Genomic DNA, 72,089 nt, shown 5'->3' on the forward strand with positions numbered 1-72,089 from the left:
ACTAAACTGTACAAAAACATTCATAACAAGTTGCCTAGGTGTTAGCCAGTGTTGTTGGTATTTTGCACCAGTTTCCTGAAAGTAGTTTCTGTCCCTCACAAGTGTAGCACTCCCAGGCCCCCTCCCCAATACAGTGAATACTTCTGAACTCTGTGCATTTTTACTACTTGAAACAAAAACTCCAAAAACAAACAAGCTTAATCAAAAAATAAAAAGAAAAACACAATTAGCCAATGAGGCATTCAAAAAATCCATTTAACAAAATTTGTAACTATAAACCAGGCTAAATAATTTTTTTAAATAGATTCAGTGCATCTCACTGCACAAAATGTTTTTAAACATTTCCAGGATGGCATATGCCTATCTATACCCATGTATACTTCCATGCACCCTACCTACTCATTCAGTGATTACCACTCTTATGTTGTTTGCTTTAGGCTTTCCTTCTTGATGAAGCACTTTAAGCACTTTTTAGAACTGGTTATAAATAGAAGTTATGTACTCACCATAACGTTCCATCTGAGTAGATACTTCATTTGTCTGCAACCTGTGGAATTCGGATCCGATCTCGGATCCAACCGGCAGCTTTCCAAGCTTCAAGATCCGAGCTCCTAGCTCCTCCCCCCTACCCCTAATCCCTTGCTACCAACCACATTACCTCAGATTGGTTATTTTGCCCTATAAGCTAAAGATGGAGAGAATTCTCCACAGGACAATATTTTACCGAGGTTCGGGGGATGGCAGGGGGGGTCGGTTGCAGACAAATGAAGTATCTACTCAGATGGAACGTTATGGTGAGTACATAACTTCTATATCTGAAGTAGTTACTTCATTTGATCTGCAACCTGTGGGACAGAGTCCCCAGCTTACCTAAAGGCCCTGGGTGGACCCTACGGAAGGATATTCCGAAGCACCGCAGAGCCAAAGGAAGCCCTGCTTCTGGAGATCATGTCCAGTTTGTAATGAGAAATGAACGTATGGGAAGAGGACCAGGTAGCCGCTGAACAAATATCGTCAACTGGAACTCTAGACCAAAACGCTGTTGAGGTAGCCACAGACCTGGTAGAGTGTGCCCAGATGGCAACTGGAGCTGGTCTCCCAATTGAAATGTATGCCTGTCTGATACATTGAGAAATCCAGTTCGCTACTGTCACCTTAGAAATTGGTTTGCCCATGGCTGATTTAGCATAAGAAACAAACAACTGGTCTGACTTGCGGAAATATTTAGTCCTGTGCAAGTAAAAACGCAGTTGCCTGTGTACATCCAATTTGTGCAATGTGTATTCACCTTTGTTTTGGAAGCTAGGGAAGAAAACAGGGAGGTTAATATATTGATTAATGTTAGATTCTGTGGCTACCTTAGGGAGAAAAGAAGGATTAGTCCTGAGGGCCACCCTATCTTTGTGAAAAATAAGGTATGGATACTTAATGCACAAGGCTTGTAGCTCTGATACCCGCTTGGCGGAGGTAATTGCTACCAAGAAGGCCGTCTTCCAAGATAAGAACTTTAATGGCACAGAGGCCGCAGGTTCGAAAGGTGGTCCCATTAGTGCTTGTAATACCAGGGTAAGATCCCATGGAGGCATAGCCGGTTTAATGGGAGGCTTTAAGAGGAACACGCCTTTTAGAAAGGCTTTGCATATTTTAACTGAAGCCAAAGAACTTATGCCATCTCCTACATGATAATGGGAGATGGCAGCAAGTTGAACTTTAATGGTGGACGCTAGCTCCTGCTCAAAAAGGAGGGATAGAAAGTCCAAAATGTTGGGAATAGGAACCGTAAAGGGGTCTAATCCCTTATCCTTTGCCCAGATGGAAAAACTTTTCCATTTACTGTTGTAGAGTTTTCTGGTGGATGGCTTATGAGCTGCCACGAGAATAGCCTTGACTGGGGAAGAGATACCGGGAGTCCTTGCCATTAATGGAACTGGATCAGCCAGGCTGTGAGCTGGAGGCTGACCAGGTTTGGAGTGTGGCATCTCGTCGGATGCGAGATTAGGTCTGGTTTGGGATCCAGAATCCAAGGGGGAGCAACACTGTGAGACTGCAGAAAGGGGAACCAGACTTGTCGAGGCCAGAAGGGAGCAATGAGAATCACTTTGCTTCCCAACCGACAGGCTTTCTGGATGAATTTCATCATCAGAGGAAGAGGAGGATATGCATAAAGAAGACCGGGCGGCCAAGCATGAACCAAGGCATCCCAGGGGGATTCCCCTTTGGGGGGAACTATCGCGAAGTACTCGCTGCATTTTGCATTTAGGGGAGAAGCAAAAAGGTCGCAGCGAGGTTGACCCCATTTGTGGAATATTTGTTTCACGACTGAGGGATTCAGAGACCACTCGTAAGGGCTGAGAAACACCCGACTTAGGCTGTCTGCTAATATGTTGGTCCGTCCCGGAATGTGCGTTGCTATCAGAAAGCAGTTGGTGGAAATCGCCCATTCCCACACTCTCATGGCTTCTCGACACAGGGGGTAAGACCTGGTCCCTCCCTGTTTGTTGATGTACCATACCACGGACATGTTGTCCGTGTGGATTGCTATAGTCCCCAGAGGTAGAAGGTGATGGAGAGCTTGCAATGCCAATAGCACTGCCCTCATCTCTAGGACATTGATATGCAATGCAGTCTCTAGAGGAGTCCATGTTCCTTGGACTGACTTCCCTGCATAATGCCCGCCCCACCCAAGGCAGGAGGAGTCCATGGTCAACGTGGCTTTGACTGGGGGAATCACAAAGGGTCTCCCTTCTTTGAGATCTTCTGCCTGCAGCCACCAAAGTAGGGAGTCCCTGCATGCCCTGCTCAGGGGAATCGGCATGTCCAAAGGGTGGGTCAACAGAGACCATTGGACCTGGAGAGTCCACTGTAATACACGCATCCGCAGACGGGCATGGAGAGAAAGGCCGATTGCCGCCGACATAGATCCCAACGCCCTCAGGACTAATTCTGCTGGAGGGGTTGGGATCTGAAGAATATCCCAGACTTGGCGGTACAAACTGTTTATTCTGGTTGGTGTGAGGACCACTCTGGAGATTCGAGTATTCAACCTGTCCCCTATGAAATCTAGGGCTTGAGATGGGCACAGGCAGGACTTCTTCAAATTGACTGAAATGCCCAAATGAGCAAACAGAGATAGGGCATAGTCTCTCGCTGTAACCAGAAGATGCTTGTTGGGGGCGGTGAGGAGCCAATCGTCCAGGTAAGGGAACACCTGAATGCCCTGGAGTCTCAGGTGGGCTGCTACCACTGCCATGACTTTGGTAAACACTCTGGGGGCTGAGGTTAGGCCAAATGGAAGAACCCTGAACTGATAATGACTGGCTCCTAGCCGGAAGCGGAGAAATCTCCTGGACCGTCTGTCCATTAGTATATGGTAGTACACGTCCTTGAGATCCAACGAGCACATCCAGTCGTTCTCCTGCAGAAGGGGGAGAATAGATTGGAGACTGACCATCCGGAACTTTTCCTTGGGTATGAACAGGTTCAGGGACGAAAGGTCTAGAATGGATCTGAGGTCCCCCGTTTTCTTTGGCACCAAGAAGAACCTGGAGTAATAACCCGATCCGGACTGATCTGGGGGGACGGGCTGAATGGCTCTTTTTCTTAGCAACTCTGAAATTTCTTGAGTTGCGGACTCCCTTTGACGGGGTGGAACATCGGGGAGATGTTTGGGCTTGGGGGGGGTTGCAAGAATGGAATTGTGTAACCTCTGGATATTATCTGGAGCACCCATCGATCGTTTGTAATTGACTCCCAGCTTGATAGGTGCTCCGATAGTCGCCCCCCGACTGTCTCCAGAGAGGGACAGTCGGGCAAGCCCTCAGGGCTGTTGTGCGGGTCCCTCCGAGAAGGGTTCTCTAGACCCGAAGTTACGTGGGCCCCCTCTGCCTCTGGGCCGGCGTCCACCTTGTCCTCCTCTGCCTCTAGAGGACGAGTTGTCCGCAGCAGGACGGGATTGCTGAGATTTCCGGAACCACAGCTTCTTTTGCCCCCTCTGATTCCTAGAGAAGGATCTTTGGGGGTTCGAGAAGCGGACTCCGACGGCCAACAGCATCTTCCCATCCTTCTCGCTTTGGACTAGCGTGTCGCGAACCGATGAGCCAAATAAGGCCGAACCATCGTAAGGGGCGTTCGCGAAGGACGCCTTGAAGGGATCCATGAAATCGCAGAGGCGGAGCCAGGAGTGCCGTCGCAAAACTACTCTCGCTCCGCTAGCTCTAGCAGCTCCTTCCGTGGCATGAGAAAGAAGCCGCATAGATGTGTTTGATATGGACTTTAGAGTGGCCATTCGGGTCTCAAAAACCTTTTTGTCTGAGACCGAGATGGACTCCGGAGGGGCTGCAGCGTATTCCTTAATTAAGTCACGCTGTAGCCTGATAGTGTGTGCCATGTAGTTCAGCAAAGGTTGCTGAAGCAAACATCCGCTTCCCAATACGGTCCAAAGCCCAGGACTCCTTGTCCGGCGGATGGACCAAAGAACTTTCTTGGGCAAGTTCTTTCTTAGTGGCCGCCGCCACCAACATAGCATCCACTGGTGCGCCTTTGGACCACGAAGGTCTATCCGAGGGAGGGCTGAGGACCTTATCCAGGCATCTAGGGATAGGCTCCACGGTGTCGGGCTCCTTCTAAGCCCTGGTGGTAATTAGGTCTACCAAGGGGTCGGCTGGGGGGACACCCAGGAGGTAGATGGGCCTGCCTCAAAGGCCTCCAGAAATACGGACTCGTCCATGGAGGGCTTTTGGGCTGACCACCCCCCTCTTATACGCAACATCTCCATGATGTCTCCAAATGAGACATCTTCAGGGGGTGACCTTGGGGAACCCTCCATATCCTCCAAATCCGTATCCATGGTAATGGACTCAGGGGAGTCCAGGTGCCTCCTTTTGCACTGGTGCTTCCGAGGCACCTCTTCGGCGGGGCTGTCTGAAGAGGGCTCATCCACCGGTTGGTGTTCCTCCCTGGGAACTAACTGGAGGCTTTGGGCAGGCTGTCCCGATGGACGGATGAGCGAAGACAGACCCTGATACAGTGGGGGCATGGGCGGATCCGAAGGCCCGGTCGGGGACCTGGATGACCTCAACAGTACCCTCTCCACTACCTCAAAGGCCAAGGGATATTCACCATCACCAGCCTGAGAAAGTAACCTCCTCGGCTCCGAGGTAAGGATCGGGGTTGGAGCCGAAGCAATCGGATCCGAGGCAGTGGTGCGCTCCGGCCCCATCGGCGCCGAAGACACAACCGCTCCCTCAGATCCGATGCTCAACCCTCGGCCCCGAGAGCTTGGATCCGACAAGCTCGAAGGCATAGTCGGCATCGAAGACACTATCCCTGTCGGCGCCGACGTATCCCCGGATCCGAAGGGGCCTGGATCCGAAAACTCCGAGACCCGATAACGGGTTGGAGAAGGAGCTATCGGGGCAAACATGGGGGCTGCACTCCCTCCCAAGAGGGGGGGGAGGCAAGAGCATCCCCATCTGCATCTGGGTCTGCAAAAATCTTCGCATCATCCGATCCATGTCTACTTCGGAGATGCTTCTGGTAGACCACGAAGAGGTAGTCAAAGCAGGCCGGGAAGGCCGCCTCGAAGACCTCGAGGGAGACCTATCCTCCTCCTCCGGCTCCGGGGAAAAGAAGGATAACGGAGCCGAGAGGACAAGGATCCAGAGACCCTCTCTGGAGATTTCAGAATCTTTTCAGGCGGAGCCGAGGGATGAGACTCGGCCCGCCTCTTAGAAATATGACTCTCTCTCGCTCTGTGTTTCTTCTTCTCCCTGTGGGAAGAAGAACCAGACTCCACAGAGCTAGTACCTGATAAGGGAGGTTGAGTCCCGGGTACAGCTGAGGGAGTAGCCGGCGCTGAAGCTACCAGAGTAGCCTGGATCCGGCTAGGAGAGGAAGAAGAAGCTGATTCCTGAGGGAGTTTTCCCGCCAGGATCAGCTTGTTCTTCCTGTCCCTAAGTGCCCGAGGATTAAAGGCCGCACAAATCTGGCAGGCCTCTGACAAATGTGCTGCCCCCAGACACAAAACACACTGAGTGTGGCCATCAGCTGTGGAAAGCTTATGGCCACACTCAGTACACTTAGAAAATATAGCTTTTACTTCAGCCATAACTCTCTCACACACACACCCAAACACTAAGGGGGGGAGGAGAGAGACAAAACTTAAACAAAAGAGAAGTTTTTTTTTTTTTTTTTTTTAAACGTGGGTAAGATTAGATAAACGCTAAAAACAACACACACACAATTTAAACTAGAAACTAGCTTTTAGAAAAGGAACAATCTCACCAGGTCAGGAGCTCTTCACTAAGAAGCAACTGTCTTTAGCCGTGGCAAAAAACGATCTGAGGTAATGTGGTTGGTAGCAAGGGATTATGGGTAGGGGGGAGGAGCTAGGAGCTCAGATCTTGAAGCTTGGAAAGCTGCCGGTCGGATCCGAGGTCGGATCCGAATCCCACAGGTTGCAGATCAAATGAAGTAACTACTTCAGATCATTTGTTGCCATTAAAGTTGTTGTATCTTCTTCCAGTCAGTATATACTACAGTCACAGTATTTTCTAGAATAACTGTTAGCCTCTTTTGTCAATGCAGAATGTGAATATAGTAATCAAAACACATTTCCTAAAGTATTATTCATTGTAATGTCCAGCAAACCTTATATTAAAATACAAGCCTTTTCCTTAAAATGCTATTCCCTCTTTGGTCTACTTGGTTTCCCAAGCTGTTGCCCACTTTATAAATTTTATACAATGGGTTCATTCAGAGAAATAAAACTCAGCTCTTCACTGATGTGTGACATTATAACCATGGTACTTAAAGTATTTTATAGAATACCGGCCATTAACCCCCTTATGTTCTAAGAACTTAATTTTAGCATACAAAAGTCATGTCCATGAATGCTGTTCCTTTCCTTATGAGTAATTGGTTATTAGTTCTTTCTTTGGGCTTGGGACTGTAAATGACTCAGAAACCTGGAAAAATATTCCCCACCATGAATGTACTATACCTTATAAATGTGTCTAGCTTCTTCTTATAAATCAAGAGGTAAGTTGTTCAACAGTCTTGACTAATACTGAGTCACATCACATGGCTATTTTTGTTCTAAGAAATGTTAGTTTAACAGTTAATTTTAACTCCTTAACTGTTTACTTGCGTAACAGTGACTTTTGCCTAAATATAATATTTAAAGCCGTCAAAGCACAACACACCCACAAAAAAGTAATATGGTATTGTATGCAAAAAGAGTTTCTGGGGTACATCACTGATTCGTGTGAACTATTTTCAGGCCAGTCAGAGTAACAAACAATAACATATCAGCAAACTAAAAACATACATGAACAAAAACATAAGCTAATGTAGAACACAAAAAAAATATTTCTGACAAATCATTAAGTAATGATGAAAAACTGTTGCACTTTACTTCTGTAAAATTGTTGTGCATTGTCGTATGTTTTTGTTCATGTATGTTTTTAGTTTGCTCATGTATTATTCAGTTTGTTACTTTTACAGGCCTGAAAATAGTCCACACATATCAGAGATGTACCCTAGAAACTCTCTTTACATACACTGCAATATTACTTTATTGCGGAGAAAACTGGAACTATGTATTAAAATAGGTCTTATCAGGACTCTGAAGAACAGAACTCTGAATTTTTGTTGCTTACCAGTAGATGCTACAAAGTATTAACCTTATTACCCACCACTGGTTTTCCTAATAATATTTGGAATACATGAACCAAATTTAAGACCTCTATAAATGAGAAAAACAAGATTTCACATAGTATTGCTTAGGCTGATTGGAATACAGTTAAGGTTGCAACTGACAATACAATGCCACAACCTTGACTACAGTAGAGATCTTTTGTTTTCATTAACCAGTGGCGGCTCATGGTACTGGACTGCAGGACTGCAGCCCCCCAGCTAAAAGTAAAGAAAAAGTAAAAAAATATATTGATTTAAAAAAAAATACTGACTGGCTTCACTGACTTGGACAGGCTACATGTTGCATGTGAATTCAACTGACTCGCTAAGTCCTGGAACTTGAACTGTGCATGCATGCTTGGTGAGTTCCGGGTTTTAAAAAAAAAATAGTTTTCAAACTTTTCTCTCAATCCAGACTGCAGTTAAGTAAATCCAGATTAATAAATACACTTTTTGTATGCACATGCCCACAAGTCCACGTGTTTTTTAACCGCAGTGAATGGAAGGGGCTCAGACTGCCATGTCCGCAGTCACGTACGTGATGCAGTCATGGCTGGAGGGGTACTGATTGGTTCTCAGCTCTCGCTCTCTTCCCTCGCTTTGCGTGCTGGGAAAAAGAGACCGAGCCGAGAAGCAGCAGCAGATAAGTATACATTTTTGTTTTTTGGAGGCCTGGCGGCTGGAGTTCCTGAGTTAGAGGAGTCTCGGAGGACAGTGGCAGCAGAGCAGTGCACTTTGACCTGGCTGGTGGTGTAGAAGAAAGAAGAAGCATTTCAAAGAACCAAAGGAGGAAAGGAGCTGAAATAGCAGGTTAGTGAAAGGGATGTAACATAACTTGTAGAATAAGATTTTTTTTGGTTGGCTTTATTACTTCTTAGTACTAGTTGTACTTGCACTTGGTAAATAGCAGGTTGGTGAAGGTGAAGGGGGATACAAAAAAATGTAATTTGTAGAATAAGATTTTTTTTTACTGTTGGCTTTATTACTTCTTAGTTGTTATACTTGGTAAATAATAGTGTAGATGAAAGGGGATACAAAAAAAGTTTTAGAATAAGATTTTTTTTATTGTTGGCTTTGTTGCAATAATATAATTCTTAGTTGTATTTGGTGGCTTTCTTACAGTATTATAGAAATAAATAGATTAAAACTGTCTTGAGTCTTAAGATGGCAAAGCAAAGTTCTAAACTAGTGATGTTCAGACGTGTGTGTGTGTGTGTGTGTGTGTGTGTGTGTGTGTGTGTGTGTGTGTGTGTGTGTGTGTGTGTGTGTGTGTGTGTGTGTAAATATTGGTTCCCAGCTGTATTGTTTGGCCATTTTATATTTTTGCATTACATTTTTGGTCCGTTTCTCACAAAATTGTGGTTTTCTGGCAAATTAGTGGCAAATCATTAAAGACTGAAGTTAGAAAATAATGACAGACATTTGTGTTTCAGATTTCATACCCATCAGAAAATTCATACTAATGCAAGACCTACTATTTTATTAACTTTCTATGTTTGTAAGAGCAGTATTTAAAAATTGTCCTTATTTTTGGGCCTTTGTCCCACTTCTATGTATGGCTTTGTCCAGATTTCTTGCTCTGAGGTTGAGAGGTATGACAAATGTGTCAGGGCCATCACCATCAGCCAGAGACATTTCAAATTGTGACATACTTGTTGCACCCCACTCTCCCATGTAGTGACTCTAGATGTGTCCAAGCAAGGCAAGGAGCAGTTATGCAGTGAAATGTGCAGAGCATCCCCCCATCCAAGGTAGACACAAGTACTACAGTGGCTTTTCATCTGTCCTTGATTTTGCAGAATGTTCTGGTTTTCTGTTATATTTTTATACTGTTGATTTATGCTTATTATTATTATTATTATTCAGAAAATGCATTTGCTGCACTGCCTGTTGCTCTCTGTTTAATTAGCAATGCTTTAATGACCTTCAGGTAAGCTTGTCTTGAGATTGTAAGATGCAAGTAAGCTTTAATAAGCATACTGTTAAAGAATTACCAACAGTGAAAGCCTTTTTGTTGTTGCCATGCAGAGAATATTTACATACCTAGATTGCATATAAGCCTTGGGTATTGAAATGCATATGACAGTATTTGTAATAAAGAACAGCATTACAGTATTTTCAGAAGCTGATTACATTTGTTGGAGACTTGCAGTTATCTTTGCAGGCTTTACCCATAAACTAAACAGAATGCCAATCTATCATGTGTGGTCCATAACCTGTGCAGTAATCCTTTAAACAATTTATTTTAAGCTTGTTTCTTGTTTGCTGTTCATTTTTTTACTTTGATCATGTTTTCCCCATGAAACAAGTAGATAGTTGTTGTCAGGCAGCAGGTCTTTTTTGGATAAGAAGCATTTTTACAAGTGGGGGTATCACAGAGATTGCTACTTTCAGCATGCTACTTGGTACTTTTATAAAGCAGAATATAAATTATAATTAAAACTGCAGTGCAAGGAGAAGTGGTTTGAGTTGAGTGCTGCTTGTTTTTTTATACTTGATTTTGACTGACATTCCAGTAATGTATTTAAAAAGTAATTCATTTTTTCATGCCTCAGAACCTTTTTATTTCCATCTCAATATTAATTAAGCTGCCATGTAGCCAATGCATTGAAATATTTTTTTCTTCTACACTTGATTTTGTCTTGATTAGACTCTCATAATGACGGTTTGGCACACAGGGTAGCGTAAATAAAGTTCCAGTTTTTGTGGTTTTGAGCATAGCTCTGCCACTTTCTAGTCAGCCACACCCCTTCCCATTTGCCCCACCCATTCAGCTGTCGCCTGCAGCCCCCCTTTGATTTGAAGTCACCAGCCGCCACTGTCATTAACACATAAGTCATACCCCCGGATTCATGAAGCTCGGCGCAAGGTCAGTGTAAGGCTTGCGCCGGCAGTGCAGTGTATAACCGGCGTAGCAGCGCCACATGCATAGTAATGAGTGTGCGCCGCAACCACAACCACGTGCAGAGAGCACGTGCATGAGCCCAAGGAGGATGCGCCCGTAGGCGTGGCCAAGCTGGCAGGCGAGGAGCAACCTAAAGTGCTGACTGTCACAGGCCGCCTGCAATAGTAACTGCACCAACCAGTGTCCGTGGATAATGAAACGTACGCAGAGTATGCAACATAGTACCCGTCCACACAAAACGGAGAACCAAACATTAATCCATGAAGTCCAAATTGTACCCGTCCAAGGAACAAAGGATACGCGTAATACCATGTCCGTCACGCAATGCACTGTCAGCAGGCATACCCAGTGAAGGTGTACCACAGCATGTCAGCGCGCCGCACCTACACACGAGTAGCCCCATGGGCATGGTCACCAGCAGTTCCACAGTGGTAGTGAGAGTACACAGCTAGGCAGCCATGTCTATATAACAACCAGAAAGAAACCAGATACCCTAAACACAGACAAACATGTGCATAGCAACATGTGCTAGACCCAGCAACGTACCTGTCGCATACACATAGGATGGCGTATGCCGAAGCGGAATATCCAGAAGCAGAACCCATGCATGCAAATGTAATACACAACAGCCCCGTCATAGCACGTAACCCGCACCCATGTACGACCGTCCACCCAATCCAGCTAGCAGCCTTGCGCAGCTGCACACCTACACACAGTGGGTATACCCCAAATGTAGTATGAAGTATTGTCCTAGGCAGTGCCACGCGTGCAAATATGTACCCCACATGTCAACATCCCACCTCAGGTACTGATATCCAAATGGCCGCATTTGAATGTGTCGGCAGAATGCGTACATCCCGCATGTGGTACGGACCTGTCGAAACCCCATAGGTGTTCACACGCCATGGTGTCCATAACAGTACACATCTGGACAAAGTAGTATGTGCAGCCACTGTACCGATGATTAGCTATGCAGACATGTCAAACACAAGACATAGGGCGGAACATCCGCCCACCAAGCAGGACACCCCAACAGGGTGCCACATGCACAGAAGGTGAAGGTGGGACATCACACGTAGATAATAGTGACGCCATATGGCCAAACACCCACGGCCAATGCAAAGGATTGAATAACACGTATATGCCCGGATGAATGGGTATGTCATAGCATGGGAATAGCCTAAGCTATCCAACATAATAGCCATGCGTACCAGATACAAACTGCCAGTAACACGCAGTAGTAATGCAGGAAGGCATACACGACTGTGGGAATATCACAGGACATATGGCATGTGCCAAGTGTCGATGCAGGACACAAATGTCCAGGATGGGGCCCCCCTGCAAAGAGGAACACGTGCCAACCCCACCCCCCACTGACGTATCGGCAGTAGAAACACAACCCAAACACACACCAACACCACCGTCCATCCCACGATAGCAATGGAGGCTGGTCAAAGACCACCATGATGCGAGCACAAACAGGGACACGTGTAACCGTCGCTCCGACAACCCCCCACAGGCCACTGAATAATAGTATGGACATACGCATGTAATGCTGCGAAGGATGTGTGGTAGTCCTCAGTATCACAGAGGTAGGTACACAGATACACTGTAACCAACCGTGACATATGTGCACTGTACACAGCATACCTGCAGGTAATACATAGTTCAATCATGTGCCACATAAATATCCACATACGAATGAGGACAGGGGATAGACAAGTGTGAATGGGACAAACGCAGAACATGGCATATGTATGATAACCGACACCACCCACAGCATTGTATGCCAATAGCAGAAGCTATTGTAGGTTGTCCAAACACACGTGTCCGTACACACGGAATACCATAGCAATAACGACGCCGGATGTGGGTAATGCTGGATATACCCACGGTAGACGTGGTGCGGTCCCGAGGCCGATGCCCGAGGGACCACACAAAGGCAACCGTGGGTAAATACAGCAGTACCCACACCCAGACGTGGGTCATTGCTAGTATGCCATATCATCTAGGGAAAGAAACTATATATTCCCAGACATAATGGCACAGCATAATGCCTGTCCGCCGCCCATCTGCAGACATATGGCACCCGTGGCGGTGCGTACGTACTGCGCAAGATGTCCGTTGCCAATGTCGACACTGTCTCGCTATGTGAAACAAAGTCAACATAGCGATTCAATACAAAACAGCGACGGAGAGCCCGATGTCCCCGTTGCTGTGCTGTTCAACCTGTTCCGCCATGTTAAATGTGTGTAGCAGAGCGGGACTGCCCCAAAGTAAGCAACAGACATGTCCGTGGCTCAGTTAAAGCTGTCACGTAATGTTAAACCCATGTAACATAGCGAGACAGGTTATAAATACCAAGGTATAGTACTGGAAATAGGTCCAGTTGACCAGACCGTGTGCAATTACTATAACACGATCTACAATGGGCACGCCGGCCAATCAGCGTGCATGGTTAGGAATAATGGGGGGGGGTATGGTATCATAGACACGGACAAACCGTGCCCATGTGACTCATCTGACATTCGTACACGGTCAGGGCAGTTCCATACACTAGGCGGACAAGACCAACCCAAAGCACCACAGGAACACCCTGACAATCGAAGGCCTGTATGCGTTGGGGTATAAGCCCCCATGATCTGAATATCCCTGCGGTCACGACATATGCATCCTGGGCCATGAGCGGTAGGGAATAAGGAATGTGTAACATGTAGTACCGCACTTTTCCCAGCAGGAGAATGGATGCCTGTGACGTACGTGAGTGCGGGGGGGTGGGGTGGGGGGGGATATGTTAATGTAGCTAAGTACCATAGGTATGCATATAAATGAGACAGAACAGCTAACGTGTAGTGGTCACAGCAACCGGCAAATGTGAATGCAGTCCCGTTTGAATTACGACTATAGAACATATAAATGTGAACGTGTACGTAATGCGTCCGTGCCGCAAAGACAGTTACATGTGTAAAGGTGAAAGTGTGTTCCGCACACGTCCGTCAACCAGATTAGAGATATGTTACCGGAACAGTCACAACTAATACAGACCACGTAACCACACAGACCCAGTAAACATATGTAACCAGAATACGGATATGCATGTGCGCCTGCGCGTAACCCACAATTAGGGAATGCAAGTGCGCCTGTGCGTGTGTGATCTGCTCACAGCAGGGAAAGTTAATGCTGTGTCCTCCACATTAGTTATACATGTCTCAAAACTGTCAGCCTCTGAAAGTATGGAATCGGACAATGCCATGCAAAGTACTGGTACAGATAGTGAGAAACACATGCTATGTGATAAGACAAACATAGAATGTGGATAGAATAACGTGTGTGTTAGTAGTAGGGATTTACGACGGTTATGCATCTGTAACCCGACCCACTTGTCAGAAGGTGCCACCGTACGAATTGTGTTTTGTTGGCTCACACTTGTTGACCGGGCTAGGCTAGCTGGATATATGTCCAGTGTCAGCAGAGGCCCGTGGAGAAATGCTCCACACACAATAATAGCACAACATACCAAAGTACTCATATATGTAACCAAAAAAGAACAACAATAGAAAGTGTCCTGAAAGGACTGGTTACATACAGATCCCAGATGACAAAGAAATATATGGCCAGTGGAAGCACATCACAATTACAGGATCAGGTCCCTATAGAATCAAGAAGGTCTCACATGACACGCCAGCGAATTGCCAGATAGACACAGGTCAATGTAACACACAGCAAGATTAAGGGCCAACCAGCCGTACACCGTGCCAGAACCTGTACAGTGGAAAGGTATGGTATGGTAATAGATGTGTGTACACAGGTAATCCACAGACAGTAACAAAGCAAGGTATGAAACGAGGGGTTCACATGTATATATCTACACACAACAGTCCGACGGCCCGTATATATGACACATGGATATAGATATGTCACTCGGAAACAAGATGTAAACAACTACATTTTATTTCATATCATATTTATATATTTATATACATTCATATTTATATTTAACATTGTGACTCTTATTTACATTTATATTTATAATTATACAATATGTATCTAATTGTACTTATTTATTCAATGATTTGGAATCTTAATACAACAATTATACACATTAATATACATAATTGTATTATCAACACACTACATTTTAAGGTTTACTCACAACAATTATCAATTATTTTTCAATTTACTGATTGTATTTACCAATATTGTATTTATATTAACACATTGTTGTTGTATATATGTTTCCATTAAGTTATTTATGCAACACTGATTTTTATATTTCACTTTATCTTTAAGACTTGGATTACCAGCTACGTAACTATGAGCAAGTTTATTGATTAATTGTCTTTAAATTGACTCTGAAGGAAGTATATAAGGGATGACTATCTAATGTATTTTGTACTCTGATGATGCCCCATGTTAGTGGGTGAAAGCGCTCAGTATTTTTGGACTGTGGAGTGTATCGTTCTTTTCATCTTCTGTTTTGGTCTGGTTTATGTTCATTAAAGTCTTTTTTGAAGAAGACCAGGACTCAAGGTTTGCTGTATTTTTGCTTACTGGTACATGGATATAGATATGCCAAGTAATACATAATATGGGTAGTCAAACAGACATCCGCGAACGGGGAACATACAGCAGCAGTCAAAACCACTGGCCAGATGGTGACAGTCCAACAAGTTCTACACTTTACATATGCACACTGGTGTCCATTGTAGGACTCCAAAAATTGCTCCGTTCGCAACCCCTGCTGCGATCGACGCAAAAGAAGTGACAGCCGCGACTACGGCACAGCTAGACATATGCACCAACAGCGTGTTTAAGGTTGATGACACGTGTCCATGAAATGCAGGACATATGAACAGAAATCCCCTGATTGTTGAGTCCATAGAAGTGCATCCACATCCCTGTACCGCACACATGAAGGATGTGTAATGTGTACCGTCGAGGGTTGCAGCCATGGGAACCTGGGTATGCAGAAATGGGCCTCGGTGTTGTTTGGCAGAGAATCCGTTGGCCCGCCCCGTGGGAGGGATGTGGGTATAGCACATGCCTTAATCCCCACTAATGATGCAAAGCATCCACCGGATAATGCGGAAAGCAGGTGTGAAATGTGTACAGCCCTATATCAGTGTCCAGTAGGCGATTCCCATGGATGGACACACATACGACCAAGATGGCACCCATAACTGGAAACCTGGCGTAATTACACAGCTGCAGTAAGGCATAGCACAGGAAATACAGATAGGGACTACATTAGAAATTCCCCATACAAAGTCAGACCGTCGTGCGAATACCGCGCATATAGCTCTCAATCTGCCATCACCAAAATGGGGATCACTCGCCTCCATAATGCGGAACAAATGGGCGACCTGTGGAACACATACTAATGGCTCACTAACAACTTCAACTAGGAAGGCCATAGGATGGTTAAACTATGCCATTCCCACTTATAAAGAAGATCCTTTAATGAATTAATATGATTAATGTCAATTGACCATGGATTACACGATACACGAAAAACGATACACTCCACAGTCCAAAAATACCCACTAACATGGGGCATCATCAGAGTACAAATGCTTTGGCCAAACATCATAAGGATTTGGGTTCTAGGCATACTTTTAAATTCAGTGTTTTACAAAAGCTAGATTTTAATCCCAGAGGGGGGGGCCTTATCAACTATACTTTAGAATGCGAATTGAGATGGATTAGTAGGTGGAGAACTGACCAAACACCAGGGTTGAATGATAAAGCACAGATTACGCCTCTTTTGAGAAGCAGGAGGCTTAAACCCAAATAACAGGAATTTAGTTTAGGTACAGCTATACATTTAACACCTATTAGTCCACTCTTTTAGTTGTTTACCACTGTTATACATTGATATAATATACATATTTTTTATATATATTTGTATATTTATAATTGATGAAAATTAGGCATAGTACAATATAATATAATACATGTTTTAATAAGATGTTTCTAAAGATGTTAATATATGTGTGAGTATTTAACATTGAGTTTGTGCTTTATATGCTGGGGTTAACTGTTCATTGTTTGATGAGAAATTGACCAATGAAAATGTAAGGAGGGATATTTAAATCCTGAATGCTTTTATGTTATGTATAAGTCTGAAGAAGCCTACGGGTGAAAGCGCTTACTTGTGAATAAAGGAACATTTCTATACCATTTGGGCACTGTCCTGGACTATTTCTACGTTGACTGTTTCATCTACCTATGTGTTTTTTGGATTGTGTGCCATAAGGTACCAGCGGTTATTTTATGTTGATTGGTATTTTATATTTTATTATTTCGCTAGTTCCATGCTCTGTTGGCTGGTTGTGTACATTTTGGATATTTTATGGATTACACCTAAACCATTCCTAACACTGAATGTGTAACAGACCCTTCCAATGTGGAACTCTGAGGGAGTCCGAGGAGCATGACCCATCGAAGACCCCAAATGAGGTACGTCCCTCATAACCAGGTACACTGGAGAGGTATGCTGGCGTAGCCATGAATACGGATGTTATGAGTGTCACTACCCATGCAATGGAAATAGCGATCCCTATCACCCACCGCACAGTCCGGAATGCTTAGGCAGCAATCAGCTAGGAAGGCACAGCACTATGTGAAACGTAACAAGGGCAATGGCCGAACATCAGGGTGTTTACACATAATGACAACAGGTCAGGGTATGCAGGAGATACCTGTCCAGAATACATGTACTGAACCGGTGATCCTAGGCGGACAGGTGGGAAGAAAGACAGCAGGACAAATGTGCAAACATGCAAATGTCCTACCCTGGTAACTGTGGATGACAACGTATGCCCCGCGAAGGTCAATGTGGAAGGTAAGCAGACACAAAGGTGACATGTCCCCCAGGGTGCCATGAAGTGTCAACATAACAAATGTCAGGCCCCCATAGCCATACGTGAGCCCCGCCACCGACGGGAAGCACAAATACGACGCACACATATGGTACAGGAAATAACAAGTAGTGTGGATAAGCAGATGTAGACCTGTGTGAGGAACACAACTGTCTGTGTGGGTGTGCCGTGCAAATACAAAGTAATGCCATGTGGTCTGTCATGCCGCCACACACTGTGTGTGTATTGTAGGCAGACAGTAGGCATGTTGTAGTAGTCACATACCCTGCAACTGCATAGATGTACACAGACTGAGTAGAGGTCTGCCTCATATGTCCGCTGTGTTCCACGTAACAGTAGCAGTCCGGCGGCCACATGATATCTGATGACAGGACACAACAACAAACATGCGAGGAAGACACCACATCTGACGGAAATGCCATACGCATGCATAACATATCACTGTGCCCACTATCAATGTTTCTAAGAGAAACATGACATGACTGGCCCCGAGTGTCCCACTATCTCCTAAGGCCTACTCCAGATATACGTCCCCTGAGGTGGAGTGCTATGAACAGACACAGATACATGTGTGTGGAAACACTAGGATCCACTCCAAAATGATGGGATGTGCTCATAGCCGGCCTTAGGCATAGGCCAACCCAGCGGCTGCCTAGGACGCCGCACTAGCAGGGCCACCTTTCCAGTAGTTATGTCATGTAGGTACACCAGGATGGGGGCACCATGTGTTGTGGTGGTGGAGCCCTATCGCCTAGGGCAGCGGTTGATCTAAGGCCGCTCCCGTGCTGCCGTAGGAGGGGTAGTATGGTCCGCAGGTATGTGCTGAAGTGCACATGAAACAGCGGTCTACAAGGATTACCCATAGTGGCGACACCTGCACAGACGGCTATAGCGGGACATACACACGACCATGCACACAGCTCAGATAGACATACACACACCATAAACAGGCAATGATACACAAGGTTTATGGCGTGTACGGGTACAGTGTCAGTACAGCAAGGATAGCTGTCTGCCAAGATATCCAGCAGATGTCTCTAGGGCGTGCCGGAATACGGACGTTGCATGGACAATGAGTGGATATGCATCGTACCACAGTTCTATGTGTCAGCCGTGCAAATATGCGATACATGGGACAGACAGCTGTCCATGCAAGAGCAGCGCTATGGGCATAACATATGTATGTATATATACATCGAGAGAGATACAGACAGACACATGTGGCAAGGCCGGGAGTGGAACGTACACAGCACCACCCCACCACACCACAGCAGGGCGCACAATAAGAACACGCTACAGAGGTTGCCAACCACAGCAGGCACACAGGCAGTCCACTAGCTGCGTCTCAACATCCACAAACACAGAGATGTTGGCAGGATATAAGTGTTCTGCGGAACCTCTAAAGCCATAACCTATGAACCCATGTGGCTGGGAGCATAGACACACACACACAGCTGGCAGGCATGGGGATTGACCTAACCCCCACCTACCCAACCGCACGACAGTATGACACAGGTATGGAACGCGCTATGTGGACCACTGAACACAGCACCGTCAGAGGCATACGTCTAGGTGGGTGACAACATCCATAAAGGAATAGACGCCAATAGCCAAGGTATGTGTTGCAAAGCATCTAAAAGAACTACTCTCTCCAGGGGCAGCTGGAAACACACACACACACACACACACACACACACACACACACACACACACACACACACACACACGGGGAAGGGCCAGGAGTTGAACCTACGCCTACCTACATGAACACACTACAGCATGATGCATTTACAGAACGCGCTACCGAGATTACTGAGCACAGCGCAGTCAGAGGCATACTTCTAGGCGGGTGACATCATCCGTAAAGGAATAGATGACAATAGCCAAGGTATGTGTTGCGAGCCTAAAAGCATTACTATCACCAGAGGCAGCTGGAAACACACACACACACACACACACACACACACACACACACACCGGGAAGGGCCGGGAGTTGAACCTACGCCTACCTACATGAACACACTACAGCATGATGCATTTACAGAACGCGCTACCGAGATTACTGAGCACAGCTGTCAGAGGCATACTTAGGCGGGTGACATCATCCGTAAAGGAATAGATGACAATAACCAAGGTATGTGTTGCGACTAAAAGAACTATCTCCAGAGGCAGCTGGAAACACACACACACACACACACACACACACCACACACACACGGGAAGGGCCGGAGTTGAACCTATGCCTACCTACATGAACACACTACAGCATGATGCATTTACAGAATGCGCTACCGAGATTACTGAGCACAGCGCTGTCAGAGGCATACTTCTAGGCGGGTGACATCATCCGTAAAGGAATAGATGCCAATAGCCAAGGTATGTGTTAAGGCGTTTACTAAAAGAACTACTCTCCAGGGGCAGCTGGAAACACACACACACACACACACACACACACACACACACACACACACACACACCACGCACACGGGAAGGGCCGGGAGTTGAACCTACACCTACCTACATGAACACACTACAGCATGATGCATTTACAGAATGCGCTACCGAGATTACTGAGCACAGCGCTGTCAGAGGCATACTTCTAGGCGGGTGACATCATCCGTAAAGGAATAGATGTCAACAGCCAAGGTATGTGTTGCGTTTACTAAAAGAACTACTCTCTCCAGGGGCAGCTGGAAACACACACACACCTCACACACACACGGGGAAGGGCTGGGAGTTGAACCTACGCCTACCTACATGAACACACTACAGCATGATGCATTTACAGAACGCGCTACCGAGATTACTGAGCACAGCGCTGTCAGAGGCATACTTCTAGGCGGGTGACATCATCCGTAAAGGAATAGATGCCAATAGCCAAGGTATGTGTTGGGAAGCGACTAAAAGAACTACTCTCCAGGGGCAGCTGGAAACACACACACACACACACACACACACACACACACACACACACACACACACACACACACACACACACACACGGGGAAGGGCCGGGAGTTGAACCTACGCCTACCTACATGAACACACTACAGCATGATGCAGTTACAGAACGCGCTACCGAGATTACTGAGCACAGCACTGTCAGGAGGCATACTCCTAGGTGGGTGATATCATCTGCAGAGGCAAGGCTGCCGATAGGGAATGAAGACAGAGTGCGCAGTCACACAGCATGTTACCATCCCAAGGTGGGCGTACAGTAACACGGTAGTGCTGCACTCAGGAATACCAACTAACTACGGAGCACAACATCACAACATGGATACGGGATGCACCACAGACAGTATACCCTATGAGAGGGCAACCGGCATGCATGATGTAGGCAGCCATTGTGGCATATCAACCACATATGACTCACCTGGACGGCCACCATGGCTATGCAGGATGTCATTGGCCATGGCTACGCCTAGTAGCAGACATCAGTGCCGACTGTACTGTGTTCCCATGAATGGCGTACTGGGCATGCCCTCACACCTAGCGGTCGCGAAGGGGAAACATACATGCACACGGGGTATAACCACAGACGTGCACGGTGTGCACTGTACTGTGTGTCCATCTACACAGCTGCTTACTGGGCATGCTCACACACTTAGCATTTGCAGAGTGCAGACATGCATACACATGGGGTGGAATCATGGAAGGGCAGAGTGTGGACCGTCGTGTGTGTCCACCTACACAACAGCAACCCGGGCATGCTCACACACGTGGCGGTTGCAAAGGGGGAACATACATGCACACGGGGTATCTTCACAGACGGGCGCTGTGTGCACTGTACTGTGTGTCCATCTACACAGCAGCTTACTGGGCATGCTCACACACTTAGAATTTGCAGAGTGCAGACATGCATACACATGGGGTGGAATCATGGAAGGGCAGAGTGTGGACCATCGTGTGTCCACCTACACAACAGCAACCCGGGCATGCTCACACACGTGGCGGTTGCAAAGGGGGAACATACATGCACACGGGGTATCTTCACAGACGGGCTTGGTGTGCACTGTACTGTGTGTCCATCTACACAGCAGCTTACTGGGCATGCTCACACACTTAGAATTTGCAGAGTGCAGACATGCATACACATGGGGTGGAATCATGGAAGGGCAGAGTGTGGACCGTCGTGTGTGTCCACCTACACAACAGCAACTCGGGCATGCTCACACACTTAGTATGTGCTACGCGCCGTCCGGCATGCAGACGGAGTGTACACACCGCAAGTCACGGCCAGGTAAACCCGTCCACACGCACAGGGTGGACACACATGCAGTTACACGTACACACACAGATGACATCACAGGCATCATGGGTGCAGGCCGAACATGTACACACTGCAGTGAACACTGTAGCTGCCATGCCAGCACCATGTCATCGGTGCAGCAGTATGCCTCACGGTCCAGCAACAGCATGTGACATATGTCCACAGGTCTATATGGCGGTGTACACCCGTCATGCAGAGTACACATGTACTATCAATGATCCCACAGGTGTGATGTAGTCCGCTCATATCAGTATACATAGACAGGCGTGCTCCACACATACCACAGCCCTGACACAGATATGACACATGACTGCAGCTGTACCACAGTGAAACAACATCCGGATATGTCAAATAAATGATTGTCTGGCTGTGTGCATGGACTGCACACAGGACACATATGAAGCCTGTGATGTACCACATGCATAACACTGGCGTACGCGGTAATACACACAGGAATGGAAGGTGGACATGTCTGTGGTATGCTCCCCCTACAGGGTGTAGCAGTGTTGACTGGGACACATACCCTTGTACAGTTTGCCTGTGACAGCTGTGATACCATACCACAGTCCATGTTCCATGCATGTCGACACACATGTCACAACGTAGCAATGCATACACACATGGCAACAGGGGATACATGTGACACGTGTACCGTGCATGGTGCAGCCATGCATGTGCGGTGTCCGATGTCCATAACACAGTTGCAACCCCCTACCACATGCATACCCATCATGGGGGCCATCATATGGTGGCATAGTAACAGCACGCATGGCGGTATGTGTGTACATCATGTGTTTAAACACCTGTCCACATGCATGTGTGCAGGTGGTGGTCACAGGTGTGTCACACACCATCCTACCCTGCCATGTGCATACAGTCTGCTATGTCGCCGTTACATGACAGTGCTGCCATAATGCATACCCATCGGTCAGGTGTCATCGACCATATGTCACATGGCTACTGTAACACCTACCACCTCCCAAGTGCATATATCAGCACATCTGCCGGATACAGTGTTGGTACGCATAATGCACTACATACCGCTGCACGCCTGCACATATCCCATATGGCGGGTGTGGCATTCCCAGCACCGACATGTGTGCAGGAATGTGTGCCCATATATGCCACATATCGGGGGGACAATGTCCCACGTGCCACACATCACTGTACACCATGGTAGAGATCTGTACATACCTCAGTGTGGGGTGCATGGATGTTGATGGTGCAGTACATGCAACACGTCGTCCCTCCATGTAGACATGTGTGGTCACCACCATGTGAGTGTGTCAACATGTCTGTATGTCTGCTGCCTGGTGTGAGGGTGTATGCAGATATAGTGTTGTGAACGGACACTAACCACACAGGGTGACCATCCCGTACTGGTGCTGCATTGTACGATCCTGTCAATGCCATAGGTGTGAGCCATACTGGCCACCTGTGCAAGTCTGCCCCCTGTGACATGGCGTGTGGGTGCATTGTATTGTGAGGGTGCTGACCACACAGGCAGGTGTCCCCATCTGCACACAATGGGGTGTGCGCCATAGTGGTGTACACCCCGCGATTGCGGACATATTCCTGTACTGGTACAGCATCCTACTGCTGCACAGCGTGCACCACAGCTGACAGGTGACACCTGAGGTCAGTTGCCAGCACGCTGTGTACGACACCTGCAGAATGTCACCATACCTGTACTGTGTCATGCCATGTATGTGATGTCTCTGTCCACCGTAGCCTGTGGCACCGACCACAGGTGTCAGGTGCAGTATATGTGTGGACATGTGTGTCATGTACTGTGTAAACAACGTTACACTATGTCAGGCTCCGTGCTCCGCAGGTTTTCACTTAGAACTTCTCTACTTGCAATCTAAACTGTCTGTTCTCTATCACAAAAGCTCAGCACCTGCTCCCAAAGTATTCTTACATAGGTAAAGTACATGTATACTAGACGGAGTACTACACTAGCCTAGAATCCCCTTGAGTACCCACTTCCCTATAGGTCCCTTCTGACCCAGTTACACAGCAAACGCATTCACGTTCTCTGGCATGTCAAAGGGTCAATTGCTAGCGACCTCTCCTGTTCAGCTGGTGAATCTGGGCATCCTGAGGCAATGTTACAAGTGCCTCATGGACACGGACAACCCGCACCTCCCCCACAAAACAAAATACATGTGAGAGATGCAACTATATAGCCAGACAGGAGGCTGAGCTCTCTCAACCCACGACCAGCAAGACCAGACGGGAGGAGAAGGACACCACGCACACCACAAACCCAGTGTCACATGGAACTATCACAACTGCAAAACAAACACATAAACACACAAAGACATACTCGGAGGCACTGTTAAAACATGTACCGAACCTACTGAGGCCTCCAAAGCAGACACCCAAGCAACTGCCTCCACAAGACATAGGACATGCAACACATAGTTCTCAACGTCAGTGTGCTAAACAGTCACAGCCCTTAAGGACACACACAATGCCAGACACACTTGTAATAGGTGACGCCATAGTCAGACACACCGATGTCTCACCCACCAGACTGAACAAGGGAATGATCACAGTAGGCTGCCTGTCGGGCGCTGGAATCCGCCACATAACACAAGCACTCAGGTCACTCCGCAGCATGTACAAGTATGACACGGTCATTGTCCATGCTGGTGTCAACGACAGGAGACATACCTCCCTGGGATACATGAAAGGAGACATAGAGGGGCTCTCAGATTGTGTAGCCCAGGCCAGCATGACCCTGACCCTGAGCAGTATCCCACCCTCATCAAGAATGATGCCACAATACAGAGTCCGAATGATCAGCTTTGATAATTGGCCTAATTACCGGTGTCAGTCTGAGGGGGTCCAATGTCCTCTTGCCTGGGATGACATGCTTGACACGCCACGCTCCTTCACAAAGGACGGCTTGCACCTGTCGCCCCTGGGCTTCCTGAGTTTGGCAAAGGCTCCTGCCACCCCCATAGTGCCCACTGCAGGCAAGGCTCAAATGATAAACCTACCGCCCTAGACTACAAACCTGGAAAGAACTAAGGGTAATACTGCTCAATGCCAGTAGTCTACACCCAAGCTGCACGCCCTCAAAAGCCCTCCTCAGTATGGAGGACATCGATGTCAGTGCTGTGACTGAAACCTGGTTCAGGGCTCCTGAGAGCACCCCAGCACTATCAGGTCATACCTCATATCATGCGTTCAGGACCCAAATCCGGACCGAACCACAGAAGGAGGGGGAGTCTCCATTTCCATGAAGGATACCCACACCTCCAGGTTGGCGGAAATGCACGTAGCATCAGGGACCATCCAGGTGCAATTAACCATGGGTAGGACTGCCCTACAGTTTGTAGCATGCTACAGACCACCCTCCCAAACCCAGGATACCCACACAGCCTTCCTGAAGACACTGGGGAGTATGAATGCTCTCAAAACACCATCATATTGGGTGACATCAACTACCCATACATAGACCGGGAACATTACCCAGGACCCAACACCCTAGACCAAAGGTTCCAGGTGTTCATACACCCGAATGCTGTGGAACAACTATGCACCATACCCACAAGAGGAGGAACTATACTAGTCCTGATCATCACACATGGGGACGACATGCTCCACACAGGATGTACATCCCTCAACGGTGAGGTCAGACCATATAGTGATCTCACTGGAGATCCGCATCCTGCCCCCAACACCGGCAAGGGAGACCACAGTGAAGACCTCTCCACAGCGAACCCCACACATCATACGACTGGTGTGGTACCCTACAAGGCCTCCGTGCCAGTGGAAAACACAGGCCACGCTGCTGAAACCCTTACAAATGCCTTCTACGAGCACCCTCAGGAATGTCTGGATCAAGCAATCCCTAATAACATCAGGACCTTGTCCACCAAAGGCAGGCACACGGTCTGGTGGACCCCAGCCATAAACAAACCGTACAACAAGAGGAGAAAGCTACTACATGACAGAGCAATATCACTACCAGGGAAGGCATCACTGATCAATACTGGCAGTAACATATGATCACTCATACAATCATCCAAGGCCGCCTGTGGGAGAGGACTCGCAAAGGACACATAAGACAACCATAAGGCCTTCCTTAGCTATGGTAGGAACATGGGTGGAAGCTCACAGTTATGCTCGGAATTAGTCCAGAATGGTACAATGATCACTGAACCCACAGACATTGCCAACATACTGGCAGACAGGTTCCGTGCATATATCTACCCTCCCCCCCCAAGAGGGGAGGTATCTATCCCACCAGAGTCTAGCCTCCCAAACATCTCAAATGCCCAGGTGAGAGCTGCTCTCTCTAAAGCGGAAAACACAGCATCAATGGGACCGGACGGTGTCCCCGGCTGTGTGCTACACAACCTCAATGAGGACCTCAACCTGCACATAAGGCTGCTGTTTAATCTTAGCCTTACTACAGGTTACGTATCTGATGGATGGCATACGGCAACTGTGGTCCCACTCCACCAAGGCGGTGCTCCTACGGACTCTGGACATCACCGCCCTATAAGCTTGACGAGCCTTGTCTGCAAAGCTATGGAGGGGACCATAATGGAGCCCATAAATGAAGACATTGGGGACCGACAAATACTGGAACATACCCACGTCGGCTTAGTCAAGGGCAGATCCTGCCTCCTGAACCTGGTCGACCTGTTCGGAAGAGTCACTAAGGCCATTGATGGGGGTAAGTCAGTTCGCACAGACTACCGTGACCTGGCAACAGCATTCGAACCAAACCCCACGCGGGCATCATAGAAAAGCTCACCAGCGTAGATGTAGAGCCATATGTCACACGATGGGTTGCCAACCGGATCAAGGACAGAACCCACAGGGTTAGTGTTCCTGGTGCCATGTCAGACTCCAAGCTGGTCCCGAGCGGTGGCCCACAGGGCTCAGTCCTGGGCCCCCTCTTGTTCGGCATTCAACTTTCCGACGTGCATGCAAACATAGGGGGATTGTGGCAGACAAGGTATGCAGATGACTGCAAACCGGCCACCATAATCGACACCCCATCAGACACAGACATCCACCTGAGGTCTCATAGAAATGGATAACTGGTGCCAGAGCCATGGCCTGAAGCTACATGCCAGGGAAGGTATAGACCTACCCTTTGGGAAAGACAAGGTAACCCCGAATTACCACATAGGTGGTAATCCATTAAACACGGTTGACGTGATCAGGGACCTGGGGACCCAACTTGTCGGTAACCTCTCTTGACACTCACATTGCCAATGTGGTTGGGAAGACATTCCACATTGCCCACCTGGTCATGAAGGGATTCACATCCAGATCAGGGGAGGTCATTGTACCCCTGTACTCTTCACTCATCAGACCAATGATTGGGTACAACGCCCCATTCGGAATGTACCTAACCCGACACCTGCAGCAGTTGGAAGGGCCCCAAACATTCCCCAACACAAGGATAAAGGGGCTGAAACATATGTCACACGCTGCCCGACTGAGGGAACTCCTGCTCTATACATTCTCATACCGTCTGCTCCGAGGTGATCTGTGCCTGACATACAAGGCCATGTCCAACCCGGGTTTCATGGACATGCTCCACCTCATAGGATCCAAACAACCACAGGCACGAGAGCAACAGACACAAACCTCAACACGGATATAAATAGGACGTGCTGGAGGGACAGGTTCATCGCCCAGAGACTCCCTACACCATGGAACAGATTCCCAGCCCTTGTGAGGCAGAGCCCCTCACTGACTCTGTCCAAGAGTAATCCTGACATGGATGGGAGATCGTAGGTATGCCCCAGGAATCATCTCTGTGTCACTGCTGGACAGAGGGACAGCAGACCAATGGGTATAGTATCCTCATCCTAAGGGGTGGTGAAAGCCACACACACTCTGGCTAGGCTTATACATGCCGTAGGGCACATAGCCTAGTATGTACCTATGCACCTATGTACCTATGTAGGTGTCCAGGCAGGTTGCGGGTACATGTGGTATGCTGATATTGCCAGATGTGCCTGTGGGTAACCCACAGCTACACGTGGGGACTGATAACAGTGCTCCCAGTAGGCACATGCGAGTACACCATATGAGGCATACAGGTTAACAGAACCAACATGGTGCTACACATGTAACCGCCACACATACCGTGTACACAGCTCAATGCATGCTGCACCTGCACTACATGGTATGTCTGCTGCATGATGACAGTACACAACCGACGCCACATACGCACCTGTCACTTGTCATACACAACCACTGCAACATACACATCACACGCTATGCATACACAGGTATCACATACACCTCTCACTATCTTGTCCACCCTGTGCATCAGAATATATTTGCATAACCTTGCACCGATGGTGTGGATGACAGTGATGCGGCAAAGGCTTCATCATATGCACAGGGTGATATGTCTGCCTGGGCATAGGCTGTACCAATGGATGACATCATGTGTGTGTGTAAGGGCCGGTGCATTTACTGGGCATGACTGTGCAGAATGCATGTGGATGTGGTGGAGCCCTACAGTTGTGTCTGCCGTGTGTGGGTATGTGTGTACACAGTTCAGCCATACGTGATGCCTACACGGGGTATACTTGGCAGCCCCAGACTGTACAGTGCAGGTTGTATGGCTCACTGTGTCCGTCTGCGGCCACGTGACCCGTGCCTGCCTGGGGTTGCACGGGCACTACCGGTGGAGGTATGGAGTGGCCACTCCGATGACACATGTCCGCTGGAACCGTGTCCACGCTGGGACCATCCAGGGCCACGCCCACGTGGCCTGCTGTGTCCTGGTGTGGTCAGTGTAGCACCAGCTGCACTGCTGCTGCTACCAGCACTGTGTGAGTGGGCATGAGAGGTGGCACGCACACGTCGACCTACACTAGGTGGTGTTGCTGGCCTACGGCCATGTGTCCTACGCCTCACCCCTACCAGGTGTTCCAGCACAGACAGCTCACGCCGGATTGACATGCCTCGGTCGAGGATTCCAACCATCTCACCTAATCGCCTATCCAGTACATTAGCAATCTGCTGTTGAGCATTCGCCAATGACTGGATGTTGTCATTTAGGGAATGGATTGCGGCCCTCTGCAGCCTCTGCCCTTCTTGGTTCTGCCGTTCAGCACGTGCCTGTGCCGCCATTACAGTCTGGAACATGTGTCTGGTGATACCAGCTGCTGCGCCCTGTACAGCAGGTGCATGTCTGCCAGAGGTCCTCCTACGAGCAGCACCAGCCACATGCCTGTGTGGCACATCACCAGTCATTACACTGGCAACATGGTGTGTACGCGCACCTTCTGTAGCCACCACACATTCCTGCTCAATGCCAACAGACGCTGACTGTCCTTCCTCTATGGGCAACGGTGATGTGGTATGTGTCGGCATCAGAACCGTGTGCGGGGATGAGGGGGACATAGGTGGGATGGTAACCAATGGCACAGCTTCTGCCCCTGACAACCCTGCCTGTACCTCATGCATATGGTCATCACCGCTAGTATCTGTGGGGACACTAGCATCAGATGGACCGCAGGAGGGGAACGCACCTACACCACCTGTGAATACAAAGACATACTGTAAGGTACATTACACACACACAGACACAGACACACACACACACACACACACACACACACACACACACACACACACACACACACACACACACACACACACACACAGACACACACACACGCACACACACACACACGCAGACACACACACGCAGACACACACACGCAGACACACACACACACGCAGACACATCATGCATGTGATATTGCAGATGGCATGCAGCATTCCCACACCACAGCACAGAGAATGCAGGCCAGACATTAATAGTGTTAGTATGCATACTGCCCTGGGGTGCACACTACATCAAGCAGGTGTCATATCAGTAGGCATGCAGTACACACATTCATGGTAGTTTGCATGCATCACCGTGATACACCATGTGGCCACAGGCAGGTTAACAGTACACATGGCTGGCGTCACCTTGACATGTACTCCGCCGACATGTGCGATAACATGTGGACATGTGACAATGGTGTCCCACCACATGCACCGCATCATACTGGGCTTCACAGTGCAGTGTTATGTGTACAGGCTACGGATAGAATGCATGTGTAACAAAGATGTCTGTGCAGGTGTGGTTGGTGTGAGCCATGTACATAGCTATACAGTGGGGAGTACAGGCACTGTGCCACTGCATGGCAACAGGACACAGGTATGTTGCTGTGCGATGCATAACATGGACGCATTGCATTGCCATGTCTGCAACACAGTCATGCTGTTCCACAGCACGATATGGTAGACATTGGTGGCACCTCCAGTGGCTGCAGACAGGCATTCCAGTTGTCTGGTGTACCACATCAAATGTACAGGTGGTCCACTACGGCTATGATCGCACTATGTGTGGACAATGTGCAACGGTGTCTATCCACTTCAGACGTACTGTGTGGCAACATGCCTGTGGCTATCACCCATGGCCATGTTTGACTGGGTCATGGACAATTGTGTGTGATGGGCATCATGTACCCATCCCTGTGGTGGCCCATGTGACATACACCCATACAAGTCGGAGGTGTCACAATCCAGAGGGCTATGCAGACAACAGTGTGGATGTTTGCTATGTCGGGCATAGGTCATGTCATGGTGTGACAATATTGCAGACAGAACACCACGGGCATGGGACATGTCATGTGCCGTGTCACAACGTGTGCACACAATGCAGGGGCATATGTCACATTGGTAACACCTGTGTGCTGCCCAGATCACAGCTCACTATGTGGTACTGTGTGCATACCACAAATGGTGTTCCAATGCATACTACATATGCATCCATTGTAGAACACCTCCACCATTGTATGCATAGCTGACTGCACATATCACACTGACAGGTACTGTGGTTTCATGCCGGTGTATAATAACGGTTGTATCTACTGCACATGGGTGGCATGTGTGTGTCTGGTGGTGCGACCTGTATACCGTGACTGGAGCAGAACCCAGGTGTGCATGTTATACCTGGCCACATGGCTTAATAACTCTACACTGTAACATGCCTGTTACTAACAACAGTCTCACCTGCGACGGACCCATGGCTGTGCGACATGCCAGAGGTACCTGTATAGGGGCGACACAACAGTATAAACATTATCCATGACTGTAGCCACAGTAAGCACTGTGCATGTCACATCATGTACCTGTGTGATAGCATGTGGTATGCACACGTCTGCAAACACAACGTAGCATACTGTAGTATGCGGCTTGTGTGCCCATATACCTGGCATGTGTTGGTACATTACGTGGTGTACAGTGACACCCACACCTACAGCAGATATCATACACATATGCAAGACTGACTTACCAGGCAGCTCCAGGCTCATTGGTTGGGAGACACCCACCTCCATGATGGCAGCTAGTGTTTCTGCATGCTGTTCCCTGGGTGTCCCCAGACTGGCCAGGAGCTCCTCCGTGTGTGTGAGTGGGGGCTGGGTTGGTGGCCCACCACCTGTTCCACCTTGTTCTCTGGCGATTATGGCAGCACGCTGTTTCGTGTGCCGTATTAAGTCCATGCAGTGTCGGCTTATCTGCTGGTAGGTGCGGTTGTTGCCACCCACGTCATTCACCCTCCTGCGCATATCCTGCCACAGGTCATCCCGCTGCTGCGCTTGCTGTGGAACATGGCTGAATAGCAGGTCATAGTTGTCATGGAGCAACGGTATGATTACGTCATCCTCCTGGCGGCTGAAGGCTGGCAGCCGTGAACGAGGCATTATCTGTAAGACATAATGATGGTGACAGGTCACATTTACACTGATGTACTGGCATACCGCTGGACATACATTGCTATGACATGTACGACATCTGCACAGTAATCTCTGCGATGCATCATGACACTGACACAGCTGACATGTTGCCGTCACACCTATCACACCGTTATGCAGTGGGTATCATATCATATCTGTGTGTCAACTCATCACACTGTACACACCCCATGTAGATGGTAACCTGCTGTGGACATGTGTACCTGCCTGCACCTGTGTTCATACCAGTCGGCACGTGTCCCGATGTGTGCATAGTTCTACTGTTCACCTGGATGCTGTGTATATGTCGCTAGGCATCACAGACGCAGCCATTATGGACGTCAGCGGTGGCACTGCACACATACACGTGGACACCTGTACATGCATGTGTTGTGCCATGTACATCTACACAGCACTGTACGGGTGTTGGACAACCTGCCACGGCTCGCCTGTATTGCACATGTGATACACATGGGACAATGTGTAATCATATGACATTAGCAGGGATGGTCATACATAGCATGTGCGCGTGCACGTTGTACACGCCAACACACAGCACCTGTGACACCACAAGGTGCATCAGTGCCACATTACTGCTCTGGACAGTTGATAGTGCAAGTGCCATTTGGCCATCGCACCATGTATGACTGTGATGGCACGTGCAGCCTTGCTGGACAGGGCTGCATGGTATGGCAGGGTATGTCACATACATGGCACAGGGATGTGTCCCACCTGGGGGATACTGGTATTGGGAGGGTGGCTGTCCATTCCATATGTCATTGCTATGGGTATATGGACATTACGCATGTCTATCATCATGGTGTGGACAATGGCCTTCTGCAAGGTAGGCAGCATGCTGCTTGGTGGGGGTGTGTATGGTGCATGCTGGTATCGCACATCCATGCATACACATTACCCCTGACAGGTGCTATGTGCTGTGATATTGTTCAACACAGTGCTGTATGTGCCCGCACGATGATATCCCGTGCACATGGATGGTACCCCGGCCTGACATGGGTACCACATATGTCTACATCCAGTGCCTGCTGCCACCGCCATGTCGGCAGGTGCACCGCACAGCACCATCCCTCCCACAGGGACCGTGGTGTTGGGCACAGCATAGGTATCCATTTATGGGGACAGGGATGTTCACATAGCGGGACACTGCTGGTATCATCCATCAGACCATACATGTATGACGCACACCTCACACACCCAGCCCATTCAGTATGTTGTTCGCAACACTGACACAGCTATACTGCTAGGCCAGGGACATTCCCAGCCGTACATACACAGATGCATGAACATCTGTCTGTGGCATGGGCTACAATGACGGTGGGGTTCAACACATACCGTGTTTGACTGTGGCTGGCGCAGATGTTCTGTGCACATGTCTACACAGTAACCCTGTTCTACTGTAGCCAGCGGTGATGTGTTGTGCACATGTCAATGCTGCACATTGTGTTGGTGTCTGTCTGTCAACAGGCCAGTGGTGGAACACGCAAGGGTATTAGTGATCAAATATGCATGCCGCCCTGTACAGCTGTACTGCTAACATCTCAGGTGCTAATGTGTCATGGACATGCACACCTTACCCGGACAGGTGGTAGTGGGTTGCCACCCGCACCATCACCTCTTGTGGGTTGCTATTATCCAACACCCTATTTGTATTGTATGTTCAGGCTATGCACCTGTGTGGGACATGTGGGCATGCAATGCGCTACTGCGCACCTTTGCACCCATTGCACAACATGTCACACAGGTACACTGGCAGCCATACACTTCACAGCTTGATGACGGTACGACAGGTGTTGTACACACGTAACACATATCCTGTGGGACATGGTCATATGTACAGGCATGTCCGACAGTCACGTACCACTGCTACCCCTATATGACGGATATGCAGTACATGTGGCAGTACAGCAACTGTCACATGTACTCGTGCAATGCCCCCCCTACCAACATGGAGCGGTACTGCCTGTGGGGATGTGCATCTGCATCCATGCTGTGCCCATAGCTGACAGTTGTACATCAATACGTGCAACATACCTCATTTGGTGTTCTAACGGGTGCATGTTCAACATGGCTCCACATTGTTTGAGTCTGTCACACAGTCATTGTTGTACACGGTTTACATGACAGCCATGGCTTACTATATGTGATTCAATGTAATTCATTGGGATACCATCATTATACATTAGAGCAGCGTATTCCAGCCATCACATAGCCTTCCTAGATGACACTGTTAGCCAGCCAGTAGTAGGTGTTCCGCCATCTGCACATTAGTCACACAGTACGAGGGCGGCTGATACCCATTCTGGGGACAGGGTGCTGACAGCTGTGGATGGGTGTGATGCTGTCGACAACCATGACTGCACCTGATGGTCACATCTGGATGGGTAACATTCACAACACACACCTACCTTCACGTAGTAACACATCATCTACAACAATGGACATTCCTGCCAGAACAATGTGTGCAGTATGTCTGTATGACCACTGTAGGCACCACTGGTGGCCCCCAGCATGGCAGCCAACAGCACCAGTGTATATCCCACGGACCCATGGGTTACACCATTCACAACACACCTGTCTCGGATGACCCTGTTGTGGATCACAGTGCAGTTCCACACATCATGTTACACTAGGCATCATGCACTGATATGTTGGACGGATGTGTGAACAGCTGTGCAACTCAACATATGCACACATGACACATCACCTGGTACAATATATCTCTCATACAACGTGTTATTGTGACCGCCCTGTGATGGCATTACACAGGCTACGTGTACTGGGACATGCGATGGCTCACCGGTGTCATTACCCTCTGGGTGTGTGTCTAGCCAAGTGTACAGTAGGCAGTGGTCTGAACACAGGGACACTGTACATTGACCTACTGTGTCACTGCAACTGTTGCCTATGCTCATACTGTTATTGTACAGGCATGTGGTATCTGACCGCTATGACAGTCCTGGTCGACCACACTGCTGTGGCACTCATGACCTGCAGCCATCTGCCTGGGGTGTGGAGCACACATGTACATCTTCACATGCTATACTGCCTCTGTGGCGGTGTCACATACAGGGCTGTAACAGGCAGGCACGGCATGGGGTCATGTGGGACAATGCTTGCATCTTCCACTGTGCTGCACACAAGCAAGGCACACACACTATTGCACCACTCACATTTCTCTGCAGTGACTGGGACCTGCCTCCATGCTCTGTGCAGCATGCCTGTGAGTACGGATTGTACACGGATCGTACCTCCCAGGCACATACCTGGACTGCAACACCCACAGGTGAGGGGATCACACATCACACAGTGTTTTGCACACATCCTGGATAGTTGCCTAACACAATGCATCATAGGTGCTCAATGTGCGGATACCCATGTTTGTGACCGCTAGACACATTGTAACACGCGACAGAGTTGACATTGTACACCACAGGTTACATGCCGTCTGTGTTGTTATACTGTACATTGGGCCTCAGACAGCTGATACTGCCATGTGCTGACAGCAACCCACACTTCCCTAGAATAGACACCCATGTACCTACACATGCTTGAGGCATGCACTCCGCCCAGCTGGCTGACACATTACACAACACATACCATACCTACACTACCCTCAGCATGCACAATACCTCCATGTGTCTGGTGTGTTGCACCTGGGGTTATCCCTTTGGTGGATGAACACATATGCTTCACGGCCCTGCTAGCCACACCCTGGAAACACACCCATCGCAGCATACACGGAACATGTGTACTACAACCAGTACTACTGACGTCTGCTGACAGCAGTTGTTAATGGCATGACACCCCAGCAGATGGACAGTGTACATACATATGCTGACACATACCACAGTGCGCTTCCGTAGCATGTACACAATTGTAGAGACCATGCTATTCCACACAGAGACATGGCGGTACTGACCTGTTCACAGATGCCACGGTGGTGGTCATGTTCCATGCACATATGATGTACGAGCACATGTGCAGGCTGTTGCACGGTGGTGTATATTCACATGTGGGGTGCATCCCTTGTCAGCCATGGTGGGTCCGCGAGGTCCATCACATGCTCCAAGGCTAGCTACCTAAACATGACTGCCGCGACATTGCGTGTGGGGCCTCAGGCAGTGTGGTGGTATGTCTGTATTGTTTGGCTACATCCACATTCGATGTCACATACAATAGTCACCCAGGCATTGCAGACCGAGATAATGTTGGCAACGTGCCAGGCGATGGTGTACTTACCAACAATACACACTCTCACTCACTACAGGGTCGCAATCCATACATGGACATCATAGTGTCCCTGTGGACACATACATGGTACTGACATGCACACGTTATGTCCTGGGACACTGGCCCGATGTCACCTTCCGATGTCCCTGGCTGTTATGTCCCACCAACCTGTTTGGTATATGTCTCCGCACCAGCCCGCTATATTCACTGCTAGCCTGTTGTCGGACATTGTGTACCCTGACCGCCGTGCAGCGGCATCTCTCGCACTACCCATGGGTGGCACTGCGTTGCACGTATGGGACTGCAGTCATACACCCATGACTGGACCGTTCTGAATGGCACTGGGGCACATCCTCACGAACGTGCTTCCCGCACACATTGATGGCCTCCATGCCTTTCCTGGCACCCTTGTTGGGCTTGTGTGTGCCACAGCACGCCACATACACATGCTGGCCACCTGTCATACCATTGCATGGGCGGTTGGGGTGGTACAGAGGCCAACACATCAGACGTTGTCCTCACATTGCCCTTCAGCACCATTCCACGTTCTGGTATTGGCAATGTACACATCCACCTGCACATCATACACTGTGTCTCAGGATGTTATGCTATATGACTCGTGGACAGGACACACAGTGGTGCAAGCATATCATAGTACCTACTACATGTCAGGTACATATGGCATTACACAGTCCTCAGTCATGGGGCCCCTCATGTTCACTATTTGCTTACATACACAACATGCTGTCACAGAGTACTGTCCATGCCTAGATATCCCACGCCTACATACCTGGCGCCATTATTGCTCCACCAGCTCATACCGATACCGACCATACAGGTGTCAGTGTGGCGGATACATCATATGAGTGTCATGGCATCAGGATGCATGACACATGGTGCATGCACATCACCTTTGCATAGCAACATTCACCCACTGACTATCACATGGATACTGGCCCCATACATACATATCACATTGTACATGGTTGCTGTACACACATATGCCCCACACGGTCCTGTGGTTACCGTATTCCACTGTGGCATGGATACCCTTCTGCAGGGCCACACCTATCTGTACTGTGTGTGATGCTGGTACATAGGTAGCCATTGTACCTGTGGCATACACACATCTACACACGGTCAAGGGTACAATACCACATTTATGGTGTACCTTCCACAACAGCTACAACTTTACATGGCACAGCATTGTCATGCCACGATGTGTACCAGGCTCGGACGGTTTACATATGCGGCTGACATACGGAAAACACATCTGTACACATCTGCATACCACATACGCAGGGGTGTCTTCTGCTCTGACACGACCATGTCCTCGCATTACTGATGCATATACTCCTCATACATGACATTTGCGGTGGGCAGTGTGAACGGACTGCTCATGGATATGTGCACACATGCCACACTGCATGGGCTGGGCTTCTGTGTTACTTCCGCAGACACAACACACACCATGCTGTGGAACATAGGTCCTGTGCACATCCCACAGGGACACACAGTAGCACTGTTCATGTGATACCTCCCTTGCTGTTTGGGTGACATGTAGTCATGGTACCACCACAGCAGCAGTACTGTGTAGACATGCAGTTGACACCTGCCTCTGCTGTTCACAGGACACTACCATGGGGAGGTGACACTACTGTGTACACTGCACATGTGTTTACACATGGACCTGCCAGACTTCATTGTTGCCCACGGTGCACCTGCTACAGATCCTTTGGGCATGGTTACTTGGTGTCCCTTCCATTTCAGCTGGCTATAATGCTACTACTCTGTCCCATACCTACAGGCCATATGTATCCTGTTATTGTACATACCAATAGGCTTATACCTCTGTTATGCATGATATGCCTGTGATACTGTGTATAATGTCTGTCATATCCACCCTGACAGCTTTACATTACACATAGTTGACATAGTATCCCCTACTGCAGGGCATACGTGCACGTCGGCCGCACATTACGTATGACATCGACGGTATATGCCCATACACATGCGTGCTGTGACAGTATACATACATGTCCTATCCCCTGCTATGGCACTTCCTTGTTGGACATCCACTGCCAGCATCGGGCGTGTGGTCTGGCATTGTTCTCTAATGCCCCCTGTGGCAGCCCTTGTGGTGTCTCGCTGTGTACATGACGTCCCACTGCTGTGCACACGGTGTCCACAGTCGCTGGTATGCTCAGCAGGATAGTACTACATAACCACCTTTTACCACTCTCTGCATTATGGACAAGTGTCATTACTTACAAACACCATTCCCATACAGTACAGCTTCACATACACATCATGCGTTACACAACCGCATATATCGTGTGTTCTACATACCTTGTCGGTGTTTGCCCGTGTTTCGTTCCGGTATCGATTTTCCTTTTATTTCGCCAGTTGTACACTGCTAGTTCGGTATGAGCATACGGTTTGATTATCCTGAGAGTCATCCTTATATCCATCGATACCTGCAACATGTGGGTTCATCCCACCAATTGCTGTTCCTCAGTGAGTAATTATGTGCATATCACCTGTGCATCTACTCCATTCAGAAATTACGCGTCAACTGGGGTATGGTTGATTCCTCACCTGGGCATTGGCTATTTGCCCTACCTTCGGGGAGATGGTCTGTATTGTGTTATGTTATGTGTAACTGCAGCCGCTATGTGTGGCGGCAGGTATATTTCGCAGTCATGTTAGCCGTGATTGTGTGTGTAGGGTATAGTATTTGGTTCGACATGTAGGTGTCCCTGTCCCGACGACGCCTGTTGATGGCGTATTGCATTCGGATGTGTAACATGGCTGTTGTATTCCTTTAAACAACGCATGCAAGTATGCATCCGCCTTTGATTGTGTTTCCACGCGAGATGTTGCGGTTATGCAGATGTCATTGACTGCCTGTATGTTTGTGCTGCTATTACGGTTTGTATTCCTTTAATATGTACGGTGGGGATATCTGTGGTTGTAGGTGACGGATACGGGTGGTGGGCCTTGCATCTCTACATACACAGTATAGTTGTCTGTGTGCTCCATCCCTACCTGGGAGTTGACAGTTAATTGTCTGTTGGTATGGGATTGTAGGTTGTGTTGTTGTCATGTGGTGTTGGTATCGCCTGGTGTGCTTGATGCATGTATTCCTCCTCACATCTGTGGTATATCAGCGGTTGTTTATGCGTCGACTATCCCTTGTCATTCTGTCCCAGATATTTACAGTCATTGTGGTGCTGTTGTTGGGATGGCCTGTTTGCCAGTGGTTGCCACCTATTCAGATGGGGATTGCTTGTTTGACACTTGTAGAACACACAGCGGTGTTTACGGGCCGATACGTGGCCACGGTCAGTACTGGGGTAGCACATACGTATTTCCGCGGTACATACCTATTGCTGTGTGACATTGCCAACGATCGTTTTGCAATTAACATATCGGTGTCATACATATGGGCATGAGTATTACATATGTACTTTCCATTTCCTATGGGGTATATTCCTGTGCTACGATCTGGGACATTGTCACTTTGTATCGTTCTACGTCACAACACGCCTTGCCAGGGTGGGGCGCTCACTACTACTTTGGGACTACTGGTGTACATATGCCTGTGGCTAGTGCACCGATGCCCACACATATTATTCCACCTGCCTCTAACATGGCACCAACATACACATGTTACGGAGACACACACATTACACTCACACAGCAACACACACGGCACCCTCACCGCACATGTACACATACTACGGTACTCACGGGGATGGTTGCACACAGTACCTCAAGGCCGCGACACCGCGGTGGTGTCTACCTCTCCCTCATATCAGCATACTATTACCCGCATGTACTGTTACAGTACTGTGGTCTGGCGATCTTTCCGCGTTATGCATTTCGCATGTTGGCCGCTCCATGGTTGGCGGTATCCTCTTCTGTTGAACCTCCTGGATGCTCAGGTTGTCGCTTTCACTATGTATACTATGTACAGATATCGCGTGTTACATCTCAGTCACCTTACATCCCTCTGATTCCCTGTCTTAACTGTAGTACTTATATGTATATGTGTACATATATTGTGTCGACAACCATGACTGCACCTGATGGTCACATCTGGATGGGTAACATTTACAACACACACCTACCTTCACGTAGTAACACATCATCTACAACAATGGACATTCCTGCCGGAACAATGTGTGCAGTATGTCTGTATGACCACTGTAGGCACTACTGGTGGACCCCAGCATGGCAGCCAACAGCACCAGTGTATATCCCACGGACCCATGGGTTACACCATTCACAACACACCTGTCTCGGATGACCCTGTTGTGGATCACAGTGCAGTTCCACACATCATGTTACACTAGGCATCATGCACTGATATGTTGCGGATGTGTGAACAGCTGTGCAACTCAACATATGCACACATGACACATCACCTGGTACAATACATCTCTCATACAATGTGTTATTGTGACCGCCCTGTGATGGCATTACACAGGCTACGTGTACTGGGACATGCGATGGCTCACCGGTGTCATTACCCTCTGGGTGTGTGTCTAGCCAAGTGTACAGTAGGCAGTGGTCTGAACACAGGGACACTGTACATTGACCTACTGTGTCACTGCAACTGTTGCCTATGCTCATACTGTTATTGTACAGGCATGTGGTATCTGACCGCTATGACAGTCCTGGTCGACCACACTGCTGTGGCACTCATGACATGCAGCCATCTGCCTGGGGTGTGGAGCACACATGTACATCTTCACATGCTATACTGCCTCTGTGGCGGTGTCACATAACTGTCTCAGGGCTGTAACAGGCAGGCACGGCATGGGGTCATGTGGGACAATGCTTGCATCTTCCACTGTGCTGCACACAAGCAAGGCACACACACTATTGCACCACTCACATTTCTCTGCAGTGACTGGGACCTGCCTCCATGCTCTGCGCAGCGCCTGCAGTACGGATTGTACACGGATCGTACCTCCCAGGCACATACCTGGACTGCAACACCCACAGGTGAGGGGATCACACATCACACAGTGTTTTGCACACATCCTGGATAGTTGCCTAACACAATGCATCATAAGGGCTCAATGTGCGGATACCCATGTTTGTGACCGCTAGACACATTGTAACACGCGACATAGTTGACATTGTACACCACAGGTTACATGCCATCTGTGTTGTTATACTGTACATTGGGCCTCAGACAGCTGATACTGCCATGTGCTGACAGCAACCCACACTTCCCTAGAATAGACACCCATGTACCTACACATGCTTGAGGCATGCACTCCGCCCAGCTGGCTGACACATTACACAACACATACCATACCTACACTACCCTCAGCATGCACAATACCTCCATGTGTCTGGTGTGTTGCACCTGGGGTTATCCCCCCTTTGGTGGATGAACACATATGCTTCATGGCCCTGCTAGCCACACCCTGGAAACACACCCATCGCAGCATACACGGAACATGTGTACTACAACCAGTACTACTGACGTCTGCTGACAGCAGTTGTTAATGGCATGACACCCCAGCAGATGGACAGTGTACATACATATGCTGACACATACCACAGTGCGCTTCCGTAGCATGTACACAATTGTGGAGACCATGCTATTCCACACAGAGACATGGCGGTACTGACCTGTTCACAGATGCCACGGTGGTGGTCATGTTCCATGGACATATGATGTATGAGCACATGTGCAGGCTGTTGCACGGTGGTTTATATTCACATGTGTGGGGTGCATCACTTGTCAGCCATGGTGGGTCCTCAAGGTCCATCACATGCTCCAAGGCTAGCTACCTAAACATGACTGCCGCACATTGCGGTGTGGGGCCTCAGGCAGTGTGGTGGTATGTCTGTATTGCTTGGCTACATCCACATTCGATGTCACATACAATAGTCACCCATGCATTGCAGACCAAGATAATGTTGGCAACGTGCCAGGCGATGGTGTACTTACCAACAATACACACTCTCACTCACTACAGGGTCGCAATCCATACATGGACATCATAGTGTCCCTGTGGACACATACATGGTACTGACATGCACACATTATGTCCTGGGACACTGGCCCGATGTCACCTTCCGATGTCCCTGGCTGTTATGTCCCACCAACCTGTTTGGTATATGTCTCCGCACCAGCCCGCTATATTCACTGCTAGCCTGTTGTCGGACATTGTGTACCCTGACCGCCGTGCAGCGGCATCTCTCGCACTACCCATGGGTGGCACTGCGTTGCACGTGTGGGACTGCAGTCATACACCCATGACTGGACCGTTCTGAATGGCACTGGGGCACATCCTCACGAACGTGCTTCCCGCACACATTGATGGCCTCCATGCCTTTCCTGGCACCCTTGTTGGGCTTGTGTGTGCCACAGCACGCCACATACACATGCTGGCCACCTGTCATACCGTTGCATGGGCGGTTGGGGTGGTACAGAGGCCAACACATCAGACGTTGTCCTCACATTGCCCTTTAGCACTATTCCACGTTCTGGTATTGGCAATGTACACATCCACCTGCACATCATACACTGTGTCTCAGGATGTTATGCTATATGACTCGTGGACAGGACACACATTGGTGCAAGCATATCATAGTACCTACTACATGTCAGGTACATATGGCATTACACAGTCCTCAGTCATGGGGCCCCTCATGTTCACTATTTGCTTACATATACAACATGCTGTCACAGAGTACTGTCCATGCCTAGATATCCCACGCCTACATACCTGGTGCCATTATTGCTCCACCAGCTCATACCGATACCGACCTTACAGGTGTCAGTGTGGCGGATACATCATATGAGTGTCATGGCATCAGGATGCATGACACATGGTGCATGCACATCACCTTTGCATAGCAACATTCACCCACTGACTATCACATGGATACTGGCCCCATACATACATATCACATTGTACATGGTTGCTGTACACACATATGCCCCACACGGTCCTGTGGTTACCATATTCCACTGTGGCATGGATACCCTTCTGCAGGGCCACACCTATCTGTACTGTGTGTGATGCTGGTACATAGGTAGCCATTGTACCTGTGGCATACACACATCTACACACGGTCAAGGGTACAATACCACATTTATGGTGTACCTTCCACAACAGCTACAACTTTACATGGCACAGCATTGTCATGCCACAATGTGTACCAGGCTCGGACGGTTTACATATGCGGCTGACATAATGGAAACACATCTGTACACATCTGCATACCACATACGCAGGGGTGTCTTCTGCTCTGACACGGACCATGTCCTCGGCATTACTGGTGCATATACTCCTCATACATGACATTTGCGGTGGGCAGTGTGAACGGACTGCTCATGGATATGTGCACACATGCCACACTGCATGGGCTGGGCTTCTGTGTTACTTCCGCAGACACAACACACACCATGCTGTGGAACATAGGTCCTGTGCACATCCCACAGGGACACACAGTAGCACTGTTCATGTGATACCTCCCTTGCTGTTTGGGTGACATGTAGTCATGGTACCACCACAGCAGCAGTACTGTGTAGACATGCAGTTGACACCTGCCTCTGCTGTTCACAGGACACTACCATGGGGAGGTGACACTACTGTGTACACTGCACATGTGTTTACACATGGACCTGCCAGACTTCATTGTTGCCCACGGTGCACCTGCTACAGATCCTTTGGGCATGGTTACTTGGTGTCCCTTCCATTTCAGCTGGCTATAATGCTACTACTCTGTCCCATACCTACAGGCCATATGTATCCTGTTATTGTACATACCAATAGGCGATACCTCTGTTATGCATGATATGCCTGTGATACTGTGTATAATGTCTGTCATATCCACCCTGACAGCTTTACATTACACATAGTTGACATAGTATCCCCTACTGCAGGGCATACGTGCACGTCGGCCGCACATTACGTATGACATCGACGGTATATGCCCATACACATGCGTGCTGTGACAGTATACATACATGTCCTATCCCCTGCTATGGCACTTCCTTGTTGGACATCCACTGCCAGCATCGGCGTGTGGTCTGGCATTGTTCTCTCTAATGTCCCCCTGTGGCAGCCCTTGTGGTGTCTCGGCTGTGTACATGACGTCCCACTGCTGTGCACACGGTGTCCACAGTCGTTGGTATGCTCAGCAGGATAGTACTACATAACCACCTTTTACCACTCTCTGCATTATGGACAAGTGTCATTACTTACAAACACCATTCCCATACAGTACAGCTTCGTCATACACATCATGCGTTACACAACCGTACATATCGTGTGTTCTACATACCTTGTCGGTGTTTCGTTCCGTGTATCGATTTTCCTTTTTATTTCGCTTTCAGTTGTACACTGCTGGTTCAGTATGAGCATACGGTTTGATTATCCTGAGAGTCATCCTTATATCCATTGATACCTGCAACATGTGGGTTCATCCCACCAATTGCTGTTCCTCAGTGAGTAATTATGTGCATATCACCTGTGCATCTACTCCATTCAGAAATTACGCGTCGTAACTGGGGTATGGTTGGATTCCTCACCTGGGCGTTGGCTATCTGCCCTACCTTCGTGGAGATGGTCTGTATTGTGTTATGTTATGTGTAACTGCAGCCGCTATGTGTGGCGACAGGTATATTTCGCAGTGATGTTAGCCGTGGATTGTGTGTGTAGGGTATAGTATTTGGTTCGACATGTAGGTGTCCCTGTCCTGACGACGTCTGTTGATGGCGTATTGCATTCGGATGTGTAACATGGCTGTTGTATTCCTTTAAACAACGCATGCAAGTATGCATCCGCCTTTGATTGTGTTTCCCACGCGAGATGTTGCGGTTATGCAGATGTCATTGACTGCCTGTATGTTTGTGCTGCTATTACGGTTTGTATTCCTTTAATATGTACGGTGGGGGATATCGGTGGTTGTAGGTGACGGATACGGGTGGTGGGCCTTGCATCTCTACATACACAGTATAGTTGTCTGTGTGCTCCATCCCTACCTGGGGAGTTGACAGTTAATTGTCTGTTGGTATGGGATTGTAGGTTGTGTTGTTGTCATGTGGTGTTGGTATCGCCTGTGGGTGTGCTTGATGCATGTATTCCTCCGACACATCTGTGGTATATCAGCGGTTGTTTGTACGTGACGACTATCCCTTGTCATTCTGTCCCAGATATTTACAGTCATTGTGGTGCTGTTGTTGGGATGGCCTGTTTGCCAGTGGTTGCCACCTATTCAGATGGGGATTGCTTGTTTGACACTTGTAGAACACACAGCGGTGTTTACGGGCCGATACGTGGCCACGGTCAGTACTGGGGTAGCACATACGTATTTCCGCGGTACATACCTATTGCTGTGTGACATTGCCAACGTATCGTTTTGCAATTAACATATCGGTGTCATACATATGGGCATGAGTATTACATATGTACTTTCCATTTCCTATGGGGTATATTCCTGTGCTACGATCTGGGACATTGTCACTTTGTATCGTTCTACGTCACAACACGCCTTGCCAGGGTGGGGCGCTCACTACTACTTTGGGACTACTGGTGTTCATATGCCTGTGGCTAGTGTACCGTATGCCTACACATATTATTCCACTCTGCCTCTAACATGGCACCAACATACACGTTACGGAGACACACACATTACACTCACACAGCAACACACACGGCACCCTCACCGCACATGTACACATACTACGGTACTCACGGGGACGGTTGCACACAGTACCTGCGTGGGCCGCGACACCGGCGGTGGTGTCTACCTCTCCCCTCATATCAGCATACTATTACCCGTGCATGTACTGTTACAGTACTGTGGTCTGGCAATCTTTCCGCCTCGCGGTTATGCATTTCGGTATGTTGGCCGTTCCATGGTTGGCGGTATCCTCTTCTGTTGAACCTCCTGGATGCTCAGGTTGTCGTTTCACTATGTATACTATGTACAGATATCGCGTGTTACATCTCAGTCACCTTACATCCCTCTGATTCCCTGTCTTAACTGTAGTACTTATATGTATATGTGTACATATATTTCGATATATGTAATTATATCTATCTACATATATGTATATACACATATATATATGTATATATGTATACACCTTGCGGCGAACGTGGAAGCATACAGGAACGCCGTCTGCTGTAGGACCCGCGTACTGTTCGGGTGTTGGCGTTCCATGCTCCACTGGCTGTTGGGTGTACAGTGTTTGGGGGCTGCCTATGTTGGAGTCACACATGGGGCCAAACATACGGTACACTTTACGGGTGGTCATGTTTGTGTGCCGTCCATTTCACTGTGTGTGCAGGTAGGGAGATGTCAGTCCATGGGGCCTACGCTGTCAGAGTATGTGCTATACGTTCCCTCTTTGCCATGGCATAGGCATATTGGGTATGCCTCCGTCTGCCTATTGGGGCTGGCACAGTGTGTTCCTGGTCCTGAACCCTCTGTGCCTGGACTGGCCTTGGCAGTTGTGGTGGGCTTTGTGGCCCTTCACCGTTATGTCCCTGCAGCAGCTGCTTCCGCAGGATCATATTATGTAGCATGGCACATACTAGGAATATGTGGGCACATGTGTCTGGAGAGTACTGCAGGGCTCCACCAGATGTATCCAAGCACCGGAACCGTGATTTCAGCATCCAAAACACACGCTCTATGATTATTCTGGTTTGTGCGTGTGCCTCATTATGGTGTTCTTGCATGTGTGTGTGTGCATTTCTGATGGGAGTCATCATCCACGGCTCCAGTTCATAGCCAGCATCCCCCACGAGGTGGCCTTGTGGGATGTCCCCCTTGGTGAATACCTGGTACAGCTGTGAGGCATGCCAGATATGGGAGTCGTGGTAGCTTCCGGGGCTGCCAGCACACACATCCATGATAATGCCCTGAGCATTGCACATGACCTGGCAATTGATGGAGGGGAATCCCTTGCGGTTTATGTAGCATCTACCCTTCTCCCCAGGTGGTGACTTGATTTGTATGTGCGTACAGTCTATCGCACCCAGTACCTCCGGGTATTGTGCCACACGGTGGAAGTGGCGCATATTGCTAGCCAAATCCTCCTGAGATCTGGGGAAGTATATATGCTCATTGGCATGTGGTAACATGGCATCCAGAAACTGGTGTAGTACCCTGGATGCTGATGCCTGTGAGATGCCCATTATATCCCCAGTTGGCCTTTGAAAGGTACCTGTGGCCAGTATTCACAACCTTACACATACCTTTGTGTCCACTGGGATGGGTTCCCCTCTGTTGTTTCTTGTTCTCAGGCGTGGCCAGCACAGCTCCACTATTTGCTGTAACATGTCCCTATCCACCCTGTAATGCTCTACTATCTCCAGGTCTTGTAGCCCCTGGTAGGTTACCCTTGGTCTGAACACTCTCCTTCTCCTCCGAGGCCTACGGTAGTTGTCGGCACCCTCCTCCACAACACCGTCTGTCTCTAACACATGCTGATGGATCACGGCCACGGCAGCACCCAACATGTACATTTTAAAAGTTCCCCGTGTGTTTACACCTATGGTGCGGCATTTGGGAATACATGGCTGTGTGTTGTGTGTATTCACACTTTATACTATTGTGCTGTGCACCCAGTGATGTCATAGGGTGTGTCTGTATGGCCGTATCTGGGGGTTATCTTCCGTGTTTTACCGTTGGCACTGCAACGCTGTTGCCTTTGGTGTTGCATTACTCTTGCCTGCAATGGATTACATTTCGACCTTCCCTTACTATTTCTGCACGTTGCACCTACTATTTCCTGGCATGCATCCTGCAGAGCCCTGTCATGTGTAGTTTCTGGGACATGGCATATCGTGCGTTTTGTGTGCTGCCGCCATTGTGCTGCCTGTCTGCTTGGCTCTGCTGTGTCAGGTCTTCACTCTTTGCAATCTGCTACCTCCCCTACTTTCTTTGCATTCATATGCCTCCCCTATCCCGTTTTGCAGGTTTCTGCATACAGAGTTGTCAGCTGCCGCCGATTGGCCTTCGTGGGTTGATTAGTGTTGATTGCTCATTATTGCTCCAATTACACTTCTTCCGCATTTCCTCATATTCTCAACATCACCTTCCTGTTTCCGATGTTGTTTGCGGGCGAGTGTGTCACATGACTGGGTTAAGGAACGTAGTCATCCTCGTGCACATGCACCTCTGCGCATTGTGTGCTCTCAGCTCAACTATTGCCCCACACGGTCCTGCAGCTGTGATGTGCAATGTACAGCCCAGGTTTGCTGAGCTCCAATGTGCTTCCTCCTACAGTGGCACACCCTCTGCAGGTGACATGTATTCCTCTGAGCCACTCCTCGGTGTATTACCGCTCGTTGTTTGGTACAGCCTTACGCGGTGGGGTTTTGCGATTCAGTATTATCTGCCTCATTTGCATGGCATTGACTACTAATTCATAGTTACCACGCTGAACACTGCCGCGAGTCCTTGGCAACCCTTGCACCGTGGTTGTGGCTTTCCATGCATACCATGGTGTATTATGGCTGTGAAGCTGCTGTGTATTACGCTGCTGTTTTATAACATTGTCATATTATTCCATTGTTTTGCACCTTCCGCAAACATGTCCTGGGGTTCTGCTGTGAGTTTCTGTGGACATACCATTTATGTTATTTTTTACATGTTGTGGATGTTTTCTTTTGACATTCTCCGTGTATTTCGCCATTGGCATATGGTAACAGTGTGATACCTGAGGCTGACAGTCTTCCGTTACTCCTATGTTATGTTTGGGAAAATGTAAACAGGTTTTTTTTTGGTTTACATTGCCGTGGCCTTATGCTATGCCTGCGCCACTTCGTGGATCGCTATATGCCTTCATTTGCATGGTGCAACACCGCACATGGGGTGTTTAGCATACCTACGCCGGGGGCGGCGCAGATCCGGCGCACGCCGGTAGTGCACGTGGAATTGGATCGTACCTGAATCGCTCGGCGGACATATTTGGTGTTGTGCCGCCTACGGTATGCGTGCGCCTGGCGCAAGGTTCATGAATCCCGGGGATAGTGTTTTTTTAAATCTTTTTGTCCTTCCCTCTACAGATGAACCTCAGTCCCTTCCCAAATAACTCATACAGAGATCTAGATGACAATGCAGTGGGGGAGCACATTTTTTAATGTTAAGGTCTGCATCTTACTGTTGTAACTCATTCTCACTTAATTTCTCATTTTTACTTTAATTTACTTTAAATTTTTCAAAAACTACACTCTAGAATAACTGTGTACACTAGAAACAAACTAGTGACCGTACGGCCATATCTAATATTACTGATTTTTGCGTACCAAATATAACTTTGCTCTCATAAAGTGCACAATATCTTAAAAGCATATTTCACATACCACATTACTTAATTGAATGGATTGTGGAGATTTCCTCCTTGAACATCCCCTGAAAATGTATTATGCCTAGTCAGACTATCGTAGTCAACAAAGTGAGCAAATAAAAATAAACAGAGAGAGAGAGAGAGAGGAAGAGAGATAAATACATAAATATATATGTATGCATGTAGATACACACATGCATACTTAAATGCCATATCATATCATACAACATTAAATCCTGATGTCATGGCAGTAACAAATATTCCAAGGAAAGTACCGGAAGCTGTCAGAAGTAGAACTCAACAGTAATTAAAGCAAATGGAAAATACAGATGTCTTTAATAGTTTGAAGACTGTTATAACACAAAACAAGATTTTTATTTGTACTAACCTATAAGGTATGACTAAAGTGATTAAAAGAGACCATTAACCATTACTTGCAGCTAAATAAGTGGTCTTATTAATGCAATGCCAAATGTTAAGTTATTTTCAGCACTAGGTATAAACCAGGGATTCTGGCATAGAAGTCGAAATTGAAAATAAACTCTTAAATTGAGTGTAATTAGTACTACAGTTTAGAGGGTAATGATTCCTAAAAGCTTTCCAAAAAGTCTTTGCATGTGTAATTGAAGGCTTTAACGGTGCCGTTAATATAATCAATAATCTATTAGTGTGTGTCAGACACATAAGGCATGATAACTGACTGACACAGTACAACTGTTAATGAGATTAAGGCAGTATCATTTCAAGTTAGATAAAACAAATGCAGAAATAGAATGACAGGTCTGAAATGTCTGGGTCATAGTTTAATGTCAGAGAGATTTAACCTGGTGCAAAAAGCATCACAGCAATTGTGCAAATCTCTAAGCTAGAAAAACAGTCATTACATAAATCAGCGGTATATTGCAAAGTATATTCCTAATACGTCTAAAATAACTATGCCTCTAGAAAGTTATACGACTACATTGTAACTATGATCAGCAATAGTTTTAAAATACTCAGGGATATAGTTATAGCTACACTAGTGTTCAAACACTATTGTATGAATAAACTAGTATTATAAGAGTATGCTAATCAAAACAGTACAGGAGCATAATGCAGTATTAGCCCATGGATTAAGGGCATTTACACGGTCGCAAAAGAGATATACTCAGATTGAAAAGGAGCTGTTAGCAATAGCATATGATATAAGACATTACATGAATGTGCTGTGGAAAACCAGTTCAGGTGGAACAGGCCATACATGCTTGTAAAGCATACATAGAACATCTTTGCACAGAACATCCCTTACACTGCACAAGATACTATTAATGGAAGAAGCATTGTAGGCTAGGAACTATGCCATACCAGATATGCAGAGTAGACCATATTTAACAAAAATGTTAGAAGGAAAAACTAGACATTCTTTGGTTACTTCAGAACTAAATTATGATAGAAAAAAGTAAAAGAATTTCAGAAATGCATTGCCTCTGACAAAGAAATCAAGTTACTGAAAGAAGTTAGAATGAAAGTTTGCCTAAACAGAAGATACCAGTAAGAAAAAAAAACTCAATGTTATATTTCTGTCAGTGTAGAAATAATTTGTGTCCAGAGTTTAATGTCCAAAGCTGACAAAATCTCAGTTCCAAATTAACTGTCAAAACAAATATTTGAGAGAACAGTATTTATTTTTATTTATTTTATTTGTCATTTATTAACCAGGTTAGTCCAACTGAGCAAGAAGTCCATTTTCAGTGGAGGCCCAAGAAGAAAAGCACCAAAAAAAGTACAAGTCAAAATAGATTCTACACAATAACAAAGTATAAATACATCACTAGAGCTATACCGTATTGGTCATGAATGCCAGTTGAAACATAACTAGAAATTCAGTTCTGCCATTTTTTCAATCCATACACTGCCCTTGGAAATAATGCCACAGCACCCAATATAAAAACAGCAAAACAAGTAGTCTGAAAACATTTTTATTCCAAAACCAAGACAAGTTGAGAGCTTTCGTCTTATTCCACAAAGGACTTCATCAGAACTAAATTAAAAAACAAGCCTAGTCTCTTATATAGACCGTGTAATTAATTGAATATTAAGAATAATAAAAATGAAAAGATTGGAAAGAACCAGAAAACGAATTCACTTCTTGCACGTGTTTAAAGATACAGTACCATAACTATTGGGTGAACTTACACAACTGTTTGGACTGCTGAGTCAGTCTCTAACTTCCATTCCTATTAGTTCTCAGCTGCCTACAGAGGTTTCTATTATTCCTTGCAACAAGGAAGTACTGGTCAACAGTGTATATACTGCTTAGGATTCGCAAAGCCCTGTAGCTTCAACTGGCTTGGTATCTGATGCTCAGTTTGGTTTACCAAATGGGTTTTTACAATTTTTGGGAGGCAGCATTTGAGCAGACTTTTCCAAGCAAGAGCACATTACAACAGGTGACTTGCATTTGTGGTTTAATACTGACTTAACTTTTAGTTCTTTTGACCAGAGGGTGATTCATTATCTGATTTAGACAATATTAATGAATTTACATATATGTTATTGAAATACCGGTCCTTCTGTTTAGACAATAGTTTCCTTAGAGAATGTCTCTCTAAGAAACCGGTTCCTAAGGGACTATGGCTTTTCACATACCTGAACAATGTTGTACCAGGGAGTGAGTTTCACCTTGAACTTGTAACTATGTTAAACTGCTGTGGATTTGAACATATGCGCTCAGTTATTGTATATAATGAACACCTTATGCAAAACCTCCTTATTGACACTGAAGTCATTAACAATAGGATTAAAAATGACTTGTTATTTACAGTGGACAAGTATAAACTCAAGTTTCACCAGATTTTTGAGGAGACTGACAACAAATGTATTTCTTCTAAGGATCGTAAGGTAGCTAAGTTGTGTAGGGACAGGATGGATTACAATAATAAAAAATCATGGGTCTGTGCTCGACTATTGAAAAAAAATATCACTGAATGAAAAACATTGAGCACACTATTTTGAGAATATGTTTATATTCAAAAATAAAGTCTTCAAATGTTTATAATTGGCCAACAGCAAACATACCTGACATACAGCATATACACATCATGGCTAAATGTGCATTCCTTGAAATGTTTTAATTATAAAGTTAAAAGTTAGAATAGGATGTTAAATTTTAGGATAGAAATGTATTTACTTAAAAAGTAAGTATACTATAATTGTCTAAATCATAATAGTGTTTTAAATTATTAGTTTTTTTTTTCTTGTATAGACTTTTTGGTACATAAGTAGACGAAGTGTAAGGCTAGACTGTGCTTAAGGCAATCTGTAACCTACTGATATGGCTGACACATCTCAGAGCACGCCAGGTGTTTTAGAAATGTTATATAGCACTGTGAAGTCTCGAAAAGGCAAAGACAAGTTAGTTATAGGTGGTTATTTGTATAATGTTGAGAGGACAGTTAAAGAATGAAAGCATTGGTGTTGTTGTGAAAAGGTTTCAGAAAAGTGTAGGGGTAGAACAAAAAGTGTTTCAGAAAAAGAAGAATTGTTAAAGTCAGTTATGCATCAGCATGCGAATGATTTTACTGAAGTATGTAGCATGTAACAGTTTAAAGGAAAAGCTATGGCACACCTACATTACTTGTAGATGATGTCACTTTTAATACATCATTAGAGAGCAGTTTTACCGTCTAAAAGGTATATGCTTCAACAAGTTAATCGAATTAGACGTCAAACGTTGTTTCAAATATTAAAACCTGTTCTCATTTAACCACAATTTCTGTGACTACCTGTCCATTGAAAAGGAGTACATTCATGCAGAAATGTATGGCTGATGTTCATATCAACTTGCTGTATTAGTGTTTTCTACGAAGGAAAATTTAACTGATCTGTGCAAATCTACAATATGGTATAGGGATGGAGCTTTCTTAACTAAGCACTGTTTTGTAGACAGCTGTATAGTATACATATGTTAGTAACAAATGGAGGTAGTACAAAGTGATTACCTGTTGTATACTGTTTAATGAGTACAGCGTCCTACAAAACTTACAACTATATGTGGGAGTGCATTTCACAGTTAATTTCAGAATGTGATCTGAATGCAAACATAAAGTATGTACTGTACGACTTCAAAATGGCTACTGTTAAAAGCATTAAACATAACATTCTTAATGAAGAATCCAAAGGTTGCTTGTTTCACTTTGCTCAAAGCATTTAGAGAAAGTGCAAGTATTGAGCTTATCAACTTTGTATGGAAAGTGTGTAGAATTCTAACTTGCTATAAAGAAATTCACAGCTTTATCATTTTTAAATGAAAATGAAGTAATTCATGCTTTTAATGAGCTTCACAAAGTGTTTCTAGTTGAAGGTAAAGATAGTCTGACTTACTTTACCAACATGCATGTTCTAGGTCATTCACATAATGTAAAAACTTATGCTTCTCTTTCTGCTGAATTTCTGCTATGTTTCTTGTTAAATTTTAAAACATTTTCTGCCTAAATTAATTGTGCTTCCCCACGACTCAAAACTTTATTGAAGGATGACATAGAAGAATCTACTGCATGTTTGGCAGAAGTTCTGATATTCCTTCTGTTGTGTCTGTTTTAGTGATGGAGCAAAATAGAACTGATGAGGTGCGTCTGCAGTTGCTGGCTGGTTGCCCCTTCTCCAAAGAAACATAAAAGTATTGAAAAGTAAAAACATTTACAAGGCGTTATTCAAAATAGACACAGCTATGAAGTGCAATTGTTCCTTACAGCTGTTGCGCTCCTGTTGAAAGTGTAACTTTTTTCAGTGAGATTGCCTTTTTTACCTATTACATTATTTGTTTTGAGAATAAGGATACATAGGGAAAAGTTTAACTATACCTTCTGACACTGTGTTTGAGTATTTCTTCACATTAATATTTCTAAAGGGATGTTATTTTTGTGCATGCATACATAAAAAGGTGTTTATTACTTTCAGTTACAGAGTGTGCACTTCACAGGGTATTATTATGAAGGGTATTTTCATTTAGATGGACTCCACAACATAATCGGACGTTCGCAATGTTGGCTAACTATGGCCATTTGATGATTTTATTTTTGAAATAAGCCATGTTCGGTAATTTAATGTTTAGATACTTTTCATTTGATAATTAGATGTTCAATGATGAACATAGACCCAAAAAAGTATATCCAGCACCTAAACTGAAAAATTCCCCTTTTATACCTGATTTTGCATCATATGAAGGTGCACTTCTTAACTCCAACAACACCGTTTCTAATTTCAACAATAATTTTAATTGTGAGGTTTCTTCCTGTAACCATAATGACAATCCTGCTTTTAATGCAGACCCCTGTGACCCTTTAGAGTTTCCTCCCATATGACATTCCAACAGGTTGCAACAGATGGAAGAGCATTGCAGGGACTTCCAAACAAACTACAACCGAGGAAGAAGGGGGAGAGGAAGAGGAAGAAAGTAACTAATGTTAGAAGGCACAATACTGTTTGCCCAAGTCTTGTAATATTATCACACACAGTGGGCTTATATTTGAACAGGACAGTTTTAAAGTATTTAATTACCTTGGATGCTACTCATTTCTCTATTTTTAAGAAAATAAAACCTTTTACTTTTTTTGTTTTTTTGAGCTTTGTGCCATCAAGACCTTTTAATTTGAGTAGAACAATGATGGATTTAAAACTTTTTTTAAGGAAACTTAATTTTGACATCATGCTTGATTCTTCTGTGCAGAGTCCTGAGTATAGGTTACAAAAAAATACTTTTAACCCTCCTCTACATCCTGTTTAACAAAATTTTTAATGTTTTGTGAAGTTGGAATTAAGTAACCTGGCTAACAAAAAGAGCAGGAAGTTTTTTAGCCTCTCTAAAAGTGAAAAAAAAAACAATTCTAGATGATTTGATTCATAATCCTGAGTTACGCATTATGAAGTCTGACAAAGGAGGTGGATTTTGATTATGGACTCTGTAGATTATTCAGGGAAAATGCTTAATTTTCTATATCAAGGTGACATTTATATGTATGTGTCTAGAAATAAAGTAAACATTTCTTATCAGAAGATTGATTTAAGGTTATATGGTTTACTGATGTAATTGATTTTTCTACCTTTGACTTTCTTACTAATAAACATCCACGTATTCCTTCTGTTTTTGGTATCCATAAAGTCCATAAAAATATAAATAATCTCCCCTGCTGTGGAAGTCTAAAACTTACCCACTGGCAGTATATATTGATTGAAAGTTAAAGCCACATATACTCCATGATTCATGGGACATTTTATTTAGGATCATTCAAGTTCCTTGCAAAGATGAGTTATTGTTTGCTACTATGGACGTTGTTGATTTTTTTTACTGTAATTCCCCATGAAGTTGGTTTAACGTTGTTTGATGTGTCCCTTACTGACTGATTTTTTTTAACACAAACAGAATGTCATATCATTTGTGAATTTATGCCCCCGGATTCACAAACGGATATTTTCTGTGCAGGAACAGTGTAGGAGCTCCTGCATGGAAAATGGCTGCCGACTGATTCAGGATAGTGCCGTTTTCACATGCATGAGTGGTTCTACACTGTTCTAGCATGGAAAACCAGCAAATATGCAAATCACCTTATTTGCTGGTGAAAACCATGCAAATGATGTGATTTTGTGATCCACCAAGCTGCCAGGTCTCCGTGCTAGGACAGTGTCAGTGCAGAAATGTATTCAGAAAATAACTGAGTACATTTCTGCAACTGACAAAACGGAGGCATGACAGCTTGTGGAAAAGCATGTATTATGTACATTAGACATGTCAATGGCCAAATATAAGACCATTGGCATTGAAAAGTGATTATTATGAAAATTAAACTTTTTTTTTTGGCAGAACTCGGCTGTTTAAGCATAGGGCAACAGAGTGCAAATGGGATCGTACCGAAAAAAAAAAATTGGGAAAACTCAATTTTAAGTTAAATCTGCATTTTGCCATTATAGTCAATGGCATGCAGAATGTAAACAATAGCAGGGAGCACTGGTTGTCAGGGGGAAAGGGTCCATGTTAGTGCAGTAACTAATGACCTACACACTAGGGTATGCAAATGAGAGGAGTTATACTGAATCACATATTTCTTCAAAGTATCAGCTTGTACCTAACCATGTAGGTGCAGCAATACAACAGTGCAAGTGTAAGAGCTGAATGACTTTATAAGGGGGTGTGTCATGCTTGCGGTAAGCTCACTGGAGTTCTGTGGCCCGTATTTGCCCTTAGCTAAGCACAGCTAAGGAAGGGAGTGTGTCAGATGTGCCTGAGCAGTGTGTACATAACCTAAATATGTGTGCGTGCCACGCACCGGGTTTTAAACCAAAAAGAAAAATGAGGAAATAGCAGCATTGTTTACATTTCAGCACTGGGTATGCACGGCATGCCTCAGGGCATAAATATGGAGGAATTGAGAAGGGGAAACAGCAGTAGGAAAGCAATCAAGGAGAACTACTATAGCTAGCAGGTGGAATGTATCAGAATCAGCCAAATACACATGCTGCAGCCCAGCACACTACTATAAAATATGCAAACACCCTACAGACTGATTTTTCCCATAAACTCTACACCACCGGTGTACACAGACGGGGGATTTATAACTGGCAAAACTAACTAAAAATGTTAGAGGCTGCTGCTGCTTTACATATATGCTAGAGACTGAGGGTGGTGAGGAGGAGAATGCTGATGACCAACCCACAGTGAGGAGGAGGAGAAGAGTGTACAGACCCAGGGTAACCTACCAGGGGCTACATGAGCTGGAGATAGTGGAGCACTATAGGATGGACAGGGACCCCCTACAGCAAATCATTGAGCTGTGCCGGCCACGCTTCACACACAGAACCAACAGAGGGAAACCCATCCGAGTGGATACCAAGGTATGTGTAGGCTTAAGAATACTAGCCACAGGTACCTTCCAAAGGCCAACTGGGGATATCATGGGGATCTCACAGGCATCAGCATCCAGGGTACTCCACCAGTTCCTGGATGCCATGACACCACATGCCAATGAGCACATATATTTCCCACCACCCATGAGGCATTGACCAAAGGTATGCTTCTCTTCCACTGTATAGCAGAATACCCTGAGGTAGTTGGTGCTATAGACTGCACACACATCCACATCAAAGCACCACCCAGTGAGCAGGGTAGGGTCTACATGAACCGCAAAGGCTTCCCCTCCATCAACTGCCAGGTCATGTGCAATGCCCAGGGTATTATCCTGAATGTGTGTGCTGACAGCCCTGGAAGCTATCACAACTCCAACATCTGGCATTGCTCACAGCTGTATCAAGCATTTGCAGGGGGGACATCCCATATGGCCATCTAGTGGGGGATGCTGGCTATGTACTGGTGCTGTGACTGATGACACCCATCAGAAATACACACACACCTGATTGAGAACACCATAATGAGGCACATGCACAAACCAGGATCATTGTAGAGCATGTGTTTGGGATGCTCAAGTCACGGTTCCGCTGCCTTGACATATCCAGTGGAGCCTTGCAATACTCTCCAGCTACATGTGCACAGATGTTCATAGTATGTGCCATGCTACATAATATGATCTTGCATTAACAGCTGCAGCAGGAACATCATGGGGCAGATCCACACAGCCCCCACCATTGCCAAGGCCAACACATGTACAGAGGGACTTGGAGGATGAACATCCTGAGCCTGCCCCTGTAGACAGAAGGAGGCGTGCCCAGTATGCTGATGCCTTGGCAAAGAAGCAATGCATAGCACACACACTGACACTGTAGGGACTCAGGGACTGATACCTCTCTCTGAATTGCACATACAGTAAAAGGGATTCCAAACATGACACTACTTGAGCTTTACCATGTGTAGGGAGTGTACTATGTACATCCAACATAGTCAGCCCTCCAGCACCGTCCTCAATACTGGCACAGCAACAAGTTAAGTCACTCTTCCTATCAATTACTGAATGGAGTAGTATGTTCTCATACTAGTATGTGTAATATGGATGCAAGCATGCAAGGGAACTGGGTGGCTGAATGGGCTAGCAGCAGACAGCTATATGGGACAGCAGGAAATTCATAACAAATACTGGTGTCAACATACTAGGCAGCACTACACAAGGTGACAACCCCCACTGCAGTACACATGATAGCCCAAATAACTGTGTGGGTCAATAGGTCACACACATAGATGTCAATGAGAGTCACATGCCCACTACCAGCCTCACCCAGCAGGACAGGTGTAGATGACCATAAAGAAAGGCCGGGCTAAGGCCCCCAAATGATGACAATGGTGAACAGCCCCCCACCAGACCTACACAGACATACTACATTAGGTCTGGCAGTTGCATTTTAGTTGTGAAGGGTAAGAAGTCTGAAAATTAAATTTATGCCATTAAGATCTAACATGTGTACTCTACTGATATGCCTCCTTTCTGCATGATAGATCACAATACAATATGAAATGAAAGCCAACAGAGTAACCAAAATACCAGTACAGTAACTGTAAATGTTTAAAGTCTGCAAGTGTGCACCCCCCCCCACAATCCCATGTAGAAATGCAGTAACATGTAAGTTTGAGGAGTAATATCACTGGAGCACAGATTGCATTGTTGCATGTGTGCAATATGCAGGGATCAATGTGGTAAGTTTGTTGTGTGTTTAATATTGCCTGGAAGTGGTCAGCATGTGGGCTTGGATGGTTGTGTCCCAGTGGCCTAGGTACAGTACAGTGGATGACAGGGCCATGTTCCAACTGCAGTGCCAACCACACTGCTTCTCAGCTACACCCATGTTAGCAGTTGTACATACCTCACTGTCCAGATGTCAATATCTGTCACCAACGGAAAGCTAGAACACCATGAATGGGAGCCCATACATAGAAATAGTACACAGGTGGAAGTAGTCTACACAGAGTGCATATAAAATAACTGTCAAATGCACACAAGTTTGGAATTATATATAGAGGTTAGCATCATTAGTTGTCCCTCTAGAATGGAATACTGGTAGTCTGGCCAATCACTGGCAGATAACAAAAGGTACAGTTATAAAGTGATGACAGGCTGCCCATGTCCACACACAAGCCAGCATAAGGGGAATGTTCCAGGTATATCTGTGAGTCAGGTGCCAGTGGCTTCCATATCACACATGCACCCAGCTCACCCCCACCATCAGCCACAGGTTTATCACAGGTCATACCCTTGCTGTAGGGAATGAGTACAGCATGAACCCATCTCTGTATGGGAATACATACATGATGCTGCATGCTGAATAGGTGTCCAGTGCAGGTGTGTCCCTAACTGTAAGCAGCAACCCAGCCACATCCAGACCCGTGGATCTGTATGAACAGGAAGGACTTGACAGGAGCACCACTCATCACTGTCACTCCAGGGTAATCCACTGGCTTGCAGCCTGGGAACGTATTACTGACAGAATGCACTGACCTGTTACAGATGGCCTGTAGCACTCTCAAATGGCCTACAGTCCTCTGGCAAAGCTCCATGCCTTACCCATAGTACCAATGTATGGAATGTCAGGGGGTACTAACTAACAACCTAAAACAATAAACAGAAAACAAATGCAAGGCCATGTTGACAAATGCCAGTAGCATGCTTCCCCATGTCCTACTGCAAGGGCTGTGGACCAGGCCATAAATACTACTGGGATAAAGGCCCAACTATAGGGATACCTCTGAGATATTGCTTACATAATGTCAGGAGGAGGAGGAGAGAATAACGGGGGGGGTGTAGAAGCATGGATGTCATGGAGTGTGTGAAGTCTGAAACTCTAATGTCCACCCATACTACCCCTGACTGCAAACCCATGAATGAATAGCCACAAAACTGCTTGCAAACCACATTGTGAAGGTAAACTGACCATATATATGAGTCCTGCCTCTGGATAACCTGGGTGTATCTGTACAGCTGAGAGGTATGGCCCCAGCAGGATATGGCCATTCAGTGAAATTGAGAAAAGCACAAGGAGGGGATCCCCAGCCAGCATACTAACAAGGTGCTGGACCATTTACACAGAACCAGCAGTCTATTGTCTGAAGCTACCCCTCCACAATGGCAGGAGTGTGCCAGAATGTGCAGTCCATATGTCTCAGAATATTGGTCTCAGCTTCATTCATCTTGTATTTCCCTGGTGAATAACTGTGAGCAAAGAATGCTAACTGTCAGTAGTTGATGACATGATACATCACAGGGTAAAACAGTACATATGTCAGAAAATCTATACTACAACCAGCCATGTTGCACAAGCAGCACAGACAGCAATAGTTACTGTATCCCCCATATGTTACACCCATTGTGTCTCCATATTGGCAACCTATCTACAGATATCGTCCAGAAACAGTTTGCTAGGTGTAGCTGTAGCACACAAAACCCTGAACTGGAGTCCAACCCTCCCTGGAATGGATTCACACACTCAGTATAGAAGGTCATACTTTGCATGCTCCTACACGTAGAGAAATGACGCCCATGTCTGACAACACAGTGGACTACAGATATTGGTTATTTGCAGATGTCTGTGCACACACACCAAATTGTACACCATTGATACTTCACACACACACATTGAATAGGAATCCTCACACATATCTAGGTCCAACATAATATAATATGTCAAACATACACACACAGAGACGTGGGGAAGAGAAATAGACAGTGACAGAGAGAATCCCATTATGAGGCCTTTCCAACTAAATACACACCCCAATGGCCTATATCACATGATGTGCTGATATAATTCACTGTAGAAATTCCTTTGGTTAGCTCTCAGCCCTATAGTCTCAGTGGTGCTTGTGATAACTGTGTAAACACTACAGTACAAATAAGTATACGTGTAACAATTGTAACCTCAGTCCTGTCAAACGTAAAGTTGTGTGTGAGTGTGTGTGTGTGTGTGTGTGTGTGTGTGTGTGTGTGTGTGTGTGTGTGTGTGTGTGTGTGTGTGTGTGTGTGTGTGTGTGTTTCTAGCTGAATGTCGTTGAGGCCATTTACACTCACTAAACTTCCCTTACCCCTCTTTTAACACTGCTGCTGATGTCACACACCTTTAAAGATAGCTTTAGACAGCTCTCTAATGTATAAGCTCTGTGGTGCTTGCGATAACTGTGTAATAGTGTAGCAAACTAGTTAGGTAAGAGTTCTACTCCTGGTCCTGGCAACTATGAAAATGTTAGTGTGAGCAAGTGTGTGTGTCATTCTAGAGACCTGGTTTTGTGGTCATTCACACTTACTACACTTCCCTTACCCCTCCTTTAGCACTGCTGCTGATGTCACTCACCTTCAAAGATACCTTTGGACAACTCTCCAATATATAAGCTCTGTGGTGCTTATGATAACTGCATAATACTATAGTGCAGCAAACTAGTTAGGTAAGAGTTCTAATCCTGGTCCTGGCAACTACGAAAATGTGTGTGCTTGTGTGATAGAGTGTGTGTCTTTGTAGAGACCTGATTTTGTGGTCATTCACATCTACTATACTTCCCTTACACCTCCTTTAGCACTGCTGCTGATGTCAGTCACCTTCAAAGATACCTTTGGACAGCTTTCCAACATATAAGCACAGTGGCACTTGCGATAACTGTAATACTATAGTATAGCAAACTAGTTAGGTAGGAGTTCTAATCCTGGTCCAGGCAACTATGGAGACGAGTGTGTTTATATGAGAGAGTATGTGTGTCTTTGTTAAGATTTGATTTTGTGGCCATTCATACTTACTACACTTCCCTTACCCCTCATTCAGCACTGCTGCTGATGTCACTCACCTTAGAGGTATGTTTGGACAATGCTTGACCTATAATCTCTGTGGCACATGTGATAAATGTGGAACAATGTAGTAGCAATAAATATATAGGTAGGGGTTTGAATCTCATTCCTGGCAAGTGTTTGTGTGTGTGCGTGTGTGTGTGTGTGTGTGTGTGTGTGTGTGTGTGTGTGTGTGTGTGTGTGTGTGTGTGTGTGTGTGTGTGTGTGTGTGTGTGTGTGTGTGTGTGTGTGTGTGTGTGTGTGTGTGTGTGTGTGTGTGTGTACATATATCTACATATATATGTCTGTACCTTAAAACTTTTGGCCCCATTTACACCCAGTACACTTCTCAGTGCCTGACTTTAGCAGTCCTGCAGATATCATTCACCTTAGAAGTACCTGTTGGCAACCCTAAACCATGTAAGGTAAGTAGTGCATGTGGTAAATGCATAACATAATGGTCTGAAAACATAGTTATATAGAGGTTTGAACTTTACTCCTGGCAAATGTAAATGTGCGTAGGGTAAAATATTTTGTGAAATCTCTCACCCACTACATCACCCAATGCCAGTATTTACAAGGGCTGGTGATGTTCCTCACCTTATAAGTACCTTGGAACAACGTTCATTCTATAAGCTCCGTGGCACGTGCAATAAATGCTTAACACTGTAGTAACAATACATAGCTAGGTAGGGGTTCAAAACTCAGTACTGGCAAGTGTGTGTGTGTGTGTGTGTGTGTGTGTGTGTGTGTGTGTGTGTGTGTGTGTGTGTGTGTGTGTCTGTCATCAGTATCCTGTGGGGGTCATTGTGTAATAACAAGATCCATGGGGGGTTTGCTAAATTATTATATTGAAGTATGTCCCAATGTCCACATTGCAAGGCCAACAGTTGTCAAATGCCATAGAGGATGGTGTGGACAATTCACACCTAAATGTGTAGTGCCATGTGCAATGACTATGTGACAGTATGGATTAGTTAACAATATAGGCAACCCTTCTAATACTCAGAAACCACTCTCCACCCAGGAATCATACACAAACACACTTGGCTAGGCAGCAACCACTTTATAGTAGTTCTCCTGAAAATTGCCTCACAGATAGTACCCACGGTGTGATTGTAGTGGACTACATGCCTGTTGACCACAACAGTGCCACTGACATCAGAAAGTACTTTAATGTGTTACATCTCCTGACTGGGTGTGTGTTATCCAGCAAGTAAAAGGACATGGCACCCTGTTCCATCCCCTCATTATCCCAATCAATGTGTACAGTAGCCCTTTTGCCATGTTCCCCACTGGACACCTGGAACAACTGTAGAGTCTGCAAACGTACCCACAAAAGGAATACCATGCCTTATACACATGCCCTGTATGGACAGACACCAATAACTCCAATGAATCCCTGTATTATACTGTCTATGTAGCTGCAATCACTACCTCAGTTACATAGCCAGGGCTCAACAAACGAGGTCAGGAATGATGCTTCTGAAGATACCAATCTATCCACACAACATGCCCCAGAGACCCCAAGCACACTTCCACACTTCAAAGAACATGCATGTGGGACATGTGCGCAACCCAGACACTGTCCATGTTATGGAATATAAATTACATACATGTGAAGCAGGTGTGGAATGCATCATAGCCTGATAATGCAGGTCTGCTGTCTGCTGTTGTGAACCATCTCTCCATTACAGCAGACGTGTCCTCCACCCCAACGAGTGCTTTGAGTGACTGCATCCTGACAGTTAGATGTCTACTGTTGAGCAGCATGACCTTCAGATTGCATACATGTCTAGCTGTTATGGTGGTAATAACATTAGGAACACTGCCTAATAAGGCATCATAGGGGTGGCAAAACACATAGCCAGTACCTGGAAACCCAGTAGTGACAGATGCAGGACATCTGTGGCAAGTCATTGGGTTCTGTCATTCATGTTATCCCGAGCAACAAAGGTACTGGATCCCCTGAGAATGACACATAACATGTAAGCCAATGTTACAGTCAATTATCTGTTGATAGTACCGCAACATCATTCTGTGTGACAGTGGTACACTGCTCAGAGCTACTGTCACACCTCCCTGGACCGCATAATCAGAGAGTTCAACCATGTCTCTTGTCTTGTAGTCCAGGGAGGTGTTTCCCAACTCATTCACACCCACATGGATACAGAATGATACTCGTAGTTGTTGTGGAGTGCCATGACTGGCTGTGTCATGTGATGGATGCTGGCATGTGATAGATATTTGGCTGTTACCTGCTCCATATTCAATTTAGTGAGTGGGATATGTGTGTGCCTCAGTAATAAGTTACCCATGATCACTGTATTGTGCAAGGTGGTTAGCCTTAGGAGCTTAGGTTGAGGGGCACACTGTGTAGGTTTAATATGTGCACCTTGGCATGTGCCATGTCACAGTGTCTGAGTGGGTGTCTGTCTTGCTGGTCTGTGCTGTTTGGGTAAATGTCCATTGAGTGCCTCTGGGAAGGTGGGTGTGTGGCTTTTCACTGTATGTCATGGCTGTCAAAGTGGGTGTCATTGTGAGCTACATGTTCCAAATGGTGTGGTGCAGGTGTTGATCTTATCCTCTTGACCTGCTAGTCCAGTCTTTGCTGGAGAGTGCATTTGTCCATATTGGGTGATATATGGGAAACCCTCACAGGTCTGAGTGTTTGGTGTTTAGAGGGGAGGGTTGTCTGTGTACATGAGGCAGTTGCAACAGTGCCTCAGAATGGACAATTGCACTAGGTTAATGGGTGAAAGCACAGATAACTGCCCTTCAAACATGCCAGGAGGGGTGGACATAAGTAGTAAGAACTGGGGCTACATCTGTGATAAACGAGTACTGATGATGGCTCCCAGGTGTGCCACACTTCTTGATACAATAACCTGGTGAAGTGCCAAGTCATAATGCCAGTTGAAGTGCAAGACAGAAAGAACTAGCATGATGTACGGGTGGAACAGAAGGCAGACTGTCTGCCATCTTTAATACTTTACCACAGCTGTGCAGTTAATAGGCAACTTTGGCCATGTGAAAGTTCAGTAAGCTCTGTAGCATGTGCAGTAACTGCGTAACACTATAGTAGACATACCTAGATAGGCAGGAGTTCTAATCCCAATACTGGTAAGTGTGTATGAATCATGTACTGCCTGTCTTATACTATTTTTGACCTGTTTACTACCCTTTACACTTCCCTTCACTCCAATTTAGTAGTCCTGTTGATGTCATCCACCTTAGAAGTGCCTTTGGAATAGGTGTAACTGTATAAGCTCTGTAGTGCATCTGAAAACTGTGTAGAAATATAGTAGGAATACCTAGATAGGCATGAGTTTTAATCCTAATGCTGGCAACTGTTTTGTGTGTGTGTGTGAGGGTCATATGTTGTGTAGCTTTTGATGTGTATACCATACACGGCTGGTGACTACCACCCACTGCCATTACTTTATATAGTGTGGCAACAGCATTTGCCTCACATGCAGTAGGTTAAACCATTGTAAAGTTCTCTGTACAGATGTGTCTGGAATATCCATGTGTTTGCAACATATACGTGGTTGGAAGTGGTCTTTGTGCCTTAACAATGCCCATGTATGTGATATTATAGCCAAGTAGGCCACAGTCAGTATACTGATGCATATAGCAGCATGAGGTATCATACCTGACTGAAACATCATGCTGATACGACGTCTGCCACCCTCACATGTGGCCAGCCTTGTAGGTGCAATACATGAGTCCAGATGCTTGGTTTTACAAGTGAACTGTTCATGTTATGGGTCACATTAAAGGCTGGAAGAGGTGTGGACTGACATATTGTGGTCCTAATTAGTATGTAACAGGAACACTTTACATCTTAACAGGGGTGTGTACACAATTTATATCCACTTTATACCACTAATGTGAAACACATGTCCCTGCCTTAGGCCGTTTGTCCAGCCCATTTTGCTGGCCTCTGTCCAGACATTTTGGCACTGACAAGTTGTAAGGTATGCTACAGCAATGTTGAATTCACTTCAGATAGGCCCCAGTGGTGACCACTGTGATGCAGTACAGGTAACCCCAGCACAATTGAACATGCACAAAAAGCAATATACCTATTACATAAAGCAATATAGCTATTACTGATGTTTGTGGGCATGGTAAATTGCATGTGCTTCACATGCCTGGGGTATTGCCAGGCAACAGCAAAACAATGTCATAATCACCAGCTTCAGGCTGCTGTCCCATATGCAGACCAGAGGGTCCTAGGTAGTTGTGAGAGGGAGTTATTGCTAGCAGACTCACATGTGGCCTTGGTATAGGATAGATGCAGCATGTCTGCACATCTACAGTACTAACTGCAGTAATACACAATGTTCTGTCCTCACCATAGATGTGCAACTCTGTGCATTAGAAAACCCCATCCACAACTGCAATCGGACCTGACACATGCATATAGATGCAATACAGATACATGTATGTCTGATACATTAGTGCACTAATCCTCATTGGGCCCTTACCTGCACACTCCTCATCCATTGTGTGTGTGCAACACACCTCCACAATGCTTCCCCTCAACTTCATGGCTTGTGCATTGGGCGTGCACCCCAAGTTTGGTGAGGAGCTCCTCGGTGGGTGTTAGTGGAGGCTGGATGGCTGGGCCCCCACCTGTGGCTAGCCGGTCCCTCGCTACAACAGCAGTCCATTGATGGGCATGGTGGATGAGGTCAGTGGCCCAATGCTGCACATGCACATAAGTTCTGCTGTGCAGGCCGGCATCATTTACCTTGTGGACTACACTGTTCCACAGGGCAGTCCTCTCCTGCATATATTCTGCTCTCCACCCACATGACAGGGCATAATGTCCAGTCACATATTGGGTGATGATGTCAGTTTCCCCAACAGAGAATGCTGGTAGGCGAGCACTTTGCATGTTACCTAGAAAACATAAACAGGAAAAAGGTCACAGGACCTCATACGGTTGTCAAAAAGTACATCAACAGTGGATATTACTTGCAAATAATCCACACTACACTATAATCCTCCAAGCTGTCATGGCTATAGCAGCTTGCATTACACTCCTGTCCCTGAGCTATCTTATTCCCCCGAATGTTGGACACTTGATTGCATAATCCTCTATTCTCCATTCATTTCTGTGTAGAGGGTTGACAGTGGGCATCTTCCATGTGGATGGTGTGGCAGGTCTGTGTTTGACTGTGGTGTGTGATGGAGCTGTGAGCACATGTCTGAGTTCATGTAGGAAGCAGACAGTGATGTTATTATGCCCCATGGAGGTATGCTGTTGTTGCCATCAGTAGGCAATATGTACATGTTCACCATTGCTGAGGAGAGGAGTGTGGTTGATGTGCATATCCCACTGTACAACTGGGATGGACAGGGTGGTGATGTTCCCACCTAACCTGTGTGATGCAGGTTGCCTATATCCATGACATGTGTGTATGAGGTGTTCTTTACCCCCAGTGCAGGGTGAATTGTGTTTCCTCTGAGACTTACAACATATGTGGAGACACAGTTGCAATTGTCCTTGGTGGTGTGGATATGTCTGGTTTATAGTCATAGTCAGCCTTACAGGAAATCACCTGTGAACTTACATGCTTGCTCAGATATAGGTGGACTTGCTTCCAAGTTGTTGCCTTCACCTATGTGTCCCTGTACAGCCAATGTAGCAACCTATTATGTGGTTTGTGTATTGCTGCTGTCTACCAAAGAGGATTACTCTACCTTGGTGAAGGCTGGATATACAGATCAGATACTTTTGTGTCCATATAGCTACAGTGGATATGAAGGGTACACACCCCTGTTACACTCCCTGGTATTTGTGCAATTGGAACATGACACTACAATAACTCAATTCATAACAATTCCCACCTGTAGTGTGACCTATAGCCTGTACAATTCATTTGAAAACATAACAATCTGGTCTGTGAAAACATATGGAAATAATACTCAGTACAATAAGCCAGCTGAATGAGTGTGCACACCCTTAAATTGATATGTTGTGTATTCACCTCTTGAGATGGTTACAGCATTCATCTGTCTTGGTCTGGACTCTAACATCATGGCACATCTTCACTTGGCAATAATTGCTCACCTTCCTAGAAACACCTTTGATTGTATTTCAATGGAATTGTACAGGTTAGGGGTCACATTCAAGATGAGAAACATTATGAAATTATTTTCTGTGGTCTGATTGTCATACAGCACACAAACTTGGCATTCCAACAGGGGTGTGTACATTTGTGATAGCCACTGTATATAGGTGTTGATATAGCTGGTAGTGGTAGGCATGGACAGAGGGTCATAACACAGGTGGACACTTCTCTGATTAATACCTGATAATCATGCCTACTCTAGTACCCATATCAGTGTCAGGGCAATGCAACAACCAATAGTTGTACACATTTATGTCTGTTGTATGCACTGACACTGATATTACACACATGTGCAACATGCGCAACCTGTGTACCTGACTGTTTGAAACCCATGTGATTAGTTTTGTGCCTTCCAGCTGAACATATGCATACATACATATGCTCAGGGGATACCTGGTATACATTTCTGCTGTATGTTAGTATGGCACACTGAATTTACAGTCTTGCTGCTCAGTCATACTTCTCAACCTGTTACAGCAGTACATCTGGACAATGGCACACATAAAAGGGTGTCAAAAGGGACATCAGTATTGATACTGTATTAATATAGCTGCACCATACATTAGTACATTGATTGCACAGTAGGGTTTGACATCACTGTGATAACCTGGAAGATGTCCAACAGTCATAAGTAGGTTATTATGTTACAATGTCATTGCTCACAGACCTGCCAATGGTTTGGCTGACATAACACATGTATATGTGCATGTGACTACAGGTATCAGTCACAAATGTGCTTATTGTCCAGCAGAACACTGTACAGTTGAATGCTATTAATTCAATATATCACATGCAGTTCAACACACATGTCTGCAACAGTACTTTACTATGCACATGCCCTCTATAGGTGTTTTAGCTTTACAAGGCAAACGTGTCATACTCATAATCACAGATAACATGGATATGAAAAACATCCCATTAACTGGCCTAGCAGTGGCACAGTCACAACTGTTTGACAGACACCTCTGTGGTTGTCATATATGAGCTGTCCTTTCCCAGGTGAGTAAGGATCCTGAGCTGTGATCCCACTTCACAACCTCTCAGAGCATCACATCTGGACAATGCCTAAAATGTTGGGGGAATAAATAGGGACAGACTTGAAATATTCCTGTTACAAACATAGGATGTTCGTAGAATGATACATTTAGCATTACAGTGAATATTCTTAAGGATGTGGAGTCTTAAAATCAAGCGTTTGTCATTACTTGATGACTTCAATCCTCAGCTATTTGCCAGAAAAGTACAGATTTCAGGAGGGACAGACAAAAAATATGATGGTAAAATGTGGACATTCTGTGAAGATACGTACAATTGAAAGATATGTCTGTGATCTCTCCCACTGCAGAGAGGGCCAGATGCTATGGCCATACCAGCTGGTTAGCAGGACATTAGTACAGCAAGTCCTGTTGGAACATATATTCCTGAAAATCATATTTCCCATTATTACAGACCAAGTACTACATTCAATTACTTTACATGTTCCACGTACCTTTTTTTCTTTCTTCTCTTTTCCATTTTATGTTTTATTTGTTCTCTCTCTCTCTTTCTCTCTCTCTGTCTCTGTGCACTACAGGGATAGAGCTGGTTTGAATAGGTGGCAGCATGGCTTTTGTAGGTGAGGCTCATGACCAGGTGATGGCCTGTGCACCAATTGGTGTGCCCCACTTGCTAACTGCATGCAAAGCAGCTGTGTATTTCTTCCAATAGCCAATGTCATGGCAACACACTCCTATAATTGAGTACTCCATGTGGGCGATGGCCCTTTCCCTTACTTGAGAAGAAGACATCCTGAAGTTGTGTGAGCTACTACCTCTTACAACAAGACTTGTGGAGATAAATCAACTAAATGTTGGAGAAGGTTCAAGACTTAGGGGCAGAATGTGAGTATTGCTGTTATAGGTTTGGAATACTACTAGTTTAACAGGATTTGTCTGCACGTGCTACTTCTGCATGGGTTTCAGTCTGACAAAGTTCTGTCTCTGCATAGCTCTCAACTGTTAGGTCATCCACATAATGGCCACAGGTTAGCCTGTTATGTATGGACTGTTCCACCAGACAGGTGTTGCCCATGGCAAATCAGTAGCATACTCTGGTGATAGCATTATGTAAATGGTAACATCCATTTGTTTTTCAGACTTCATATCCCTCAGAAAAGATATGTGTGTGTGGGTATGTATGTGTCTATGTATAAATATATATATAGTATATATATATATATATATATATATATATATATATATATATATATATCTATATATATATATATATATATATATATATATATATATATATATATATATATATATATATATATATATATATATATATATATATATATATATATATATATATATATATATATATATATATAATATATATATATATATATATATATATTTATACGTGTGTGTGTGTGTGTGTGTGTGTGTGTGTAAATATATATAGATTATATATATATATATATATATATATATATATATATATATATATATATATATATATATATATATATATATATATATATATCTGGGATCTGGACACATGCTGGACTAGCATATGTTCAAATCACAAAACAGTGAACACACATACACAAAAGCGCTTAACATCGACAAGCGCTTCCGTGTATGTGTGCTGTTTCCCTTTTCCCCATTGTAGTGTGATCTTGGAGTGAGAATAATAAAGTAGGCGGGTGTGGAGGGTGCAGGGGGGCAAAACCCCCTGCAGAAATGTAGATTTTTGTTTTTTGAACGACACATAAACGGAAGCGCTTTTCGATGTTAAGCGCTGTCGTGCATGTGTGTTCGATGTTTTGTGATTCGGACATTTGCTAGTCGAGCATGTGTCCTAGACCCATATATATATATATATATATATATATATATATATATATATATATATATATGTATACACCTCAGTATTTATTGGTAATATATCTATATATTGTTGTACACATATATGGATCTCCCACCCAACATATCTCTCTCTCTCTTTGTATATTTCTATTCAGATATATATATATATATATATATATATATATATATTTATAGATACCAATCCTTCCTAATTGCACAGTGTCTCTTCCCTATTTTAAACTAGCTGTAAAGAAGTGTATGCTTGAGAAAACATCCTAAAACCATACAGCTGAGGTGGATTACTGGTAAATTGCTTTGACTATGGTGTGCAGTGTCCTGAGTGCAAGGGCTGTTTATTTTACTGTTAGGCAGAACAAGGACTGTTGGATACAGAGTGGTTAAGGCAGTTTTGAGCAGCTTTAAGTGTGTTTGTGCGGGTATGTGTGACGGTAAGCAGTGCTAATGTACAGTTAAACGAATAGGCGCTTACATCGTGTAGGCTTCACTTACCAGTGCGCAAATCTGCTTAGCATTTACATTTAAGCAATGCTTAAACCTGCTAAGCATAGCGTAGACCTGGTAACCACTGATCACATTCCAGTCTGATAAAATAGCAGGGTAATAACATCTTTAATAAGTGTATTTAATTCCATGTACATAACATGCTTCTATGTGCTGTCATTACAGTAGCAAGGGGTGTGAGTATATTGTATGGGACACCTGAGTATACCTGGGTAGTACCACAATCTTTTCTATTTGTATTTATTTCATACACAGGTAGTATCCCAGGTTATATGCAGTCAGACTTGCATGTTACACCAGCTACTGTGCACTGGTTGACAAATATAGCTTAACACATATTGTATCATTACGTTAATACTTTTAATAGTGCTTTTCCAAGTAAGAGTAGATTGCAGATTGTAGTACTGGAACCAGACAACCCTGCATGCAAAGCTGGACTCTGAGTACTGCTATCTTGTTCTTGGTGTTTGAGCTATATGTTTTTATGCATCTTCTATTGGATATTGATCTGATATGTTGATATTAAGTGTAGACTACTATGTTTTTTGGACATGTCATTGAGGACTGCCGTCATGTAGTAATGGCATACCTTTCAATTTCAGACATCTGTCTTTCAAAACATTCATCCTAATACATAACATGTTGGCTATCTGCTTTCTGTCTGTCCTCTGTACAGACATGCAGATGTCCGGTATTGCTATGGCCATACCACTATGTA

The sequence above is a fragment of the Protopterus annectens genome, chromosome 1.part0 (genome assembly GCF_019279795.1).
Source record: "Protopterus annectens isolate FY-2018-M chromosome 1.part0, PAN1.0, whole genome shotgun sequence".
Lineage (NCBI taxonomy): Eukaryota > Metazoa > Chordata > Ceratodontiformes > Protopteridae > Protopterus > Protopterus annectens.